The 72089-nt window shown below is 42.2% G+C and overlaps 1 protein-coding gene across 1 annotated transcript; it reads left to right on the top strand.

Moving 5' to 3' along the window:
- Positions 1-36595: 36595 nt before the first annotated feature.
- ALKAL1 (ALK and LTK ligand 1) lies at positions 36596-68930 on the top strand. Its single transcript, XM_070075826.2, has 5 exons — positions 36596-37037; positions 61572-61625; positions 63041-63121; positions 64190-64265; positions 68470-68930. Exons 1-4 carry the CDS (start codon positions 36848-36850, stop codon positions 64252-64254), a joined length of 390 nt encoding a protein of 129 aa, XP_069931927.1. The 5' UTR covers positions 36596-36847; the 3' UTR covers positions 64255-64265; positions 68470-68930.
- The last annotated feature ends 3159 nt before the right edge of the window (positions 68931-72089 follow it).

Below are 72089 nucleotides of genomic sequence, written 5' to 3'. Positions count from 1 at the left end.
AGAAAGAATATTTGATACTTGAGCTAGAAGACAAATATTTGGAAATCTTTCACTCAGGCCAGCAAAAAAGGAAGAAGAAATTAGAAAATTAAAAATTAGAAAATTAAAAGTAATGTTGGTGATTTATGGGATGCTGTTAATGTGCTTCTCATGTTGGTAGGATCTATAGTGATATCTCCTGTAATTGGGGTCTTCTTTCTCTTTTTCCTTCATCTACCTTTCAGGAGGTTGATCAAACTTTTTCCTTTTTTCTAGCTATCTATTTGAATGACTGAGGGAGAGGGAGAGAGAGAGAGAGAGAGAGAGAGAGAGAGGGAGAGAGAGAGAGTGTGTGTTTCATTTGTCAGTTCACTCTCCAAATGCCTGCAACAGCCAGGTTGGGCCAGGCTGAAGCCAGGAGACTGGAATTCAATCTGAATTTCCAACATGGGTTTCATAACAAACTAGTCGAGGCATCATCTGCTGCCTATCAGGCTATGTATTAAAATGAAGCAGGAATCAAAAGCAGAGCCTGCACTTGAATCAAGGTACTCCAAAAACAAGGGATTTGGGTATACTGGCCTGCAGTTTAACTGCTGCACCCAGTGACTGCTCCATGATCTTTTCTTTTTTTAAGGAATACAAATTTCATAAGCACAACTTTAGGAATACAGTTATTTTTCCCACCATATCAGTTTTCCCACCTACACTCCTACCCCTCCTTATCCTCCCTCTCCTCTTCCAAGTCCCATTCTCTATTAAGATTCATTTTCAACTTTGTGCACAAAGGACCAACTCTATACTAAGATTCCAACAATTTGCACGCACACACACACACACACACATACACACAAACTGAGAACTGGTTTTACAGTTAACTCTCAGTACAACTCATTGAGGACAGAGGTCCTGCATGCGGAGTTAGTGCAGGGTGACTCTTGTTGTTATCTTAACAATTGACACTCTTATTTATGATGTCAGTGATCAGCCGAGGCTCTTGACATGAGCTGCCTAGGCTATGGAAGCCTTTTGAGTCTACAAACTCCATCAGAGTTTAGATAAGGTCATAAGCAAAGTAGAAATTCTCTGTAAAGGGGGGAGAGAACTTCCACTTTGCTTATGGCCTTGTCCAAATATTGATGGAGTTTGTGGACTCAAAAGGCTTCCATAGCCTTAGGCAGCTCATGTCAAGAGCCTTGGGTGGTCACTGATGTCATACACAAGAGTTAATTTTCATAGTACAACTCATTAAGGACACAGGTCTTACATGGGGAGTAAGTGCACAATGACTTCTGTTGTTAATTTAACAGTTAACACTCTAATAAATGGCATCAGTGATCACATGAGGCTCTTGTCATGAGCTACCAAGGCTATAGAAGACTTTGTGACCACAAATTCTGTCAATATATCCTTCTTTTTTTAGTGTTTTTTTAAGAAAACTTTTATTTAATAACTGTAAATTTCAAAAGCACAACTTTTGAATTATAGCAGTTCCCCCCCATAACCACCCTCCCACCTGCAAATCATCCCATCTCCTACCCCCTCTCCCATCCCATTCTTCATTAAGATTCATCTTGAATTATCTTTACATATAGAAGATCAAGTTAGTATATATTAAGTAAAGATTTCAACAGTTTTCACCCACACAGACACACAAAGTATAAAGTACTGTTTGAAGACTAGTTTTACCATTAATTCTCATAGTACAACACATTAAGGACAGAGGTCCTACATGGGGAGCAAATGCATAGTGATTCCTGTGGTTGAGTACATCCTTCTTTAATGGCCCCTTCTTTCCACTGGGGTCTCTCTCACCAAGATCCTTTATGTAGGATATTTTTTGCCACAGTGTCTTGGCTTTCCATGCCTGAAATGCTTCTGTGGGCTTTTCAGCCACATCCAAATGCCTTAAGGGCTGATTCTGAGGTCAGAGTGTTACTTAAAGTGATTGTCATATTAAGAGCCTGCTGTGTGGACTGCTTCCCATGTTAGATATTCCCTCCTTTTTAATTCTGTCTCTTGTTATTACCAGGCACTTGATACTGTTTACATGATCTCTTTAACACTTAATCCTATCTATATGTTCACTTTAACACTTAATATGATCAGTTTACCAATTAAGATGGCATTTTTATCACCAATTTTAATGGGATTTGGAGTCCCATGACAAGTTTTGAACTGTACCATTAGAAGTAAGTTCATAGGAATGTATGCAGAACTATACAACTTTACAGTTACAAACTTTCTCCTCCCTCTCTTATTTCCACTCTTATTTTTTACTGAGATCTACTTTCAATTGACTTTATACAGATGTGATTAACTCTATGTTAAGTAAAGAGTTCAAAAATAGTATGAAGAAAAAAAGATGAAAAAACAAAGAAAATAAAAATGTTCCTTGACAGTCAAGACAAGGGCAGCTCAAGTTATGCTTTCTCGAAGTGTCAATTTCACTTCTACAGATTCAGTTTTATGTGCTCTATTAGTCACCACAGATCAGGGACAATATATGGTATTTGTCCCTTTGGGACTGGCTTATTTCATTAAGTATGATATTTTCCAGATTCATCCATTTTGTTGCAAATGATTTGTTTTATTTTTTTTTACCACTGTGTAGTATTCCATAATGTACATATCCCATAATTTCTTTGGTTAATGGCATTTAGGTTGATTTCATGTCTTAGCTATTGTGAGTTGAGCTGCAGTAAACATGAAGGTGCAGAGAGCTCTTTTGTTTACTGATTTAATTTCCCTTGGGTAAATCCAGAGGAGTAGGATGTCTGAGTTGTATGGTGGGTCTATATTCAGATTTCTGAGGTATCTCCATACTGTTTTTCATAGTGGTTTTGCCAATTTGTGTTCCCATCAACAGTGGATTAGGGTACATTTTTCCCCACATCCTCACTAGCATTTGTTGTTTGTTGATTTTTGTATGAAAGCCATTCTAACTGGTGTGAGGTGAAACTTCACTGTGGTTTTGATTTGAATTTCCCTGACAGCTGTGATACTGTGTTAGGGTCCGAAAAAGCCCACCGCCCGAGGAATGACTCCCAGAGACTTTTCTCTCATGCAACCAGCAAAGGGTTAAATTTATTGATCCAACATGTTGGGGTCCTCTGAACATACAAGGACAGAGGAGCCCCGAGGAACTACAGCATAGGGTTTATAAAGACAAAAACCGCCAAATCGGGAGGGGGGAGAGAATACACGGTTGCTAAGCGGTTGCTAATATCTTACAATCAGCAATTATGATCTTAAGACATAGACAAATCACATCTTCATTATTAGCTCAGGTAACCCAGGTGCAACCTTTTTATTTTTAAGCTTGAGCAATCATGCTGGGGGTTTTTTGTGCGTTGCAAAGGGTGATGTAGTGCACTGCTATTGTCCGACTATTTGAGATCATAGTTTCAGACCAGAGTCTCACGGTGGGGGTGGGAGGTGGGTTGCTTTCCCAGAATGGAGTCTCAAGTGCTCCAAAATGGAGTCCCTACTGTCAAGGTGCTACTTCACTCTGTTTTATTTTCACAGCTGCACCAGGAAGGTTTAAACCTGTAAGCTTAAGCTTAACTTTTTACACCCGCACATATACAATTTTAACTCTTCAACTGAACATTTTCATGTGTCTGTTGGCCATTTGGATCTCCTCTTTTGAAAAATGTCTGTTTACCACCTTGGCCCATCTCTTAACTGGGTTGTTTGTTTTGTTATTGTGGAGTTTCTTGATCTCTGTAGATTCTGGTCATTAATCCTTTATCAGGTGCATAGTTTGCAAATAATTTCTCCCATTCTGTCACTTGCCTCTTCACTTTCTTGACCTTTTCTTTTGCTGTACAGAAACTTCTCAATTTGTAGATTACATCTAAAAATAGATGTAATCTATTTGTTAATTTTGGCTTTGACTGCCTGTGTCTCTGGGGTCTTTTCCAAGAATTCTTTGCCTGTGCCAATGTCTTTCAGGGTTTCCCAATGTTATCTATTAATTTGATGGTGTTGAGTTGTAGATTTTGGTCTTTAATTCATATTGAGTGGATTTTTGTGTAAGGTGTAAGGTGTAAGGTAGGGGTTTTGTTTCATGCTTCTGCATGTGGAAATCCAGTTTTCCCAGAGCCATTTGTTGAAGAGACTGTCCTTGCTCCAGGGATTGGCTTTAGCTCCTTGGTAAAGTATAAATTGATTGTAGATGTTTGGATTGACTCATGGTGTTTCTATTCTGTTCCATTGGTCTATTCATCTATTTTTGTATCAGTACCAGGCTGTTTCGATTATATCTGCCTTGTAATATGTCCTGAAATGTGGTATTGTGATGCTGTGGGCTTTGTTTTTGTTGTATAAGATTTGTTTAGCTATTGGAGATCTCCTGTGACTCCATATGAATTTCAGCATCATTTTTTTCCAGGTCTGAGAAAAATATCTTTGGTATTTTGGTTGTTATTGCATTGAATCTGTAAATTGCTTTTGGAAGGATGGACATTTTTTCCTAAAGATTTATTTATTTATTTATTTGAAAGTCAGAGTTACACAGAGAAGGGAGAGGCAGAGAGAGAGAGAGAGAGAGAGAGAGAGATCTTCCATCTGATGGTTCACTCCCCAATTGGATGCAATGGCTGGAGCTGCGCTGATCCAAAGCCAGGAGCCAGGAGCTTCTTCTGAGAGACAGAGAGAAAGGTCTTCCTTCCATTGGTTCACCCCCAAAATGGCCACCACTGCCAGCGCACTGCAGCTGGCGCATTGCGCCGATCTGAAGCCAGGAGCCAGATGCTTCCTCCTGGTCTCCCATGTGGGTGCAGGGCCCAAGCAATTGGGCCATCCTCCACTGCCTTCCTGGGCCACAGCAGAGAGCTGGGCTGGAAGAGGAGCAACCAGGACAGAATTCGGCATCCCAACCGGGACTAGAACCTGGGGTGCCAGTGCCACAGGCGGAGGATTAGCCAATTGAGTTGCGGCACCGGCCAAAGTCTGTTGATTTTTGTGTTTTGACTTTATATCCTGGTACTTTACCAAACTTTTATATGACTTCCAATAAATAGTCTTCTAGTGGAGTCTTTTGGATCCCCTATATATAGAATCATGTTACGTGCAAATAGGAATTGTTTGACTTCCTCCTTCTCAACTTGTGTACCTTCGATTTCTTTTTCTTGCCCAATGTCTCTGGCTAAAATTTCCAGGACTACATTGAATAGCAATGGTTAGAGTGAGCATTCCTGTCTGATACAGGTTGTGGCTTGTCATAAAAAGCCTTGATTGTGTTGAGGAATATTCCTTCTATACCCAATTTGCTTATAGAATTTTCATCATGAAAGGGTGTTGTATTTTATCAAATGCTTTCTCTTCATCTATTGAGATAATCATATGGTTTTTGTTCTTAAGTTTGTTAATGTGATGTATCACATTGATGGATTTGTGAATGTTGAACCATCACTGCATATCAGGGATAAATCCCACATGGTCTGTGTGGATGATCTTTTGGATGTGTTGTTGGATTCCATTGGCTAGAATTTTGTTAAGGATTTTTGCATCTATTTTCATCAGGGAAATTGGTCTGTAATTCTCTTTCTCTGCTGCATCTCTTTCAGATTTAGGAATTAAGGTGATGCTGGGTTCATAGAAAGAATTTGGTAGGATTCCTCCCCTTTCAATTGTTTTGGATAACTTGAGAAGAATTGGTGTTAGTTCTTTAAATGTCTGGTGTCCTGGGCTTTTCTTTTTTGGGAGGGCCTTTATTATTGATTCAATTTTTGTCTTGGTTATGGGTCTGTTTAGGTTTTCTATATCTTTATGGCTCAGTTTAGGTTGGTTGTATGTGTCCAAGAAGCTATTCATTTCCTCCAGGTTTTCCCATTTGTTGGCATACAGCTCTTTGTAGTAATTTCTGGTAATTCTTTTTATTTCTGTAGTGTCTGTTGTTACATTTATTTTTTCATCTCTAATTTAATGATTTGGGTCTTCTCTCTCCTTTTATTAGTTAGTTGGGCCAAAGGTGTGTCAATTTTGTTTATTTTTTCAAAAAAATAGCTATTCATTTTGCTGATCTTTTACATTTTTCTTGGAGTCAATTTTGTTGGTTTCTTCTCTGATTTTAATTATTTATTTTCTTCTACTAGCTTTGGGTTTGGTTTGCTGTTGTTTTTCTAGATCCTTGAGATGCATTGATAATTTATTTGGTGCCTTTCCAATTTCTTGATGTAGGCACCTATTGCTATAAACTTTCTTCTTAACACTGCTTTTGCTGTATCCCATAAGTTTGATATGTTGTGCTATCATTTTCATTTGTTTCCAGGAAGTTTTTGATTTCTTTTTTGATTTCTTCTATCACCCACTGTCCATTCAGGAGCATGTTGTTCAGTCTCCATGTGTTTACATATGTTCTAGAGATTCCTGAGTTGCTAATTTCCTGCTTCATTTCATTGTGGTCCAAGAAGTTACATGGTATGATTTTGATTTTTTTGAATTTGTTGAGACTTTCTTTATGGCCTAGTATGTGGTCAGTCTTAGAGAAATTTCTATGTACTTCTGAGAAGAATGTGTATTATGCAACTATAGGATGAAAAGTTCTGTAAATATATGTTAGATCCATTTGGTCTATAGTGTTGATTAAATTTGCTGTCTCTTTCCTGATTTTCTGTCTGGTTGATCTGCCCATTGCTGAAAGTGGAGTATTGAAGTCCCCCATTACTATTGTATTGGAGTCTAAGTCTCCCTTTAAGTCCCTTAACGTTTCTTTTAAATAGCCAGGTGCCCTATAATTAGGTGCATATATCTTTGTAATAGTTACATCTTCCTGTTGTATTGATTCCTTAATCATTACGTAGTACCCTTCTCTGTCTCTTTTAACAATTTTTGTGTTAAAGTCTATTTTGTTTGATATTTGGATAGCTATACCAGCTCTTTTTTGGTTTCTATTGGCATGAAATACCTTATCCATCCTTTCACTTTCAGTCTGCAGACATCTTTGTTGGTGAGATGTGTTTCCTGTAGGCAGCAAATATATGGGTTTTATTTTTTAATCCATTCAACCAGTCTGTGTTTTTTAACTGGAGAGTTGAGGTTATTTACATTTAAAGTGACTTTTGATAAATAACAAGTTTGCCTTGCCATTTTTACAAAAATATTCATTTCCTTTGAACTTTTACTGAGAGATTGTTGGACTGTATAATTTTGTGTGCTTTGTCTTCTAAGTCCAATATTCTTTCTTCTGCTTTACCAATTCTGTTGTTAATGCTCTCCACTGCATTTTTTATTTGTTATATTAAATTATGTATTGTATTTTGATGACTTGAGCTGCCCTTGTCTTGATTGTCATGGAACAGTTTTTTTTTTCATTTTTTTCTCTTCATACTACTTTTTGAAATATTTACTGACAGAGTTAATTATATGTGTATAAAGTCAATTGAGATGGATCTCAGTGAGAAATAAAAGTGGGAATAAGAGAGGGAGGAGGAAGTTTGTAACTGTAAAGCTGCATAGTTTTGCATACATTCCTAATTACTAACTTCTAAGGGTACAGTTTAAAAACTTGTCATGGGACCCTAAGTCCCCATAAGCTGGGTGATAAAAATGTCATCTTAAGTGTTAAAGTGATCATATTAAGTGTTAAAGTTAACACATAGATAGTGTTAAAATAATGTTATAATAGGATCAAGTGTGGGGTAATTATCATAGATAGAATCAAAAAGGAGAGAATGTCCAACATAGGAAGCAGTCCACACAGCAGACCTACAGAATGACAAGTGCTTTAAGTAACACTCTGACCTCAGAATCAGCCCTTAAGTCTTCCTGGTCTGGCTGAAAGGCCCATGAAAGCATTTCAGGTGTGGAAAGCCAAGATGCTGTGGTGAAAAATGTTCTACATGAAGGATCTTGGTGAGAAAGACTCCAGTGGAAAGAAGGTGCCATCAAAGAAGGATGTACTTTTCTCTAAAGGGAGGAGAGAACTTCCACTTTGCTTATGGCTTGTCCAATTATTGACGGAGTTTGTGGACTCAAAAGGCTTCCATAGCCTAGGCAGCTCATGTTAAGAGCCTTGGGTAGTCACTGATGTCATACATAGATGGTTAATTGTTAAGTTAACAACAAGAGTCACTCTGCACTAACCCCCCATGCAGGACCTCTGTCCTCAATGAGTTGTACTGAAAGTTAACTGTAAAACCAGTTCTCAGACAGTTTGTGTGTGTGTGTATGTGTGTGTGTGCAAATTGTTAGAATCTTTACTTAGTATAGAGTTGGTCTTTTGTGTACAAAGTTGAAAATGAATCTTTTTTATTCTTTAATTTTTTAATTTAATGAATGCATTTTTACATAGATACAACTTTAGGAATACAGTGGTTCTTTCCCTTAGGCCCCCACCCTGCTCCCTTCCCACCTCCCATTCCCTCTCCCATCTCCTTCTTCATTATGGATCATTTTTAGTATGACTTTATATGTAGAATCTTAATAGAGAATGGGATTGGCAAGGGGAAAGGGAAGAGGAGGAGAAGTGGGAGTGTGGGTGGATGGGAGGGTATGGTAGGAAGAATAACTATATTCCTAACATTGTACATATAAAATTTGTATTCCTTAAAAATTAATTAATTAATTATAAAAAGGAAAAAATTTAAAAAGAAAGAAAGAAAACATTGCAAATAAAAACCACAGAACAAAGTCCTGTGAGCCAAAGTGTGAGGGAAAACACATGTATATAATGCTTGAAACTAAGCTCTGAAATCTAGAGTCATTTTGGTCTTGGGTGGTCCTTTGGGTTTCAGGTAGGTACCAGGTTTCTTGAGATTTCAACAGAATAGAAAAATAATTGACTTCAAGCTTCTTTAAGATAAAATTAAATGAAAAACCCACCCCACTCCTATTATCTATTAAAATGAATTTCCAAGTTCCTCAAACATTATGATGTAGCTCCCTGTACATTCCCAAGAGACATTGGATTGAATGTGTCTCCATTCATCTGTTGACAGACACTTGAGTGTGTCCACTTTTTGTCTGTTGTGATTAAGGCTTCTATGAACACTGGTGTATGAGCACATGTTTGAGTCTCTACTTTCAACTCTTTTGGGTAGAATTGAGGGATCATACACTAATTCTATGGTTAATTCTTTGAGGAACTACTGTTTTCCATAGTGGCTTCACCAGTTTAAATTCCCACCAGCAATGCACAATCTTTCATTTATCTACATCTTCCAGATCCTCGCCAACACATTTCTTACATTCTGTGCTGGCTTTGGCACTGGAAGCCTTAGTAACTCTGTACCCCCACTCACATTCCCAGGCAAACTGGGATCACCTTCCTTCTAGGACTTATCATATTCTCCTTCATAGTGTATTTTATATCACCCATTGAGCTGTCCGTCTTTGTGAATAAGGGTCAGGCTTTACTGGTTCTTCACACTGGATAGCTTCCCTTAGTGCCCTCTGGATGCACCTGCCACCCTTCTCCACACTGCTCTCTGTGTTGCACCCATGCACCATCTGTAAGCCCTCAGTCATCTGATGGGATTTAGCCAGTGAGGAGCACTGGCCAGAGAATGGGGAGCCAGAAGTCATGGTTCTCTCCTCACAGTGGCATCTGACTGGAAGTAGGTCCCTATGTGACAGCCTTTTTGCCCAGCCCTCCCTGTCTTCAGGTTCTCTCCCCTGGCTCCTGTAGGCATGGAGATGATTCTGGCAGCTCCCCTGTTAATGGCCCTTGTAGTTTCTCTTCACTCTTCATGTTTTTGTTAATCATTCAGTTATTAAATTTTTTTAAAATCATTCAGATTTTCTGGGCATTCTATTGCTCATGTGATTGTGGTAGGACCTAGGCTAATACTCTAAACCAGTGGTTCTGAAACCAGAGAGCCTAAGGCCCTGCCCAGAGCCTCTGCCTCAGCAGATATGGGGCTGAGTCTGATAAGTTTCCAGGGGAGGCTTGGACCACTTTGAAAGTACTACTGAAGTCATATATCCTCTGTGAAATGACAGTCTCCTCATTTTTTTTTACAAGAAAAGCAACTTAGTGCCTCACTTGAGTCCTAGCTCTTCTGTTTCCAATTCTAGCTTCCTGTTAATGTACATCTTAGGAGGCAGCAGGTGATATCTTAAGTACTTGGATCCCTGCCACCCATATAACAGTCCCAGATTAAGTTCCAGGCTCCTGGCTTTAGTCTGGCCTTGATCCAGCTCTTGAGGTATTTGGGGAGTGAACCAGTAGATGCAAGATCTTTGTCTGTCTGCCTTTCAAGTAAGAAAAATATGAATCAACTAAAAAATAAAGAAAAGCAACTGATATATACACATAAAGTTGAACTGAATGAAAAATAAAAAGACTGCCCCCTAGGGCCGGTGCTGTAGTGTAGTGGGTAAAGCAGCAGCCTGTGGTACCAGCATCCCATATGGGTGCTGGTTCAAGTCCTGGCTGCTCCACTTCCGATCCAGCTCTCTGTTATGGTCTGGGAAAGCAGTGGAAGATGGCCCAAGTCCTTGAGCCTCTGCACCCATGTGGGAGACCCGGAAGAAGCACCTGGCTCCTGGCTTCAGATGGGCGCAGTTCCGGCCATTACGGTCATCTGGGTAGTGAACCAGCAGATGGAAGATCTCTCTCTCTCTGCCTCTGCCTCTCTGTAACTTTGGCTTTAACATAAAACAAAAAAACTTAAAAAAGAGACGCCCCCAAAGCCTGGAGAAATAGGAGAAAGGCCAGAGCTGAGGATAGTATAAATCTTCTTGGTAAAATTGAAGTCTAAGAAGATCAGAGGGTCAGAGGGACAAAAGCTTCAAACGAAAATCTTGGCTCTCAAACTGAGGCCAAGGCTCTGGGAGTAGCAGGTGATGCAAAGTCTATTGTTAATTTGAGGAGACGGAAAATATTCTTCTTAATTATGTATATATAATTAATGATACACATATAAATATTTAATACCCTCGAAGAGTAAACACAGCAGAGAGGGGAATGCAAAAGAAAGTCTTCTCGGGTGAATTGTCTGTGACCCAACCTTGGGATTTTGTTGTGAAGGTTAACAGACTAAGGGGGTGGCAAGTCTGGGAGAAACACAGCGTGGGCTCTGGCCAGTGACTGGTTCTGCCAAAGACGGCTCAAGATGCCCAGGTCTGCACTAAACAGCCAAGAGGAAAAGACTGGCCATAAAATAGAAAATAACGAATTCCCTCATAAAACTGTCAAAACGCCCCTTCAGACAGTCGGCTTTAAGTAATCATATTAATCACCCCTAGGAGATTTACAAGGAGCTTAGCAGATACATCAGGTAACTTTTTTCCTTAAAGGGTTTGAATTTGTTTTATATTTAAGACTGTTTAAGAAGACAGAAGAGAGAAATTTAAACAAAGTTTATAGTAGGCTTAGCATGCTCAGCAACACCGGAGGGCTGTGCACTTTTCCGTTGACAGTTTTCTCAGCCCCTTCATTGATCTCACTCAGAAAAAATTCATTAATTTAACTTGTGGCACAGAGTCCATTCATAAGAAATAAACCATCACATGAATGGTTTACTTAAAGCCATAAATCATATTTCTATCTACACTGCTCAAATGATATTTCTCAGAATTTATGATAAATGAGCATGCTTCTGCTGCTAAACAGAGAAAACAAAACAATTAGCCATAAGAAAATCTATCATTCTTTGATTTACTGTTTATGATCTAAGTAGAGGGTAGCATTTTCTTCAGAGAACCCTCAGCAATGAAGCTTAATGCCCTTTAAGAATGGTAAGCAGCTAAGTTTGTTTATGGCACAAAGAGTGTTTAATGAGTTATTGTATTAAAATGCCCTCCGGGTCATGCTCTCTGAGGAGTCACACCCATTCCTTGTGAGGCTGGCACAGCAGGCATCTAGCACTGTCCTGTTTTGCCTTTGAGGAAGCTCAGAATCAGAGTTCACTAGTGATCTGCCCAAATGCACGTGCTCAGAAGTGGAATGATCACTTCTCATTTCTGGTCTTTGATTTCCAAAACTTCAAATAGACTCTTCCTTAACTCCACTGTGTTTCACATCCTTCTTAGACAGGAAGTCACAGTTGTACAAGCATACATACAATTACTCTTGAGTAAAATTAAACAATTAGCATTTTAAGACATTTTGAATTTCCATAATGTGTTTCGTTATCATGATGATGATGGTCTTCAGGAGCCTTATACCATAAACCTCAGGTCACCCAGAACATGCAAACTATTAGGATTCCTCAAAACTATCCTTTCCCAGTATTGCTAACAAACACCACTGTCATGTTATTCATCCATATTCCATTGCAATAACAGAATTCTTGAGGCTGGGTAACCTGATAAAGAAAAGTTGTGTGTTTAGTTTACAATTCTGGAAGTTCAAAGGCTAGGTACTGGCATCAATTTGGCTCTTATGAGGGCCAGATAGCAGAAGGTGGACATGCATATGAAACAAGGAGAGATCACATCACCAGACAGGTAGTCAAAGGGACTGGGGAATAGCCAGGCTTGCTTTTTTTTTTTTTTTTTTTTAATGACAACTCTTTTAAAAAAGATTAACTTATTTGAAAGGCAGACAGATCTCTATCTGCTGATACAGTTCCAAAAAGGTCACAATAGCAGGTCTGAGCCAGGCTGAAGCCAGGAGCCACAAACTTAATCTGAGTCTCACAAGTGGGTGGCCAGGATCTCAGTACTTATGCCATTGTCTGCTACTTTCCCAGGCGTATTATCAGGGTGTTGGATTGGAATATGGAGCAGCTGGGACTTGACCCAGAGCTTCGATATGGAATGCAAGTGTCCCAAGAGGCAGCTTACTGTGCCACAATGCCAATTCCAATAGCAACCCTCTTGCAATAACTAACTCGGGCTTCCCACAAGGAGTCTTTCTTTCTTTCTTTCTTTCTTTCTTTCTTTCTTTCTTTCTTTCTTTCTTTCTTTCTTTCTTTCTTTCTTTCTTTCTTTCTTTCTTTCTTTCGACAGGCAGAGTGGACAGTGAGAGAGACAGAGAGAAAGGTCTTCCTTTGCGGTTGGTTCACCCTCCAATGGCCGCTGCAGCCGGCGTACCGCGCTGATCCGATGGCAGGAGCCAGGTACTTATCCTGGTCTCCCATGGGGTGCAGGGCCCAAGTACTTGGGCCATCCTCCACTGCACTCCCTGGCCACAGCAGAGAGATGCCCTGGAAGAGGGGCAACCGGGACAGAATGCAGTGCCCCGACCGGGACTAGAACCCGGTGTGCCGGTGCCACAAGGCAGAGGATTAGCCTAGTGAGCCGCGGCGCCGGCCACTCAAGGAGTTTCTTAATCCCTTCCAAGGGCAGTGCCCTCCAAGGACCAGAGCACCTCCACTAAGCTCCACCTCTTAGAAGTCCCACCTCCTGGGGTCTGCATTGTGGCACAGCAGGTTAAACTGTTTCCTTGTGATGCCAACATCCTGCATCAGAGGGGTGGTTCAAGTCCTGGCTGCTCTGCTTCCAACTCAGTTTTCTGCTAGTGTGCCTGGAAAGGCAATGGAAGATGGTCCAACTACTTGGGTCCCTGCCACCCATGTGCAAGACTTAGATGGAGTTTCTGGCTCCTGGTTTCGGCCTGACCCAGATCTGACTTTTGTGGCCATTTGGGGAGTGAATCAGTGAATGAAAGACTTCTCTCTCTCTCTCTCTCTCTCTCTCTCTCTCTCTGTCACACACACACACACACACACACACACACACGAACATGAACACGTTGTCATTTGAATTATAAAGACACCATCTCTTCAACATGCCCACACTGAGGACCAAGTCTGCAACATATAGATCTTGGGGGAACAAACCGCATCCAGACAACAGCAGTCATAGAACCCTGAATATTCAGAAAAATCTCTTTTTCTCTTCCTCCACAAATGCTTTCCTCATCAGGCAGAGAAGCCAACAGGTTCTTGGAAATGGTGAGGGCCCTAGATAAAAGAATTGCTCAAATGCTTCAGAACTCAAGTACCACTCTTCTGAAGAAGGGAAAACACGTCCTGCAATTGAGAGCATGTTAGAGTGGAAGAGACCAACTTGCTGCATCAGATGGCCTTGCAAAGAGTGCAAGTAAGTCTCTGCTGGAGCTCTAACATCTAGAGATGTTTCCCAAGTGCAGTTCTCGCCCATCTGCATCGTGGTCATTGAGGATCCACAGCAATAAGCACAGAGGACCAGGTCGCCCGCTGATTCTGCTGAGTCATTCCCTGAGCACCCACATGTTTCCCAAGAAATTCCTATGCTCACTAAAGTTGGAGAACCTCTGGTCAATACCAGAAGCTCAAAGTTCAGCTGCGTGTGATAAAGCAGTGTTGGGGGAAAAGAAATCATACTAACCAATTTCAACTGTGCTTGACAATGAGCTAGAAGACTCTCAGTGGGTGGGATTATTATTACTCCTTTACATGTTCCAGAGCTTAGCAAAACCTAACTGATCATATAAGCTTAAGTGTTGGTGGAAAACATAGCAGAACAGAACTTCTCAAATATAAACAAGCAGAGCGATAAATATAAAGAAAGAAATAAATAGGCCAGCGCCACGGCTCAGTAGGCTAATCCTCCGCCTTGCAGCGCCGGCACACCGGGTTCTAGTCCTGGTCGGGGCGCCGGATTCTGTCCTGGTTGCCCCTCTTCCAGGCCAGCTCTCTGCTGTGGCCAGGGAGTGCAGTGGAGGATGGCCCAAGTCCTTGGGCCCTGCACCCCATGGGAGACCAGGATAAGCACCTGGCTCCTGCCTTCGGATAGGTGCGGTGTGCCGGCCGCAGCGCACCAGCCGCGGCGGCCATTGGAGGGTGAAGCAACGGCAAAGGAAGACCTTTCTCTCTGTCTCTCTCTCTCACTGTCCACTCTGCCTGTCAAAAAAAAAAAAAAAAAGAAAAAAAAAGAAAAAAAAAAGAAAGAAAGAAATAGGGGAGAAGGGACAGTTTTGCCTCGCAGTAGACTTCTCTGATTAATAAATATAAAAGTATTGATAACAATGGAAAATGGAAAATCACCATTTAGCAAATACAACATAGTCGTTGAAATCACAAATGGGTGCTAAATTGGTGGATTAAGGTATGATGAGAAATAAGAAATTTGGCTAAGTACAATCTCCCCACAGGATACCTATTACATACAAAGAAAAACCCAGCAAGTTCACAGTGGAGATACCACATTAACAAAATAATCAAATATAATGTTCACAGTCAGGAGACATAGTGACATTGCATGCTTCCTGGTAAGACGCCCAGAAATAGGCACAACATTTCTAATTTCTTGCCAAAATGCACAAACAAAATTTGGATGATGGGGCTGGCATTTTGGTGCAGTGGTTTAAGCCACTGCTTGCAACAGCAGCATCCCATGTTGGAGTTCCAGCTGTCCCACTTCACATCCAGCTTTCTGGTAATGCAGAAGATGACCCATGTGATTGGGAGATGCAGTTGGAGTTTTAGGTCCTGGCTCTTGTGGCCAGTGGGGAGTGAACCAGCAGATGGAGGATTTGCTTCTCTCTCTCTCTCTCTCTCTCTCTCGCTCTCTGTCTCTCTGTCACTCTGCTTTCAAACAAACAAATAAATCTACAAAATGTTTGAGACGTCAGGAACCCCAAACTGGGGGACATTCTTTTTTTTAAAAAAAGATTTATTTATTTATTTGAAAGAGTTACACAGAGAGAGGAGGAGAGGCAGAAAGAGAGCGAGAGAGAGAGAGAGAGAGAGAGAGAGATAGGTCCTCCATCTGCTGGTCCACTTCCTGATTGGCTGCAATGGCCAGAGCTGTGCCTATCTGAAGGCAGGAGCCAGTAGCTTCTTCTGGATCTCCCACATGGGTACAGGAGCCCAAGGACTTGGGCCATCTTCCACTGCTTTCCCAGGCCATAGCAGAGGGCTGGATCTGAAGTGGAGCAGTTGGGATCTGAACTGGTGCCCATATGGGATGCTGACACTGCAGGTGGCAGCTTTACCCACTACTCCACAGTGCTGGCCCCAGGACATTCTTTAAAATAGCAGACAGGTGCTCCTGAAAAGTATCCAGGCCATAAAAGACAAGAGACTGAGGAACTGTATCAAATAGGACGACATGATGGGGCCACAAGTTCTAAATACAATATGGGCGCTTGCATTAAACCCTGGGCTAGGAATAGAACAATTGACTACGTGAGCCCAGTCTGTAGCTCAGTGAGCAGTTTATATTAATTTTAGTTTTCTGGGTTTGATGATTGTCCTATGGTTTTATACAGCATGTTAACACTTATAATAGCTGGATAATGGTATGTCGGAACTGTTTGTACTTTTTTTTTATTTTTTATTTTTTTGTTAAACCCAAGATGATTTCAGTATAAAGCCTTAACAATTGGAAACATTTAAAAAGGTAACTCTCTCTGAAGCTTGTCCACACCCCTTCCTGGAGTGTGTACTTTCACTTTAAATAAATCTTGCTTCTCTGTTATGTCTCTTCCATCTCCCATGAAATTCCTTCTCTTGTGGAGACCACCAGCAAGCTAGAGACCATCCCACAACACACGCACAGTTTGGAAAGAAATGCTTGCAAAACAGAAATATAAAACAGCACTTTCGCCAAGCAACACAGAGTGTGCTACAAATTTCTCTCCATAAGAGAAAAGAGTGAAAGGCAAAGACTTCCAGGCCTCTTGAGTTCCTCCCTGCCGCAGATGGAACATAAATGTTATGATCCCCAACCCGAGGAAAGCTCATTCGTTTTCTCTGAAAACTTCTAAACTAGCTTTCAACATGTATTAGCCAACGTGTTCTGGAATTATTTGCAAGTGAGGAAAAATGAAAGAACAGAAAACATTTACTTTGTTCTTACACCACTGAGAAATTCCTTCAAAGCTAAAGAGTTCTGGTATTGAGTCTGTAGCCATACTTTTTTTAAAAAAATATTTTTTTATTTACTTGAAAGTCAGAATTACACAGAGATAAGGAGAGGCAGAGAGAGAGAGAGAGAGAGAGAGAGAGAGAGAAAGAGGTCTTTCATCTGCTGGTTCACTCCCCAGTTGGCCGCAGCAGGCGGAGCTGTGCCAATCTGAAGCCAGGAGCCAGGAGCCTCCTCTGGATCTCCCATGCGGGACAGGGGCCCATGGAACTGGGCCATCTTCCACTGCTTTCCTAGACCACAACAGAGAGCTGGATCAGAAGTGCAGTAGCTAGGACTCAAACCGGTGCCCACATGGGACATCAGCACTGCAGGCGGCGGCTTTTACCCACTATGCCGCAGCACTGGCCCAGCCATACCTTCATGTTTTTTTTCTACTTGAAAGGAACCATTCAACTTCTCTTAAGTGAGCTGGCAAAACCCACTGTAGAATTACCTGTAGAAAGCCCATTGTACATGCTTCAGTTCATGTTGTAGCTTGTTCTGTGGCAAGAAGAGACAAAAAAAAAAAAAAAAGCATACAAAACACAGAGTCAATAAGAAAGAAAGTTGAGGAAGGCAATGCCTCATCTTAGAACAGTCCTCTGCAATCTAAATAGAGTGTGAATCTCATAATTTTTTTAACTTTTATTTAATAAATATAAATTTCCAAAATACAGCTTATGGATTACAATGGCTATTCCCCCCCCCCATAACTCCCCTCTCACCCTCAACCCTCCCATCTCCCGCTCCCTCTCCCATTCCATTCGCATCAAGATTCATTTTCAATTATCTTTATATACAGAAGATCAATTTAGTATATATTAACTAAAGATTTCAACAGTTTGCACCACACAGAAACACAAAGTGTAAAATACTGTTTGAGTACTAGTTATAGCATTAATTCACATTGAAAAACACATTAAGGACAAAGATCCTACATGAGGAGTAAGTGCACAGTGACTCCTGTTGTTGACTTAACAAATTGACACTCTTGTTTATGGCATCAGTAATCTCCCTAGGCTCTTGTCATGAGTTGCCAAGGCTATGGAAGCCTTCTGAGTTCGCCGACTCTGATCTTATTTAGACAAGGTCATAGTCAAAGTGGAAGTTCTCTCCTCCCTTCAGAGAAAGGTACCTCCTTCTTTGATGGCCTGTTCTTTCCACTGGGATCTCACTCACTGAATCTTATAATTAATGTTAAGTTTTCTGGTACACACATTAAAAAGGCAAAAAAAAAAAAACCACTCCACCCCAGATGAAACTAACTTTAAAAGTATATTTATTGGAGCCTGCATTGTGGTGTAGAGGGTAAAGATGCTTCCTGAAGTGCCGGCATCCCACATGGGTGCCAGTTCGAGTTCCTTCTGCACCACTTCCAATCTAGCTCTCTGCTATGGCCTGGGAAGGCAGAAGATGGCTCAAGTCCTTGAGTCCCAGCAGCTTGTGTGGGAGAACTGGAAGAAACTCCTGGCTCCTGGATTTGGATTAGATCAGTTCAAATCCAGCCATTGCAGACATTTGGGGAGTGAACCTGCAGATGGAAGACCTCTCTCTCTGTCTCTGCCTCTCAGTAACTCTGCCTTTCAAATAAAAATAAATCTTTTTTTTAAAGGAGATTTATTTAACCCAAAATATTCATTTTGAAAATTCAATAAAAATTATTCATATTGCTTTTCTTTTCTTTTCCAATATTTATTTATTTGAAAGGTAGGGAGAAAGATAGAGGGATCTTCTAGCTACAGATTCACTCCCCAAATGCCTGCAACAGCCAGGTCTGGGTCCGGCCAAAGACAGGAGGCAGAAACTCCATCCATATGGTGGCAGGGGTCCAAGTACTTGGGCCATCACCTGCTGCCTCCCAGGTGCCTTAGCAGGAAGCTGAATTGGAAGTGGAACTGTTGGGACCTTAGCCATTGCTCCCATATTGGGTGTGAGTGTCACCATCTATGGTTTAACTGGCTGCACTGCAACACTGGCCCCCATGTTTATTTTCATGCTGAGTCTTTGAGAACCATCTGTATGCTTCACATCTCACCTTATGTCATTCACATCACAACTGCAATGGGTGCCATTTTGGACCTTGCAAACTTAGTCCTCAATTTTCCGGAGCTTCTTGAGCAATTCTTAGAACTTACAATGGCTGATACACTGTGCTATTGTGTTTTAAAATACTGTTATGAGTTTGATAGACTTAAAGTAAAAAAACTTTTAAAAAGTGGGACTTACAGATTTCTGCACAGAATTGTTTTTCAAGGGAAGAGGCTTGCTTGTTAAAAATGCACATCTGTGAGCCTCATTGGAATCCGCAAATCAGAACATCTAAGAAGCAGCCTGGGAAATTGGGTTTTCATGAAATCCCCGTGTGGTTCTAAGAACACCAGGGTTTTAAAATTGATTCATTTTCATTTTATATAAAGGCAGAGATACAAAGAGACAGAGATCTTTCCATCTACTGTTCATTCCCAAAATGCCCACATGAGCCAGGGCTGGGCCAGGCTAAAGCCAGGAAACTGGAACTCAGCTCAGGTCTCCTGCAAGAATGGCAGGTATCTTCTGGACTGCAAGTTACAAGAACCAATATATATGGCAAACTATCATGAAGTGTGACATTAATGAAATTAGGAATAGCACCAAGATATTAACACAGGTAATACAAGCTGACCATAGACTGGTATAAAGAAAATGGTAATTTTTTGTCATGCTTTAGTTTACCTTTCATGAAGCAATGGTGCTTCTTGTGACAGACTTTTTAAAGAAATTAAGGTAATTAGGGCCAGGCATTGTGGCGCAGCAGGTTAAAGTGCTGCTTGTGTCACCAGCTTCCCATATCTGAGCACATGTTTGAGTTCCAGCTGCCCTACTTCTGATCCATGCTCCTGCTCATGCTCCTGGGAAAGCAGCGTAAAATGGCCCAAGTGCTTGGACCCCTGCCACCCACATAGGAGACTTAGGTGGAGTTCCAGACTCTTCGCTTTGGCCGGGCCCAGTCCTAGCTGTTGCAGCCATTTGGTCAGTGAACCAGCAGATGGGATGTCTCTTTCTCTCTCTGCCACTCTGTTTTTCAAATAAATAAAGTAAATCTTTAAAAAATTAAGATAAAACTGCTCAAAATATTCAGCTCTTACTACGTAGGCTCTGCTCGTGTTTCAAGATCTGACCCAGTTAACTGGAGAGAAATATCTTGAGAATACAAAAAAGCCTTCATGGAAAAAAATCCATTGAAAATATTTAAATTTTTTCCTCCAAAATTCATGTTTGTCAAGAAAGTTTTGTCAAGTTTGGCTTTTGTGTGCTTCTACTGACCAGTGGGGAGTGCCTTGGCAGCTATGATTTACTCCCGTTACATAATTGAATATAATTTTTTAAAGATTTATTTATTTATCTGAAGGAATAACAAAGAGAGAGTAAAAGCTAAAGATAGATAGATGATAGATAGATAGGTATATTCCTTTTGCTAGTTCACTCTCCAAATGGCCCCAATGGCCAGGGCTGGGCCAGGTAGAAGCCAGGAGCCAGGAGCCAGGAGCCAGGAACTTCTTCTGGATCTCCCAAGTGGGTGCTGGGGCCCAAGCACTAGGGCCATCTTCTGCTGGTTTTCCAGCTACATTAACAGGCAGCTGGATTGAAAATGGAGCAGCTGGGTCTTGAACCGATGCCCATATAGGATGCTAGCACCAAAGCCAGTGGCTTCATCTGCTATGCCACAATGCTGGCCCTTGGATATATTTTCATGTTTTTGATTGCACTTCTATAGCAAATTTTGAAGCAAAATATGGTATATGGTGAATCTTATTCACAAAATGAAATTAAGCAGGAACCTCTTTCCTGAAATACAGTTCTGTATCCTGTGAGAGTTGTGCTAGGACTCTGGATATCAAAATCTGCTGATACTCAGGTCCCTTAAATAAAATGGAACAGTTTTGGGATATACAAGTAACCTACACACATCTCTCCATACAGTTTATTATCTCTGTATTACTTATGTAATACCCTATTCAATGTAACTAGCTGTTATACTGTATCATTTAGGTAATAGTGACAAGGAAAAAGTCTGTACATGTTGAGGACAGAGGCTTTTTTTCTGAAATTTTTTCATCATCAGGTGATTGAATCCACAGATGCAGAACTCATTAGGAGGGCTGACTGTAGCCACAAAACCATTATTTATTCAGGGGCAGGCATTGTGGACTACTGAGTTAAGATGCCACTTGGGATGCCCACATACCATATCAGAGTGAGATCAAGTCCTACCTCTGCTTTCCATCCAGCCTCCTGCTAATGTGCACTCTGGGAGGCAACATACAATGGCCTAAGTGCTTAGGTTCCTGCCACCCACATGGGAGACCTAGATGGAGTTCTTGGCTCCCAGGTTCAGCCTGGCCTATCCCTGGCTGTTGCAGGCATCTGGGGAGTGAACTAGCAGATGGAAGATCTCTCTGTTCCTCTCACTGTCTCTGTCACTCTGCCTGTCAAATAAATATAAATAAATTAAAATTATATTTAAAAAATTTAAATAGATTTATTTATTTGAAAGTCAGAGTTATAGCTTGAGAGGGAAAGACAGAGAGAGAGAGGGAGAAGAGAGAAGAGAGATCTTTGATCAGCTGGTTCACTCCCCAAATGGCTGAAATGACCTGGGCTGGACCAGGCTAAAGCCAGGAGCCAGAGCTTCATCCAGTTTTCCAACAGGGGTGCCAAGGCCTAAGCACTTGGGCCATCCTCCGTTGCTTTCCCAGATGCATTAGCAGTGAGCAGGATCCGAAGTGGAGCAGCTGGGACTCAAACCAGTGCCCATGTAGAATGCTGGCACTGCAGACAATGGCTTAAACTGCTGAGCCACAGCACTGGTCCCATAAATAAAAAAAATTTTAAAATACCATTTACTTTTGTGAGGTTAACTTTGTTTCATTTTTGTTGTTGAGTGTGGCTCATAGAGAAAGAATAGACTTGCAGGGTGTAAGAACTCTATATAAAGGAAGAGAAATTATTTCACTGCATCTTCCCTTAAAGTATGGCTAACTTTAAATCCATGAAAATCTCTCTTGTGACAATAAAACTACACACACTTTTTAGTGAGCAAGAGGAAGAAAAATGAAATTTATGTAAATGATTAGCACCCAGCTTCTCTTGGAGAGTTGATTAGAATGAGAAGTTGATATGATTCTGATAATTCTCCAAACTGAGAAGTATAGATTCACCTACATTCACACATTAAAAGAAAGAACAGAAGGGTCAGACATTTGGTCTAATGATTAGGAAGCTGTGTTGGTGCCCCTGCATCCCATATTAGAGTTCTTGGGTTACAAAGTCACCTCCACTCCTGACTCCAACTTCCTGCTAATGCACACCCTGGAAGGCAGCAGTGATGGCTCAGGTAACTGGGTTCCTGCCACCAGCATGAGAGACTTGGATTGAAGTCCTGGCTCTTGGCTTTGGACTGGCACAGCCCTGAACATTGTAGGTATTTTGTGAATTAACTAGTGCATGGTAGATATTCTCTCTCTCTCTCTCTCTCCCTCTCCCTCTCCCTCTCTCCCTCTCTCCCTCTCTCCCTCCATCCCTCCCTCCTTCCCCACCCTCTGCCTCTCAGATACATAAATAAATACGAAAAAAGAAGACAGACATAACATTGTGATAGATTGTGTTCTGACCTACGTGGAGGTGTTTCTCCATTACTGATTGGTAACATCAAGTCAACTGTTCTTGTTACTTTACAGGGCTTTACTGAAGAAAATAGAGGGGAGAGGAATTTCAATATGTAAAACAGTGATGCCAACCGAAGTTGGTGGAAATACTAGTAAAATGTAGCCCCATGATTGCATAGTTAATGTACCTTGAAAATGAGATTAATATTTAATTCCATCATGTGAAATGAATGAAAATCATTCATTTATGGAACTGTCCTGTGATTTGCAAGATTCATTTTTTAAAAATTTTTAAAAAGATTTATTTATTTGAAAGTCAGAGTTACACAGAGAGAGGAGAGCCAGAGAGAGAGAGAGGTCTTCTATCCACTGGTTCACTCCCCAATTGGCCGCAACGGCCAAAGCTGAGCCGATCTGAAGCCAGGAGCTTCTTCTGGGTTTCCCACGTGGGTGCAGGGTTCCAAGGACTTGGGCCATCTTTTACTGCTTTCCCAGCTCATAGCAGAGAGCTGGATTGGAAGTGGAGCAGCCAGGACCTGGACTGGTGCCCATATGGGATGCCAGCACTTCAGTCCAGGGCGTGTTACAGCGCCAGCTCCACAGCATTCTTAATATATCTATTTGCATGGACTAGATGCCAGTAACAACTCCTATGCATCCAATTCACTCTCATATATTCCCAACTTCCTTGCGGGAGACAGGATAAGCCTCACTTGAGAATCTTTGGAAGTCTATCAAAATGCCACGAAAACAATACAACTACACATTGTGACAACAGTGTGATCAGTCACTTTTGGAAAAAGTTTTAAAATCAAGGATAATTCTTTAGATCTTTACCCTTTCATTAAGGAAAGTACCTCCCCTACATAAATCATTAGAATTATACACAAGATTCCATTTTTATTTAAATCAGTGAAAATCTGTCTTCTGAGATTTCATTTTACAAAAATTTTGGATTTTTCAGAATATTAGTTTTCACTGAAGTTCACACTTTATCCAGAAGTCCATGACGTTTGCCTAATGCCCTTTGTTTGCCCCAGTACCCAATCCAGGGTATCACATCACATTTAATTGTCATGACTCATGGCTGTGAGACTTTCCTCATGCTCCATGACCCTGACAGCTTTGCTCAGGTGTTTTGTAGAATGTTCCTCAGGATTTGTCTGATGGTTTTCTCATGATTAGATTAGAGTTGTATGTTTGGGGGAAAATCACAGAGATAAAATGTCATGTTCTTCACTTCATATTAATTGAGCACACTATCAACAAGACTTAGCACTGTTGATTGCGACCTTGTTCACCTTGCCAGGTTTTTCCCCACTGGAAAGTTATTCCCCTACCACTTTTCACATTATATTCCTTAGAAGGAAGTCACTACATTCAATCTACACTTAAGAAGAGGGGAGTTGTGCTTCCTTTCCTTGAGGGTGTAGGGTATACAAAAATTATTTACAATCCTTCTGTTTGGGAGTGAGCACTGTGGCACAGTGGTTAAGACATAACCCAAGTTAGAGTGTCTGGATTCCAGTCCTAGCTCTGCTTCTGATTCAGCCTCTTACTCATGCAGACCCCAGGAGGCAGCAGGTGGTGGCTCAAGTTGTTGGGTCTCTGCCACTCATGCGAGAGACCTGGATTGATTTCTGGGCTCTTGGATTTGGCCTTGCCTAGTCCAAGCTGTTACAAGCATTTGGAGAGTGAACCAGCGGATAGGAGGTCTCTTTCTCTCTTCTCTCTCTCCATGTGTGTGTCTGTTATTCTTCTTCTCAAATACAAATAAATAAATATGCAAAGTAAAGCTAAAAAACAGGTTTCTTCTACATATGAGGTTTGTACCTTCCCTCCTCTTTATTGATTCATTTATTAAATTATTGAACCAGCAATTGGAAGATCTCTTTCTTTCTCTATCTCTCCCTCTCCCTGTCACTCTGCCTTTCAAATAAACAAAATAAATCAGTATTTTAAAAGAGGTTTTAAATGTTAATAAAGTACAGCTTCACCAGTCTGTCTACCCCTTCCCACCTGCCCTGGGTTTGTATATTTGGGAATATATCCAAAAATTCATCACCAAACCTAAGGTAATCTGGATTTTCTCCTGGAAATGATAGTTTTACAACTTATATTTAGGTACATGATCCATTTTAAGGTATTATTATTTGCATAAAGTATATGATCTGTGTTCATATTTTATGCAGATGAGGATATGCTATGGTTTGGGTGTGTTTTGTCCCCTGAACATTTGCTTGCTGGAAGCTTGATCCCAAGTGGTGATGTTGACAAATGATGAGGCCTTTGGGATAAGGGACCTCATACAAGGTAGCTAAGTCATAGGTGTGTCACATGTGGAAGGAGTATTAATGCTGGCCTTGAGCTCTCCTAAGGGCAGTTTGTTATAAAGTTGGGCCATCCCATGTGCTTGGACCCTTGTGCAAATATCTGGTTTCCTGTCTACTTCTCCACATATTTGTGATCCAGCCCAGCGGGCCCTCATCAGGGACTGAACCACTGAGGTCACCCTATCTCCAAACATGTGAGCTAAATTAATCTCTTTTCTTTATAAAGTGTCCAGCCTCAGATATTTTGTTGTAGACACAGAAATTGGATTAATATGGTATTTATTTTCTTTGGCACTATTGTTTGAAAAGACTATCCTTTATCCAAAAGAACTGTCTTTGCTTCTTGGGGATGGTATTGTCAAGCATTTTTGTAATCAACACAAAAAGGCAATCTGTTAAGAGTTTAAGCTAATATTTTGTGCATATATCCTTTCTCCCTTTCTCTCTCTCTTTCTCTCCCTCACTCCCTCTCACTTCCTCTTGCTCTTTCTCTCTCTCTCTACCATAAGAATATTCCTCCCTCTACTTGGAAGTCTGAAGTATTTTGAAGGAGAGCTTATGTCTCATCTGATCTTGAAAACAATACTATAGTTGGTGTTGTGGCACAGAGAGTTAAGCCAGAGCCTGTGACACTGGTAGTCCATGTGAGCACCAGTTTGAGTCTGCAGATTTGAGTCCTGGCTGCTCTACTCCTGATTTAGCTCTCTGGTAATGGGTCTGGGAAATCAGTGGAAGATCACCCAAATACTTGGGCCCCTGCCAAACATGTAGGAAACCTGGATGGAGTTCAAGGCTCCTTGCTTGGTCCTGGCCCAACTCTGGCTGTTTGGGGAGTGAACCAGTGGATGGATTTCTCTCTGTCTGTCTCTTCCTCTCTGTCTGTAACTCTGTCTTTCAAATAAATATGTAAGTAAGTAAATAAATAAATCTTAAAAAAACCCATAACAATCCTCGTTTGATAAAAAAGATCCAAAGGAAAAAAATGTGTGGGGAATAATTATTTGGAAGAATCCATTCCAACAGGCCACCTGCAGGTTGTGGGTAGGAATATAGGGATAGGAATATATATGCAGATGTATAGAAAAGACATATGTCTACATATCTATTTATGCATATGTATGTATATACAAGGAAGATATATTAGGCTCAAATCAATGGGATATCCTTGCTTGGACAAACAACTGCAAAGACCAGTGTAGCCAGATAATAAAATAAGATTAAAAATTACGCAAGTTCCAAATGATGACAGGTTTTTTAAAAAAGATTTATTTATTTATTTATTTGAAAGGCAGAATTACAGAAAGGCAGAGAGAGAGAGAAGACTTCTATCTGCTGGTTCACTCCCCAGATGGTTCCAATGGCCGAGCTGAGCCGATCTGAAGCCAGGAGCCAGGAGTTTTTCTGGGTCTCCCATGCAGGTGCAGGGGCCCAAGGACTTGGGCCGTCTTCTACTGTTTCCCAGGCCGTAGCAGAAAGTTGGATCGGAAGTGGAGCAACTGGGATTCTAATTGAAAAAATCAGGTCAGCTGCTTGGAGTATGATTTGGTAGAAATATCACGGGAGGCTTGGAAGAGGATGAAAAATGGGGATCCTAGTAAGAATATTACAGTTGTTCAAGCAACAGGTTTGTAGGGCCCTGGGCCTATTGATTTCCTATTTAGACCACAATTAAAGCTTTTTTTCTGTGTGTGTCCTTTCTGGATAGCTCATACCCCACTATCCCATAAAGCTGAGTGGGATGGCAAGGGCCCTGGAAGCTGGTAGAAAACATATTGCAGGGTGCAAAATGAAATCTGGTATTTTTACCAATTTGTTGCTTTCTGGCATGATAATCTGTCCAAAGCCGAATCATTGCTGCCATCTAGTGGCGGATAAGCTTCCTTCACTGAGGTTACCCACCAAGCTGAGAGGACTTTTACAACGCAGTAGTCCCCCCTTATCTACAGGCAGTTCAGTCTAAGACAGCTAATGGATGCCTGACACCACCGTGTCCTGTCCTGTGCGTCCATCCCAGAGATCAGGTTTAATTAGGCATGGTGAGAGATTAACAACAATGATAATTTATAGTAGCTTTTACTGACTCCAGGGGGCAGACATTTAGTCTAGAAGTTAAGATGTCACTTGGAACTGAGTGCCTGGGTTTGAGCCCCAGCTCTACTCCTGATTCCAGCTTCCTGCTAACATGCACCCTAGGTGGCAGCAGATAATACTTCAAGTACTTGGGTCCCTTTTGTCCCCTGGGGAGCCCTGGATGACGTTCCTGGCTCCTCACTTTGTCCTGGTCTGGCCCCAGCTGTTGCAGGCATTTGGGGAATGAACTAGTAGATGAGAGAGCTCACTGTTTTTGCCTCACAGGTAAATAAATATAAATTTAAAAGATCTTAGCAGCCTCAGCATATGAGTTTTATTTTCATTCTTTAGTGAGAACTTTCACATTTTCACTTAAAGAAAGCACTATATAGCTTCTCTTTGGCATATTAAAATTGCTGGCATCACTGCCGTTGTGCCTTAGGGCCGTTACTAAGTAAAGCAAAGGTTGCTTGAACACAAGCACTGTGATTGCACAACGGATCTGATCACAGGGATGGCTCCTAAGTGACTGATGGGCAGGCAGTGTGTATGGTGTGGATGTGCCGGACAAAGGTATCTCAAACAGGATGGAGTGGGACCACATGAGGTTTCATCGCACTACTCACAGTGGTGTATAATTTAAAATGCATGGGTTGTTTATTTTCGAAATTTCTCCGTTTAGTATTTTCCTGCTGTGGTTAATCTAGGGTAATAATAAAGGTTGGGAAATGAAGCCTTGGTTAAGTGTGGAGCACTGTGTATAGACAAGAGTGGTATTGATTTCTCACCCCTCTCTAATCAGCCTGCCTAAAGTATTTATTCTGAGTATAGAGGGGAAATGAATATGAAATCTTCTGGATGGAAAAGTCTCTGCTAAACCGGTTACTGTTATCCATGTTTATGTGCAAGGTGAGGTCCCAAACAGGAACCCGATGGTCTGATTTTACCTGTTGCTAATTAGAGGTATGGTGTGGTGTAGTCCATCCAGAAAAGACCCGCATGGAGGCGAGCATAAGCTGTGATCTAAAAGGGAAGGAGGGCACAGGTCTGCTGTATCAAAGAGGGCTCAGTCTCAGCCACTAGTGTCATTTCCAACACACAAGTGTTAGAGGTCAGCATCGCAAGCCTGGAGCCAGCTGTACCTCTCCAAGATCTATGAGCTGTCGTGAAGGAGGTAGGAACTTCTGTCCTCTGGAAAGTAAATACTTGTTTGCAGACAAACATCTCCATGGCCCCCTCCTCCAAAGCAGAAGACAGGTGTTGTTAGGTGACTCTGGAATGACTCTGAGCCATCACACAGTGTGCTCTGTGAGGTTTTGGCTTTGAGCTGCAGCCTCCCCGCCAAAGAGAGATACCGTAAACCCCACAAGGGAGAACGTGGGGCGACTTCGCCCATTCTTGGGGGTGTGACATCACACCTTACCTAGTCCCCCTCCCCTTGTGTAAAGTGTAGATCTAGTTTCCAACCTCACCTACTCTTGTCCCAGCACACGCAAACTCAAGGTTTGACCAACGCTTTGTAAGGCTTGCACTGTCAGCCACTGCTCTGAGTGCCGAGAATGCTTGCTGTGTGTGACAAGGCAGCAATCTGGAAGCTTGGAGCTTCCATGGTGTCACTTTTCTCCATTGTGGTGGCCCAGCCAGCTTCTCTCCAGAGCCATGCATATAAAGGCCCACCTTGTGTTTTTTTTTCTTTTTTAAGATTTTATTTATTTATTTGAGAGGTGTAGTTACAGAGAGCTGCAACCACTGGAGCTAAGCCGATCCAAAGCCAGGAGCCAGGAGCTTCTTCTGGGTCTCCCATGATGGTGCAGGGGCCCAAGGACTTGGGCCATCTTCTGCTTTCCCAGGCCATCACAGAGAGCTGGGTCGGAAAAGGAGCAGCCGGGACTAGAACCAGTGCCCATATGGGATGCCGGCACCCCAGGTGGAGGATTAACCTACTGTGCCACAGCGCCACCACCCTACTTCATACTTTAATTAGACTTCTCTTTTCACAAATGTTGGCTTCCATTATAATCATGTAACTGGACCGAGAGATCTTCCATCTGCTGGTTCATTCCCAAAATGGCCACAACAGGCCAGGGCTGGGTGAGTCTTAAGTCAGAAGCCAGAAGCTTCATCCGGGTTTCTCATGAGGGTTCAGGGAACCAAGCTCCAGGGCCATCTTCTGCTGTTTTCCCAGGCACATTAGCAGTGACCTGAATCAGAAGTGGAGCAGCAGGCACTTGAACCAGCACCCATTTGAGATGCCGACACTGCAGGCGGAGGCTTAACCTTCTACACCACAATGCTGGCTCATGTTGTCAGTTTCTTACTGTGCCTAATTTATAAATCAAACTTCATCATAGACATGTATGGTTAGGAAAAAAACATAGTATACACCAGGGACCTTCAAAAGGCCACAACGCCAGCACCAATTTGAATAATTTGGAAAGTCACTTGCTGTGTGGTAAATGCACCTGACGATCAATGGAGTGTGCTCCCCATTGGGTTTCCTGATGTTCTCCTTCTCTTGAAGCATTGTGAGCCTGAAAAAAAATTTAATGAACCGTGTGATTCATGAAATCCTACTCTGGGCTAGCGCTGTGTAGTTGGCTAAGCCCCCTTCTTCGGCACTGGCATTCCATACCGGCACCAGTTCAAGACCCAGTTGCTCCACTTCTGATCCAGCTCCCTGCTAGTGGCCCGGAAAAGCAGTGGAAGAGGACTCAAGTCCTTGGGCCTCTGCACTTGCATGGAAGACCTGGAAGAAACTCCTGGCTTTGGATCAGCACAACTCCAGCCGTTGCGGCCTACTGGGGATTGAACCAGTGGAAGGAGGAAGTTTCTCTCTCTCTCTCTCTCCTTCTCTCTCTGTGTAGCTCTTTCAAATAAATATATATAAAAAAACCCTACACTGATGATGTCCTTAGTTTCACCCAATGCAAAACAGATCTAAGCAAAGAAAGGAAAATGTAATTCACCTTGTTAGCAGAGGGCTGCTGACTACGTGCACTTGTCTGAGTGAGCAGAAATGGGGCAGAGAATTGAATGTGGTTGGCCTGGGACCTCCCTAGAATTTCTACCTAGGAGCTTGCTTTATTAAAGGAGCATGCCATTAATCTAGACATGACAGCCAGCCCCAGGGGGAGGGTTATAATTCCTGTTTTCCTGTAAGAAAATTGAGGGTGGGGAGAGGTAAGCACTCCCTTAGGAAGTTTGGATTTGAGCACAAGTAGACCCATTTTAGAATTCATTATTTCCCTTCTTTTTCTCATTAATCATTTATTTGGGAGAGAAAGAGATTCTTCCTATCTGCAGTTTACTTGCCAGGTGCCTTCAACAGTGGGGCTAGGCCGGGTCAAAGCTTGGAAGCAGAAATTTAGTACAGGACTGAAAGGAACCCAAGTACTTGGGTCATCACCTGCTTCCTCCTAGGGTGTACGTTAGTGGGTAGCTGGAATCAGGAGTGGAGCTGAGATGCAAACCTAGGTGCTCTGATGTGGGACACAGGTGTGCCAAGAGGCATCTTAACTCAGGCCCAATGCCTGGCCTCACACCTCATTTCCCCATCTACTACATTTGGCTGCATCCTATGTTTTATTATCACTTGAGTTGGACCAGCCTGAAGCAGGATCCTGGAACTTCTTCCAGGTCTTCCACATGGGTGCAGAGGCCCAAGCACTTGGTCCATTCTCTTGCTTTTCTAGGCACATTAGCAGGGAGCTGAATTCGAAGTGAAACAGCTGGTTGCAAACTTGCATCCATGTGGGATGCTGGTGTCTCAGGCAGTGGTTTAACCCACTATACCACAATGCCAGCCTCTAATTATTGTTAAAGTATTTAAAAGCATTATCAATGACACATTTTAAGGTAGTAAACACCTGCTAAAACCATAGATAACATTTCATTATTTTGATGACATCATCATACTTCGAAGAGTTCATGGAAAATGGAATTAAAAGATAAGTTATTTTGGTGCAGAAAGTTTTGATATATGTGCATAACTTTTTCATAGGAAAGTTCATGGAAAATTCACATTTTGAAAAACTACAAGGCCACTTCCAAAAATGTGTGGAAAAATGAGATTAACAGGGGCCGGCGCTGTGGTGCAGTGGGTTAACGCCCTGGCCTGAAGCACTGGCATCCCATATGGGCACCGGTTTGAGACCTGGCTGCTCCACTTCTGATCCAGCTCTCTGCTATGGCCTGGGAAAGTAGTAGAAGATGCTCAGGTTGTTGGGCCCCTGCACCCATGTGGGAGACCTGAAAGAAGCTCCTGGCTCCTGGCTTCAGATCGGTGCGGCTCTAGCTGTTGCGGCCAATTGGGGAGTGAACGAGCAGATGGAAGACCTCTCTCTCTCTCTCTGCCTCTCCTCTCTCTGTGTAACTCTGACTTTCAAATAAATAAATAAATCTTTAAAAAAAAGAAAAATGATATTAATAGAAATACATTTATATTGCTACAAAAATTTTGAAATCCGTGTAAAGTCTTTTAACAGTATAGTTTCCATGAACTTTTATAAATATTTATTTACTTGCTTACTCAAAAGGCAGAGTGACAGGCAGAAAGTGGGAGAGAAAAAAAGAGAGGTCCTTCCATCTGCTGATTCACTTTCCAAATGGCCACAGCAGCTAGGTCTGGACCAAGTGGAAGCCAGGAGCCTAGAACTCCAGTCAGATCTCCTACATGGAGAGCAGGGCCCAAGCACTTGGGCCATCTTCTGCTGCCTTCATAAGTGCATTAGTATGAAGCTGGGTTGTCATCAGAGCAGCTGCAACTCGAACCAGGGCACTCCAATATAGGGTATCTACGTTTCAAGCAGTGGCCTAACACATTGTGTCACAATACCAGCCCCTCCATGAACTTTTTGAAAATACCTTTTATGCATGCATTTCAAACAATTTTGTGCCAAAATAAAGTTATTTATTTACTTATTATTTATTTTAGAGCCAGACAGATGGAGACAGAGGGAGACCTTTGGCACACTTCCCAAATGTTGATGACTCCAAGAGCTGGGAACTCCATCAAGGTCACCCACATGGGTGGCAGGAACCCAATCATTTGAGTCATCACTACTGCCTCCAAAGGTGAGCATTAGTAGGAAGCCGGAGTCAGGAACAAGAGCAGGGCATTGGAACCCAGGAACTTCATTAAGGCAAGCAGCTATCTTAAGCACTAGGTCAAACGCCTACCTCAAATTTAACTTTTAAAAAAATTTATTTATTTATTTAAAAGTCAGAAATACATAGAGAGAAGGAAAGACATGGAGAGAGAGAGAGAGAGAGAGGGAGAGAGAGAGAGAGAGCGAGCGAGCTTACGAGCTGGGGCAGGCCAAAGCAAAGAACCAGGAGCTTCTTCTTGGTCTTTCATGTGGGTGCAGGGGCCCAAGCACTTGGGCCATCTTCCGCTGCTTTTTCCAGGCCATTATAAGGGAGCTGGATTGGAAATGGAGTAACTGGGACTCGAACAGGTGCTCATGTCAGGTGTTTGCGTTGCAGAGGGTGGCTTTACCCTCTATGTCACAATGCTGGCCCTTCAAAGTTATCTTTTTGTTTGTTCCTTTTGCTTGTTCTTTTCTTGTTATTTTTTTCATGAACTGTTGGAAGCTCTTCTTACTTATTCAATCTCTCACCTCAGTACATAGATTATTGATATGTGTCCCCTGACTCTCTTATCTAGTGTCCCTTTAGATTTTCCTTAGCCTCACATTTTTGGCATTTCAGTATATGCTGTCTTGTTTCTCCTTTAAGATCAAGGTGGTGCCTTATAATTTAATTCTGCCCTGAATAGCAAATACCTTAAAATTAGATTTCACTCTTTTACTTTTGTGAGTTAATCCTTGTTATTTGAAAGGTTTATGTGCGCTCACAGTAGGAAAGCCTTTTAAAGTTTATGATGATTCAAACGCTTACCTAAGAATATAACAATTTGGTATTTTTTTTTAGTCTTTGTACCTCAGCTCAAAAATATGAATAGAATGTGCTATGATACACTTACTTTAGAGTTATAAATATTATCATTTTCCTCCCACTTCACGTAAGTATGCCATTTAGCTTGCTCAGAATCATAAAAGGGATGTGAAGATAGCTCAGGGTGAACATGTGAGAGAGGACATGCACAAACATTTATAAATTAAGCTTTTTACAATTCTGACATTACATGAGTAACACCATCAAAATCTCTGTTGTACCCTATACTTGAGTTAGCAGTTGTTAACTAGTACTGTGCCAGTACTTTGTATTACGACTAATTTTTATTATGTTAAGCACAGTCTTCTAGTTATTCAAGAGCATTGTCACTAGTACACTTTACAGTAGTCATATATATTAAAAGGGTAACTGTCACTTGATTCATTATTTTAATGGCATGTGATGCATTTACAGCAGCCACTTTTTACAACACCACAATCTGAGTATGAATCCGGGGCAGCTTCTTCCTGAAGTCCAGATTATGATATGTGCTCTGGCAGAGACTGTCAGTGTGGAATCCCCAAGCACACTTCACCTGACAAGAAAGGTCTGGTATAGACACACTGGTACTTCAGAAAGTTTGTGGAAAATGGAAAAAAAGATACTTATTATGGTGCAAAATATTTTGAAATCCATGCATAGTTTTTCCATAATATGTACTTTCCATGAGATTTTTAGAAAACTACTTGTATGCATGGATATTGATTTTTTTGCACTACAATAAACTTATCATGGATTCCATTTATCATGAACTTAATTTTTTTTTTTAATTTGAAAGGCAAAGAATGAGAGTGAGAGTGAGAGAGATCTTATCTGCTGGTTCATTAACCTAATGTCTACAAAAGTCAGGGCCTGGCCAGCCAAAGCCAGGGCCAAGAATTCAATCAGGGTTTCCCCCTTGGGTTTGATCACTTACTGCCTCCCAGACGCAAATTATCAAGGACCTGGAATCGAGAGTTGGAGCTGGGAGTCTAACCCCAGCAATCCAGGGATGCTGGTATTCCAAGTGATAGCTGACCTGCTTGCATTAAATGCTTGCCCTTGCACAAACTTTTGGAAATATTTTTATATATCACAAAATCTGTTGCTTGGTCTTGATTAAAAGGAAATATGGACAAGGAGTACTGCACAGAGAGAAAGCAGTTTGCTAATCTCTTTTATGTTTAGATGCCACATTTATAAAATATTTCTTTTTTCCAATGATAAAAAATACCAAAGAGGGGCTGGCGCTGTGGTGCAGCAGGCAAAGCTGCCACCTGGAGTGCCGGCATACCATATGGGCACTTGTTCGAGTCCTAGCTGCTCCACTTCCAATCCATTTCCCTGCTAATGACCTGGGAAAGCATCGTACCACTTGAACCACTGCCTGCATATGGGAGACCAGGAGGAAGCTCCTGGTTGCTGGCTTCTGATCTGCCCACCTCCAGCCATTGTGGCCATTTGAGGAGAGAACCAGCAGGACCTCTTATGTCTTAGCTGCAAGGCTAAGCTCCGACTGTCTTCATTATTGTTGAAACGTAAGTCTTTGGTGCCTGCAGTGCTTCCTCAGGTGAAGCAATCTGATCCTCCTCGGCCCCGCACTCTTCTCTGGAGTAGAAGTCGATGGGATGTGCCCAGCCCTGTGGCTGCTGCTAGGAGGTGAGGCTGCTCTCACAGCTGTTGTGGAGGACTGCCGAGAAAGGAGACAGCTGGTCTCCAAGCCAGACAGTGCTATTTGAGCATCAAAAGGAATACCTACTTTTATACAGGTTATTATGTATTCTTAATGATATTAAAATGAAGAAAAATATAAGTACAATATGGGAAAAGCATATGTGATTTTGAAATCATATTTATGGAAAATGCTATATATTTCTCAATGAATACCCTTTGTGTTTTGAATGAAGTTTAGGCAAAAATAGAGAGTAAAATATTAAGTAACAATCTCTCTCTTTTTTAGATTTTATTTGTTTATTTGAAAGAGTTACAGAAAAGAGAGAGGGAGGGAGAGAGAACGAGCTTCCATCCAGGGGCTGGGCTAGGCTGAAGCCAGGAACTTCTTCCAGGTCTCCCACAAGTGTAGCAGGGGTCCAAGCAAGCGCTTGGGCCATCTTCCACTGCTTTTCCCAGGCCATTAGCAGGGACCTGAATAGGAAGTGGTGCCCACAAGGGATGCCGGCATTACAGGTGGCAGCTTTACCCACTATGACTCAATGCTGGCCCCAAGTAACAATCTTGCAGACTAGATGTAAGTGTCAACAAAATTCCATGAATATAAGAAGAAAAAGCTCTAAAAGAAATTATTTTAAAAGTTGTGTAGGAAGTCATAATTATACAGAAAAAAACGATTAGAAAAAATTAACATAAGTTCTAGCAATAATGGCCATGAAGTTTATGTGTAGTTTTTTTTTCATAAAATGTATATTCCATGTACTTATTGAAGTTTCAAAAATCTTTTTGCACCAATATATACTTATCTTTTAATTCCAATTTCTATCAGTCTTTAGAAGTATCCATGTATTGCTGTAAGAAGGAGTCTGATTCCATAAATTCTACAAAATTATTTAATTTTTCTTAGAAGTTCTCGTAGGTTTTTATGCTACCATTCTGTCCCACAAATTCATAATTGAATCAAGACTCTAAATTTCCAACAGGAATCCCTGAATCAATAGTGAAAGCTAACGTGAAACAAGACTTCTACTCATCTTTTCCGAGAGAGTAGCCTTTTTATCCAAGAAGGTACAAAATACGTATGTATGGAAATAGAGATGATTTAAACAAAATTTATGCTTATCAACAATTTTGGGAAGATGTAGTGATAGATTTTTTTGAATACTTATGCCTTTTAAAATTCTGTCTTCTTTTAAAAATGTTTGATTTTAAAAATGGAAATTGGAAGCTGCTGTCTCCACCTGTGTAACTCCCCCAAGCATTGCAGTTAAGACTTCTGTAAAACTTGCTCTTGCCCCTAGTTTCCTGGGCCTGATGGAATTGCCAAGCCTAGATAAACTATTGTACCAGTTGAGCTATGTTTTTCAAGGTTTGTGATGGACAAGGTCTCTTTGTAGAGTAATGCTGGGCAAGGACTCATGAGTGAAGAGACCTTGGTTTTTCTTGATTGCTCCTTCCCTGGACCCCCTATTTGCCACTTTGCATATGAGATCATTGGCAATCCATTGATTGACAAGCAGTTCCAACACTTTTCAATATTCTTGACAAAGCAGTCCCCAATAATTAACAGAACACAGTTTGATCACAGTTGCTCGCTTTATTTTGATAAGAACAGGTGGATTTAATCTCCGAGAATTCCCTAACTTGGAAACACTGCGTTCTTGGGGGTTCTGGTCGACTTCAGCGATTTCACCTGCCGAAGCGCTCAAACCGACGCTTCCCGTGGATGCCTAGGGTGGCGGGCAGTTGGGCGCCTATGGTTTGCGCTTTCAGCGACGCCCTGCCCCGGGGAGAACCCTGCCCCGGGGAGAACGCTGCCCTCGGAACCCGGGGTCCCTGCTGAAGAAAGTGAACTCCACACCTTTCCGCCTGCTCCCAGATTGAAAATTGGCGCAGTTTTCTCCCATCCAGACCTGGAAGCTGCCTGTTCTGTTCACCCCGCCGGTCCCGTGAAGCCGTGAACTGAGAGAGACTCAACAGAGCTGGGCGAGCGAGGGACTCAGTCCCACGAGAACCAGTGGTGCGACGCGGGGGACACGGAGACGGGGGATACAAGTGCGTGGTCCCGCGCCCAGGGCGGTGTTCGGAGGGAGCCCCGACGATCAGGCTGAACCAGAGGCTCTGTCCGAGGGTCCCCTGTGCCGGGACACGCCCTTTTCCCCCCCGGACTACCCCGTGGTCCCCGGGCGCCCCGCCTCCGTCCCCGCCCCGCGCCCCCGGGGCGCACATGCTCCGGCACGCACCGGGCTAAGTCCTAGTGCTTCCCCAGCCAGACGTGCTCCGGACGCAGGCGGGCAGGGAGGACTCCTTTCGGCCAGGTAGCGGAGATCTCGTTCCCGCCACCACTCTCCTGGGCTGCAGACTGTGCGGTCCCCGCCTCGGGATCCTCCGGGAACCTCCGGCACTCTCGCTCCTCCACGCGCGGACATGCGGCCGGCTAAGCCAGGCGCCCCGCTACCCGCGCTCCTCCTTCTGACTCTGGCTTTGTCCCCACACGGTACGCAGGGAAGGCCCCAGGGGCGCCGGGGAGCGCGTGTGGCGGGCGAGGAGCCAAAGACGTTGCTTTTTGTCCCCGCGGCCGGGGCCGGCCCCGCTCCCAGCGCCTCCCGGAGCGCAGGTAAGAGGGACGTCGTCTGCCCAACCCTTGGGTGTTACTGGGTTACTCTTGAAACCAGGCAGGGCGCTTGTTTTGGGAAGCCTGAATTAAGCAAGCAGAGAACAAACTCTCTGCAGATATCCAGCTCCTAGACGAAGAGATAATGGACTTAATCGATTTACCATGGTTGACACTTAAGTAACGAAATCCAGCTGGAAAAAGAATCAACTTGATATGCCCCCTTGCTAGGTGTGAGAGAGGCCTTTTTTGGAAATAATTGGCCGAGCAGCCGAAAGACCTGGGCTTCCATCCCACCGGCCAAGGGGGTAGTGGACAGGTTATTGTGCACCTGTGACCGCCTCATTTCTTGGTCTGCTGGGGTTTTGAGAATTAGCCAAGACTACTGCCCCCAGACACCTGAACGTGCCCAGATAGGCTCCTCTCCTCCATGCCTTCAAGCTGGCCCCATGAAGTGGTTGGCTGGCCACCCACTGCTCTGACTTAGGTCATTGTACAAGGGTCCCAAATGCTGCTGGCTGCTCCCAAATCAACTCTGCTCCTTAGATGCTTGAGGAGGAGGGGGTGACAAGGAGGGAGAGAAAGTGGACACTACAGACACGAGGGAGGGTCCTGAGACACCCAAAGGTGAAGAAGTGGTGTGCATGAGGAGGAAAGGGGGGCAGAGGGGATGACTGGGCTGTTGGATGGAGGGAGGGGCAGGAAGGCAGGCTGTAGGAAACAAAAATTGCAGCTCCAACATGATTGTTGTTTAGACTCTGCACAAACAGAGCAAGGTGGAGCTGCTGGCCCTGGCTGGGAGCAGAAGGACCCCTCTTTCAGCACCTCAGCGTGCCTGGCAGCTTCCACCTGGCCAATGTGCCACTTTCCTAAGGCCCCTTTGGCCACTTGTTTCCCTTTTAAGATCGCAAAGAAGGATTTCTTCCTATCGTTTTCTCTTCCATCATAGTTATGAATATACAAACAATATTTCCTCCAGAAATGTCCATCAAGTCCCTGTTACATGCCGTCATGTAGAGGGCCGAGGCTCCCCAGAGGAGCAGGTGACAGGTGTCTGCTGTGCCCCAGCACATTCTGGGTGTGAAAGTGGGTGGGGAAGGCTGCTGCACACAGAGAATGAATGAGTGGGCTGTTGATGGGGGAGTGAGAAGGCCTGGAAAGCTGGTGTGTGGAGGACCTGGGCAGAGCCTGTCACTCTGCCAGTGGAGAGCCCTTGGGACTAGAACAGGTGTGAGCCCAAATATTTATTTCAGAGACCAAGATGTCACTTAATCCAGACCATTTGTTTTGTTGAAGTCAAGTAGATATTTTCTCCTTGGTTTCAAGAGAAGTTGAGTTTGTTATGAGAGAAAATGGAGAATTTTATTAATAATGGCAATCATGAAAGTTTACAGAAAACAATGGAGCCTGGCAGAAACTGACCTGTGGGTCACCTTCAAAGCCCACTGCTTTTTTCCTTTAAGATTTAATTTATTGGGGCCGGTGCTGTGGCATAGCGGGTAAAGCCCCTGCCTGCAGTGCCGGCTTCCCACATGGCTGTTGGTTTGAGAGCTGGCTGTTCCACTTCTGATCCAGCTTTCTCCTGTGGCCTGGGAAAGCAGTAGAAGATGACCCAAGATCTTGGGCCTCTGCACCTGTGTGGGAGACCCAGAAGAAGCTCCTGGCTTCTGGCTTCAGATCAGCTCAGCTCCGGCCGCTGCAGCCAACTGGGGAGTGAGCCAGCAGATGGAAGACCTCTCTCTCTGCCTCTCCTTCTCTCTCTGTGTAACTCTCACTTTCAAATAAATAAATAAATATTTAAAAAATTTATTTATTTACTTGAAGACAGCATCAAGGGGAGAGAGAGAGTGTGTTGCTGGTTCATTCCCTAAATGACTGCAACAACAGGTACTGGGCTAATCTGGAGCCAGGAGCTCCATCAGGGTCTCCCATGGGGGTGGCAGAGCATAATCACTTGGGCCATCACCACTGCCTTCCCAAATGTATTAGGGAGCTATATTGGAAGTGGAGCAGCCTGGACTCCTGCTGGCACTCACTCCAGTATTGGAAGGCCAGCACTGCAAGTGGTGGCTTAACCTGCTGTGCCACAACACTGGCTCTATCCATTGCTTTCTGTAACTGCTCATGATGGCCTCCTCTTTGGATCACTGTACTTTATTGATGTGGGGAGAAAAATGATGGCTTATTACAATCCTATCTCTGTGTATGGAACACTTGGATGTGAATCAGATACAAGCAGGATGTGAGAAAAGGACAAAGGACCCCTCTGGACACAGAGTGTGGCAGTGCTCATAGTTCATTCATCAGGGGGCATCTTCCAGCTCCTGGAGGCTGAGGAATCTCATCCCTAACAGATGATGCTGCAGTTCTGTCCCCATTACTCTGTAGTATCATCAACCAGGCCTAATGTAGGTGCCCAGGACTTTGCAATTCTTGCTGCATTTCCTTTTCAGTAGGTTCCGCCTCTTCCCTGGACACACATGATGGTTCCAAGGATCAGGGGCAGTGCATGTGCAAGCAAAGGGGGCCATGAAGATTCCTTGAGGGTTGTAGAGAGCTGGGGAGTGGGTGGAGACATTTGTGAGTCACCATCCTTGGCTCTCCTCCTTCTCTGCAGCCTGAGTGTTGTTCAGACATGCATCCCTCCATGCCTTTAGTCCCTCTACCACACTCCTGAGGTTACCATGATGGCTTACGAATGCAAAGCTACCCAATACTTTGAGCACTATTCTTCAGGGGCTCCGTTCCCCAATAAATCCTGCCTCAAAAGTCTCTTGAACCTGGCTCTTGCTTTTGGCCATTGTTGCCACCAGCCAAGTTCAAGCCCTCACAAGAGTGTTAATGCTGATCTTCACTAACACTTTACTTGTGCCCCTGCCAGGCTGCCTGACTGGAGTCAGAACTGGAGAGGGCATGTTTTTGTGATATGTACACCTGCCCTCTTGGACCTGTTCTCTCCTGATGTCCCTGGTAGTCACACCAGCAGAGAGGAGCAGACACACAGTTCTGCCTCAGACTTTGCCCATAGAAGGGGGCATCAGAGTTCTTACACACTGAAGTAGAGCCAAAGTTAGAAGGGTGGGTGGGGAATTGGTGGTGGTGGGAGTAGAGAAGGGGTTTGGCGAAACTTGAGACAGAAAAAATTGGTGTGCATTGTGACGAAGGGGAAGGAGACTGCTGTCTTCTTGTGCATTAGGTTCCCTGTGCCACCTTCGCCTTTTCAAGAAGTCTCATCAACAGCTGCATGATTTCTGTAGACTCCCTAGAGGCAGGTTGGTGGCATTGTTTTATGTAGAACCTGGCTGACATGGAGCTTAGGAAGGGAATGTGAAGTGGTTTTGGTGAGGTGGTTCGGAACAACTGCAAATGAACATTCTAACTGAGTCGTGTGGTGCTGGGCACTCTCTAGTCACGAATCTGTTTTTTTTTTTTTTTTTTTGCCATGACAGACACACTGTGACTGGGCAGAACGCCATTCCTGTAGGTGAGCTCTGGCTGCTGACAGTACTTCTGGTCATGGTCAGTAGCCTAGCTATTCTGCTGAACACACTTCTGGTCACAACACCTACCATACATACCTGGGAGAAAAATCACATATAAACTTGTTTTTATTTATTTTTAAAAAGATGTATTTATTTGAAAGGCAGAGTTGGAGAGAGAGAGATATTTTCCATTAACTGGTTCATTCCCAAAATGGCCACAACAGCTGGAGCTGAGCCAGGCTGAAGCCAAGGGCTTTGTCTGGGTCTCCCAGGTGGATGTAGGTGCCCAAGCAGTTAGGCCATCTTATGCTGTCTTCCAAGTGCATTAATAGGGAGCTGGATCAGAAGTGAAGCAGCCGGGACTTGAACCGATGCCCATATGAGATGTCAGCATTGCAGGTGGTGGCTTAACGAGCTATTCCACAACACCCACCCACACACATAACCTTTTTACCTTTACCTCTTACATGCTAACAGTTTTCAAGGAAGCAAATAGCTTTACCTAATTTTGCAAATATAACATTTTAAAATATTAAAATGAAAGGTGATAGATATGTTCATTTATCTGACTGTAGCAATCATTTTCCTATGTATTACATTTCAAAATGTCATGTTGCATACCTTAAACCTGTATAGAAATCAATTTTAAAAAATTGCCCATTTATATTCCCCTCTGCTGTGGTAAAGTAGAAAAAGTTATTTTGTTGTTGTTATTTACATGGAAGAAATTGTTACTCACAGAGTGTGACAGCCTATGTGGGCAGATAGAACACACTTAAGATAGAGGGAATATGGAGTACACAAACAAAATTCCATTATTATAAAAGTCTCAGCAGAATGCAAGTATATCTGGGGTTCCTTAAGACTATCAGAACTGTGGGAAGATCTGTAAAGATAGTTTAGGGTTCTATTTCTGAACATGGAAATAACTGTGAAGATATCAAAAAGGAAGAGGGCTGTGATATTGTAAAATACCGGCTTAGTCATCTTCCCCTTCCCTGGCATACATCTCCTAAAACCCTTGTGAATCTCGAAAGTGATGGCACCTTTTGTAAGCTAAAGAGTTGACTGATTCAGGAGGGGGCTGATGCCTAAAGTGCCATGGCAGGATTACAAGGGTGAGGATGGGGCAGCAGGCAGAAGGCTAAGTTAGTCATCAATGACCAACAATTTAATCAATCTTGCTTTTGTGATGAAGCTCCCTAAAGACCTGAAAGGACCAAGTTCAGAGAGCTTCTGGATGGCAGCACAAATGGAGGTGCCTGGAGGGTGGTGTGTCCAGAGGCCAGGGAAACTCCACACCGTGCACATCCTTTATAATAAACCAGGAAACTTAACTAGGGGCTTCCCTGAGTTCTGGGAGCTGATCAGGCAAGTTCATCACGCCTGAGCAGGGGAGGTCACAGGAACCCAATTTGTAGCTAGTTGACCAGGAGTTCCAAGGGCTCAGACTTGAACTGGATCTGAACTGGAGGAAGCCTTGGGGATTGAGCCCCCGGCCTGCAGGATCTGAGACCAGATCCAGGTAGACAAAGTTGGAGTTGAATTGCACTAAAGGACATCCAGCTGGTGTTGGCTGCAGGACGGTGACCTGCTTGCTGGTGGGAGAAATCCCCATACTTTCTAGCTCACAGTAGCTTTCTGTGCTCAATGGTGTGTTTTCCCCACAATGACGGAGAGATGGAGTTCCAACAGGCAAAGGGGAGGGAAACACATTCCACAGTGTGGTGGAATAGCAGAAGCTGAAGCAGAACAGTGCCTGTAAGGAGCCAGGACCCAATGAGAGGCTGGCATAGAGGCACTTCAGGCAGCGCCCGTGAGAGCCACAGTGTACTGTGGGCCTGTCCCATAGGGACTCATGTGTCCTGGCTTCAGAGAAATGAAGACTTCCTAAGACTTCCTTGGAAGATCAAGAGAAGCCAGGACAGATAGGCACAAACTCTCTGTGGGAGCCCATTGTTGAATTGCTGAGCAGGGACTTCTATGCAAGAAGTTGACAGAAATCACCCAGGGTGACTTCTGCCTGCCTGGAATGGCATAATCCTAGGAAGCCACTCTCTTATCCTGTGCTGGCTAAGAAAACTAGGATTTTTAAAATTACTTTTTAATGTTAGACTTTCCCCTTTGTCCTTCAGCTTTGTTGCTGGAAATGAAGTGTTTAAGAGCAGATTTCCATTTCTTGTTGCTGTGTAGGAAAGGATAGAAAGTTGTGGCCAGGAGCTGTTTCCCTCCTGCATCTGCAACTAACAGAAAGCACCGCAGCAGTGGGAGATCAGTGTGCCCCCTTATCCATGATTTCACATCCCACAAGTGCCAAAAATACAAAATAGAAAGTTCCAGAAAGAAGCATTTCATAAGCTTTTCAGCGGATGCTGGTCTGAGCAGTGTGATGAGATCTTGTTACTCTTGTCCTTTTGCTGAGCACATCCACTCTTTGTGCACAGCCAGCCCATCAGTCACATATCTATCTTGGTTATCAAATTGCCTGTCACAGGATGCAGTGCTTGTGTTCAGATAACCCTTGTTTTACTTGATGAGTGTCCTAAAGTACCAGGGTAGTGATGCTGGCCATTTGGAAATGCCAGAATGAAGCTGTAAAATTTTTCCTTTAGTTAAAAAAGATATTTTTTTGGCAGGGGGAGAACACAGCAATTTTTATTAGAGTATGTTGTTATAATGGTTCTATTTTATAATTATTGACAGTCCCTTAGTGTTTCTAATTTTTAAATTAAACTTTATGAAACATGTGTCTATCTAGGAAAAAAAAGTATAGTATTTGGTACTATCTGTGGTTTTAGGCAACCATTGGGTGTTTGGAACTTGATAAGGAAGGCTACTTAGCGTGTTCTGGAGTTTTGGCATTGTTTATAACTAATTCTGTATCTGTCAACACAAATTGAGGGAGGAGCCCTGAGGACCTAAGCACCTCCTACCAGGCCCTGCCTCTTTCACTGGGCTCTGCCTTCTAAAGCTACCACCTCCTCAACACTTCCATACCGGAGACCAAACCCAGGAACCTTTGGGGGACAAACTATAAACCATAGCATTTATATTTATAGCATTCAGCTTTTGCGTCTCTTAATACCTACCAAAGCAGTGTTTTTTTGAAAGATTTATTTATTTATTTGAAAGGCAGAATTACAGAGAGATGTAAAGGCAGATGTTTTGCCTGGTTCACTCTCCAAATGGCTACAGTGGCTGGGACTGGGCTGGTCTGAACTAGGAGTCTGGAAATCTATCTGGGTCTCCCATGTGGTTGGCAGGGGTCCAAGCAATTGGGCTATCTTCTGCTTTCCCAGGTGCATTAGCAGAAGCTGGAATGGAAATGGAGCAGCTGGGACTCCAACCAGCACCCAATGGAATGCTGATATCACAAGCTGTGGCTTAACCTGCTGCTCCACAATGCCAATCCTAAAGATATGATTTTTTTTTATTTGACAGGTAGAGATATAGATAGAGAGAGAGACAGAGAGAAAGGTCTTCCTTCCATTGGTTCACTCCCCAAATGGCCACTATGGCTGGCGCTGTGCTGATCCGAAGCCAGGAGCCAGGTGCTTCCTCCTGGTCTCCCATGCGGGTGCAGGGACCCGAGCACTTGGGCCATTCTCCATTGCCCTCCCGGGCAACAGCAGAGAGCGGGACTGGAAGAGGAGCAACTGGGACAGAATCTGGCACCCCAACTGGGACTAGAACCCTGCACCCATATGGGATGCTGGCGCCACAGGTGGAGGATTAACCAAGTGAGCCATGGCGCCTGCCCCAAGATATGATTCTTAAAATGAGAATCCTGGTGACTATTTGCCCCAGAACCAATGGGAAGGCAAATTTCAAGTGTAATTTTTGGATTTTCCTCTGAGCCTAGTAAATCTCTGAGTGCAGCTTTTGAGTCTGCCTTTCATTAAGCAAGTTGAGAATTTTCATGTACGTTGAATTTTTGCAGCCAACAGAGTTTTTAACTGGGGAGTGTAAGGAAGAGAAAGGTGGTATATTGGAATCTTCTGGAAAACTTCCTCCAGATAGACAGTTTCTGACTGCCCTCCCAACCCAACCACATTTCCGAGTCTGCTCTCTCTTTATCCCTGTGCACCCACAGCTCTGTAGCCACATATTCCAATGTGTCTTGAAAGATAATCTGTGAAGAAAAGCTTTCTTGGTCTACTGGCTTCAGGAATGTGGCCAGCAAGCCCCTTCTTAGAGAATCCTCAAACAAGCACTCTGAAGTCCTGCTGAAAAGGGAATTATGTAAATCAGTATCATCCATATCCCTTTGTTTCATTTAGCATTTATTTGCATCTCAAAGGACCAGATTTTGAAGGAGTCCACTTTGAAAACCTGGTTTCCGCCACTGCATGCAGGCCAGCCCTTCCTCAGTACCTGGGGACATTGGGAAGACAAGACTGAGCTGGAGTGAAGTAATATAGAAGAGAGGGACAGGTGAATGGGAGGAGGCGGAGAGGTGGGCCAGGGCAACAGCAACAGGGTCACCAAGACAGGATGACATGCCAGTGCCAGTTGCAATGGCAGTGTATACAACAATGGAAAAGAAAATATCTAGAGAAATGCCTGAGAAAGAATGGAAGTTATTCATCTAAAATGCAATTGCTCTTCTTAGAGTGTGTGCCTTTTACTTTGGTAAATATTTTAATTATTTTCATTTTATTTGAAAGGTAGAAAGAGATCTTTCATCCACTAGTTCAACTCCCCTAAATGCCCACAGCAGCTGGGGCTGTGCCAGGCCAAAGCCACGAACCTGGAACTCAATCTGGATCTCCCAGTGAGTGGGTGGCAGGGATCCATGTACTTGAGTCATCACTACTGTCTCTCAGGGTGTGCCTTAGCAGGAAGTTTTACTGGACACAGAGGTGGGCGTCAAACCCAGGCACTCCAATATGGGATGCAGGCATATGCACAAAGCACATGCCCCTTGGTAGAGAATATGATGTTTAACTTTGCTTACATCCCCAGAATCCATAATTACTGTTCAGTTTATTCAAGCTGCCTATCTATTCAAATTATGGTCTCTGTGGACATAAGACAAATGATGTGAGCCGACTATTTAAATGTCTTATTTTTATTATATAGTAATTTATTTTAGGAAAATAAAAATACTAAGTCTTAAGCCATAAAAGGTAATTATTTCCAAGTGATAGTTTTGTAAAAAGTTTATTGATTACATCAACTTGACCCATGACATGGGTCCCTGTAGAGACAGCACTGGTTCTAGAATAGCTGACTGCAGCCATGGACAGAGTGTATCTCTGAGCTCCAGGAATCTGTGCCATGGGGAAGAGCACATCTCAGGGGTTCTTATGAAGAGGGTACAACTGAGGAGGCATGTGAAGTACCTGCCAGGGCTCCTGTCCAGAAGGCAGCAGGTGTGTGGCTTCTTGCTCTCTTGAAGAGAGTCTGAGTTTCTGAGCAATGGTGATCTGAAAAGATGACTGTCATCATGGCCGCTTTGAAGCTTGGCTGTATTTATTTATAGGAAATTTTCTGTTGTCAAAAGATGTGGGGTTGCTAAGAAAGGGAAAACACAACTGACATCTCGGATTTGGAATATCATCCATTTGTGTAAGTCTTTCCTGCAATTGTCCCCTGTTTTCCTCTATAAATGTAAAAACAGCAGCTTGTTTAAATAGGGCAAGATATATAGTTCAAATTTTAAGTGAAAAGAATAACAATTATTTTATTAAAGAATTATTCACACTACTGCATTGATTGAAGTATTAAAATAGCTACTCCTTAAAAATTTCTTCATAGAGTGAAAATAAAGATAGGTTTATGGATTAGTGGTTAAGACCCCTGTGTCCTACACTGGGGTATCTGGCTTCTATTCCTGGCTTTGGCTCCTGACTCCAGCTTCCTGCCAGTGCAGATCTTGGGAGGCAGTGGTGGTAGCTTAAGGAAATGGGTTCCTGCCACCCACATAAGAGACCTAGATTGAGTTCCCGCTACCAACTTGGCCTCATGCCCAGCCCTGGTCGTTGTAGGCATTTAGGGAATAAACCAGGGTTTGGCAGCTCTGTCTTGTCTTGGAAACAACATATGAGGATACTCCAAAAGTTCATAGAATATGAAATTAAAAGGCATTTCTTTTTCTTTCTTTTTAAAGATTTATTTATTTATTTGAAAGTCAGAGTTACAGAGAGAAGGAGAGGGAGGCAGAGACAGAGAGAGATCGTCCATCTGTTCATATATTCCCTAGGTGGCCACAATGCCTGGGGCTAGGCTAGGTTGCAACCAGGAGCCTCTCCTGGATCTCCAATGTGGTTGGCAGGGACACAAGTACTTGGGCCATCTTCTGCTGCTTTTTCCAGGCCATTAGCAGCAAGCTGGATTGGAAGTGAAGTAGCCAGGACTCAAACCAGTGCCCATATGGGATGATGGTGTTGCAGGCAGTGGCTTTATGTGCTATGCCACAATGTAGCTATGCCCCTAAGATTTTTAAATCAAGGACAGGCATTTAGCATAGTGGTTAAGATGCCACTTGAGATGCCCACATCCCATATCAGAGTGTGTAGGTTCAGGTCCTGCCTCTGTTCCTGGTTTCAGCATCCTACAAAAGTGTACCCTGGGTGGTAGCAGGTGATGGCTCAAGTACTTGAGTTTCTGCCACCCATGTGAGAGACCTGGGTTGAGTTCTGGGCTCCTGGATTTGGCCTGTCCCAGCCCTGGTTGTTGTAAGCATTTGGAGAATGAACCAGTGAATAGGAGATTTCTGTCTGGGTCCACCCTCTTTTCTCTCTCCACCGCTTTCAACCCTCCCCATTTCTGTCTTTTAAGCAAATTAAATAAATTATTTTTGAAAATTTTGAAATCCATGCATAAAAGGGATCTTCAAAAAGTTCAAGGAAAAGGAGCAGATATTGCGGCATAGCAGGTTAAGCCACCACCTGTGATGCCAGCCTCCCATATGGGCACCAGTTCATGTTCCAGTTACTCCACTTTCAATCCAGCTCTCTGCTAATGTGCCTGGGAAGGTAGTGGAAGATGACCCAAGTCCTTGGGACCCTGCCAGCCATGTGGAAGACTGAGGTGATGCTTCTGGCTCCTGATTCTGGCCTGGAACAGCCATGGTACCAGCAGATGGAAGATTCTCTCTCATCCTCTCTCTCTAACTGTACCTTTCAAATGAACATATAAATGTTTAACAAACAAAAGTTCAAGGAAAATACATATTATGAAAAAATGCATAGATTTCATTTTTTGTATCAAAATAAGCTTATTCTTTCACTATTTTTCATGAACTGTTTGAGGTCTGTTCATGGTTAGAGCTAGTTTTTAGTTGTTATAGATTACAAGGAGAGAGATAAGATTTCTTGGAATCTTTCCCTGCATTGTTTCCAGAGGCTGTCCAACTTGTGATTGGGTGGCCATCCCCCTAGCGTCTACCACCACTCACATTTTAAAACGTGGCTGTGATGGAAAGCCAAGACGCTGTGGGAAAAAAAATAATTTACATGAAAGATCTCTGTGAGTGAGATCTGAGTGGAAAGAATGGGCCATCAAAGAAAGAGGTACCTTTCTCTGAAGGGAGGAGAGAACTTCCACTTTGACTATGACCTTGTCTAAATAAGATTGGAGTTGGTGAACTCAAGAGTGTCAATTGTTAAATCAACAACAGGAGTCACTGTGCACTTACTCCCCATGTAGGATCTCTGTCCTTCATATGTTGTACTATGTGAATTAATGGTATAACTGGTACTCAAACAGTACTTTCTTTTTTTTCTTTTATTATTTATTTAATTTAATTTAATTTAATTTTATCTTTTGACAGGCAGAGTGGACAGTGAGAGAGAGAGACAGAGAGAAAGGTCTTCCTTTGCCGTTGGTTCACCCTCCAATGGCCGCCGCAGCCGGTGCGCTGCAGCCGGCGCGCTGTGGTTGGCGCACTGCGGCTGGTGCCTGTGCTGATCTGATGGCAGGAGCCAGGTACTTCTCCTGGTCTCCCATGGGGTGCAGGGCCCAAGTACTCGGGCCATCCTCCACTGCACTCCCTGGCCACAGCAGAGAGCTGGCCTGGAAGAGGGGCAACCAGGACAGAATCCGGCGCCCTGATTGGGACTAGAACCTGGTGTGCCGGTGCTGCAAGGCGGAGGATTAGCCTAGTGAGCTGCGGTGCCGGCCTCAAATAGTACTTTATACTTTGTGTCTCTGTGTGGGTGCAAACTGTTGAAATCTTTACATAATATATACTAAATTGATTGTATATAAAGATAATTGAAAATGAATCTTGATGAAGAATGGGATGCGAGAGGGAGTGGGAAATGGGATGGTTGAGGTTGGGAGGGTGGTTATGGGGGGAAAAAGCCACTGTAATCCAAAAGTTGTACTTTGGAAATTTATATTTATTTAATAAAAGTTAAAAAAATGTGGCTGGTGTTGTTTCAGTCAGGTATGGGGAGACATGGAAGTAACTGTCATGAAGGAAAAAGGTTATTTTCTTTATAGGCCCCGGAAAGAGGAGGCATGGGGCATTATACAAGCCCCCAAGAGGATTCTCTGGGGCCAATTGTGAGCAAGAGCTTTCATTGTAATGTAGTTTCTCAGGAAAGCCAAGGCAAAGCTAGGTAAGCAGGCTTGGGATTTACTGGCTTGGATTACTTCAGCAGGCTCTGGGACAAATGGGCCGCCCCTAGTTGTCTGGTTCCTGGCCCTGGTTATTAGGATGTGGGAATTGGCCCTGAGTGTGAGACCTTGATAGAGGGTGTGATACCTGTATGGATTCAGGTTGGTTGGTTTGCATATAAAAAGTTGACTCCTTTTTTATCTCTAGGAATCCCTCCAGGGTCAGCAAGACCCCACAGTGTCAAAGCAACTATTGAATTAATACACAGTTATTCTTAAGTGTTGAAATTTAACTGAAATGTGATCCCTGTTAAACATAAGAGTAGGAATAGGAGAGGGAAGAGATATATAATTTGGGACATGCTCAAGCTGACTTGCCCCAAATGGTAGAGTTAGAAACATACCAGGGGACTCCAATTTAATCCCATCAAGGTGGCATGTACCAATGCCATCTCACTAGTCCAAGTGATCAATTTCAGTTCGCAATTGATCATAATGAAAGGACTAAGAGTCAAAGGGAGCACATAAGCAAGTCTAGTACCTGCTAACACTAACTGATAGAATAAATAAAGGGGAGAGTGATCCAACATGGGAAGTGAGATACTCAGCAGACTCATAGAATGGCAGATGCCCTAAATAGCACTCTGGCCTCAGAATCAGCCCTAAAGGCATTCAGATCTGGCTGAAAAGCCCATGAGAGTATTTCAGGCATGGAAAGCCAAGACACTCTGGCAAAAGATCTCTGTGAGTGAGATCTCAGTGGAAAGAACAGGTCTTCAAAGAAGGAGGTACCTTTCTCTGAAGGGAGGAGAGAACCTCCACTTTGACTATGACCTTGTCTAAACAAGATAAGAGTCGGAGAACTCAAGGGGCTTCCATAGCCTTGGAAACTCATGACTGGAGCATAGGGAGATTACTGATGCCATAGACAGGAGTGTCAATTGGTAAAGTCAACAACAGGAGTCACTGTGCACTTACTCCTCATGTAGGATCTCTGTCCTTAATGTGCTGTGCATTGAGATTTAATGCTATAACGAGTACTCAAATAATATATTTCACTTTGTGTTTCTATGGGGGTGCAAACTGTTGAAATCTTTACTTAATGCATACTAAACTGATCCTCTGTAAAAAAAAAAAAAAAAAAAAAAAAGAAAAGAAAAGAAAAGAGACTATCAACTCCCAACTTGACTCTCATTGGGATTAAACATGACAATAGGTCTGATCTGATTTCATCATCATTAAAAAAAATCATCTATTATTTTTCACTTTATGTTTCTGTGTGGGAGCAAACTGTTGAAATCCTTACTTAATGTATACTAAGCTGATCTTCTGTATATTAAGATAATCGAAAATGAATCTTGATGTGAATGGAAGGGGAGAGGGAGTGGGAAAGGGGAGGGTTGTGGGTGGGAGGGACGGTATGGGGGGGAAGCCATAGTAATCCATTATTCGTACTTTGGAAACGTATATTCATTAAATAAAAGTTAAAAAAAAAAAGAAATTTAAAAAAAAAGATTAATACAACCTTCAGGACAAAAATTAACCTCTTTTGCTGATTTTGCTGCCTGTACACCTGTGCTTCCTTACCTGTCCTCTCTATAGCACTGAACCCATGACTTTAGCTGATTCCTGGAGGCCAGTGGTCAACCTTTATCTTTCTCAGCCTCTTGGTTGCTTTTGCTGCTTTTGACCTCTCCCCATCATGTTTATCTTTGTAAAGATGTATTTATTTGAGAGAGATAGACCTTCCATCTGTTGATCCACTCCCCAGATGGCTATAATAACCAGGTCTGAACCAGATAAAAGCTAGAACCCAGGAACTCCATGTGGCTCTCCCACATGAGTGGCAGGGGCTCAAATACTTGAACCATCATCCACTGCTTCTCAGATGCATCATCAGGGAGTGAAATTGGAAGAGAGCAGCCAGGACTCTAACCCACGTTCCAGTAAGGGATGTCAGTGTCTCAAGCGGTGACTTAACCCAATGCACCACCATGCTGGCCCCTCTCTCCATCCTCTGTAAGTGATTCCTGTGTACCCACAGCTCTTCTCACTTGTTCTCCTTATTCTATGACCATTCTGAGCTTCCATCTATCCCTGAACACCTCCTTACTTGTAAGTACACCCCAGGGTTCCATGCTTAGGGATGAGTGTTCCCCAGGACCATCCTGTGTAAGCTTTTCTAGTTTTAATATTGCCTCTCTGATGGATTCCAGAGCATTCTTGCCTTCTCTTTTCTTTTTCTTGTCCTTTAAATTCACATACCAACTGCCTGCTGGATGTCTACACACAGGAATCCCAGGCTTTGATCTTTTCCCCTAACAAGAACCTGCACTTCAGCCTTCAGACCTGGCCTCTGTCCTTTATTTCTCGTCAGAGGAAAGGTGAGGTTTTGCATCTTGGAGACTGTGTTTCCAGGGTGGTGTGAATTGACTACTGGATCAAAAGCTAGTTCTCTGGATTAACGATTTCCCCATGGCTCAGTTTGTTGATGGCATTCTAGCTGCCTGATCCAACAAGAACCTCATGAGGGCTGGAGCCTGTGTTTTCTGCTAGTGCTAATCCACTGTCATTTGGTTGTCATTCTCAATAACTGATTGTACATAAAAATGTTATCACAGTGTAAAATGCTGTACAACTATTTGTTTTTGAAATGTTTTAGCATTTTTGTAAGATTCTAATTTGTCTTTTTAAGAGTTTATGGGAATGAGAATTTTAAATCTGGGAGGGGGGATTAACCAGATTAAACCAGAAACTACATAAATAATTTTCATGAGATCAGTCTTTGAAATGAAATGGCTAAAGTTTAAATTAAACATACATTGGCCTGTGGTTTAAAACCAGATGGAAATCTCCTTTGCAATACAGTTTTGTATTTTTTAAAGTTCTCTGGACTCATTTAATATTTTGTTCTTTGGTAAACATACAGTATAATGTTAGAACTTGTCATAAAATTTTGTAACACAGGACATGGGAAGGATTTTAGAGATTATGTAGTTTGTCTACTGTAATTAATAAAAGAAGAAACCCAAGGCATCTTTGGAAGTATCTGGCTTGATACAGGATTTTACTTTAGTTGAGAAAGCCAAGTATGAATGTTAGGTCTTTGGTGGTGGAAGGGGAGGTGTGTGGAGGGGCACAGTGCACAGTTGGGTACAGAGGATGACTCAATGTGACTATGTTTAAATTCAGATCACTTAAAATCATTTTTATGTGACCTTTGCAATGTCACCAGTGAAATATTGCAGATTCTGTACATTTCTTTTTTTTTTAAGATTTATTTATTTGAGAGGCAGAATCAGAGAGAGAGAGACAGAGACAGAGACACAAAGAGAGAGATTCCATCCGCTGGTTCACTCCCCACATGGTTGCAACAGCCAGGATTGGGCCAGGCCAGAGCCAGGAGCTTCTTCTGGGTCTCCCACATAGGTGCAGGGGTCCAAGCACCTGGATCTTCTTCCACTACTTTCCCAGGCACATTAGCAGGGAGCTGGATCAGAAGTGGAGTAGCCAAAACATGAACTGGTGCCCATATGGGATCTCGGCGCTAGAGGTGGAGGCTTAACCTACCATGCTACAGCACCAGCCCTGATATTGTACATTTCACAAATGTATTCTATCAAGCCCCAGATTATAATTTTAGCAATAATTTAAATTTAGGGTATATCAAAAAGTAGGTCACACATTTACCGCACTCACATTTCCTTGTTTTGTTAGTAGAGGGCTTAGAAGCAGGGCACACTAGGCTTCCAGGTCTTGGTTTCCAAATGCATTTTCCAATAAAGGAGACCAGGACTCTTTAGAGGAATCCTTGGGACTAGGAATAAAACAAGAAAGAATACATGATGAGCCCGTGGGGCATTTGTGCTTCAGAAAGTAGAAAATACAAAACAACAGCAGCAGTCACCCCAAAAGTGATAGGGGTATGTCAGAGAGACAGTGGAGCCAATTAAATGGCCAAAGCTGGAGCTATATAAACAACAAGTCATTTTAGATTATAACTCAAATTATCAAATAAATATCCATGAGTCTACACTGGTAAAAATAGATGATTGAACAAATAGATGACCTGTGGAGAAGAGACAGATATCACATGTAGAAGAATTCTAAATAACCCATGTGGACACTTCTGCCTCAAGGAGAGGAAGCACAGCTTCCTACTTAATCCTGGGTCGAGCATACCTACCCTTACAGAGGGTAGTGCAGGTGGGGGAGAGCCCCACACAGTGGAGAAACCCATGCGACACTGCATCAGCAAGGTGTTGATCGAGGTCAACAAGCATAACTCATGTTGATGGTATGGACCCCTGATATGGGATAAAAAAGGCATGTTTCATCTGTGGATTTTCTTCCCCAAATCCCTGAGATGGATAAATCCTGAAAGAAGGGCATTCCATAAAATACCTGGCCCACACTCCTCAAAGCTGTTTTATTTTTTAAGATTTATTTATTTATTTATTTAAAAGGCAGAGTTACAGAGAGGCAGAGGCAGAGGCAAGAGAGAGAGAAAGTTTTCCATCTGCTGGTTCACTCCCCAAATAGCCACAATGGTTAGAGCTGGGCCGATCTGAAGCCAGGAGCCAGGAGCAGGGGCCCAAGGGCTTGGATCATCTTCCATGGCTTTCCCAGGCCATAGCAGAGAGATGAATTGGAATTGGAGCAGCTAGGACAGGAACCAGTTTCCCTATGGGATGTGGTGCCGTAGGCAGAAGATTTACTTGCTCTGCCACAGTACTGGCCTCTCAAAGCTGTTAAAGTCTTCAAAAACTAGCAGAGTTTGAGAAACTGTCATGGCCAAGATGAGCCTAAGGAGACTTGATGACTAAATGTAATGTGGAATCCTTGGACAGAAAATCATCATTAGGTAAGAGCTAAGGCAATCAGGATGAACTGTGGACCTGAGGGAGTGGTAATGGACCAATGTTGGCTCCTTAACTGCAAGAAGTGTGCTACACTAATGTAAGATGTTAAGGTACTCTACAACCAGTTTCGGGTGTGGAGTACTTGGGAATGCTCCATATCACATAATTTTTCTTTTTTTAAAAAATATTTTTTTTGTTTGAAAGGCAGAGTGGCCGGGAGACAGAGAGATATGTTCTATTACCTGGTTTATTTCCCAAATGACCTCAACATCTAGGGCTGGGCCAGGCCAAAGCCAGGAACCAGGAACTCCAGCCAGGTCTCCCATATGGATGGCAGTGGCCCAAATACAACTTCCACTGCCTTCCCAGATGCATTAGCAGGAAGCTGGATCAGAAGCAGGGCAGCCAGGATTTGAACTGACACTCTGATATAGGATGGCAGACTCTCAGGATTTGTGCTGACACTCTGATATGGGATTCCAGAATCTCAGGAACAACTTAGTGCATTGTGCCCCAATGTTGGCTTCCACACATGACTTTACTGGCCAATATTAAATTCAATATTATTTATTAAGTAATAAAAAGTTCATTTAAAAATCATATCACTTTTGAAAGCAATTGAAATCCTCCAAAATATCTCTTTTCAATATTAAGATGTGAATTCTTATGTTGTTTTTTTAAACATTTATTTATTTATTTGAAATTCAGAGTTACAGAGGAGGAGAGGCAGAGGAAGAGATAGAGAGAGAGCTTCTATCCACTGGGTCAGTCTCCAAGTGGCTGCAATGGCGGGAACCAGGCTGAAGTCAGGAGCTTCATCTGGGTCTCCCATGTGGGTACAGGGACCCAGACTTGGGTCATCCCCTGCTGCTTTGCCAGGGGCATTAGCAAGGAGCTGGACCAGAGTGAAGCAGCTGGGCTTGAACCTGTGCCCTTATAGGATGCTGGTGCTGTAGGCCACGGCTTTACCTGCTACACCTCAGTGCTGGGCCTGAATCCCTATGTTTTGAAGTTATTTGTGAAAGAGAAAATAATAAATTAAATGATAATCTTTTGTGTTTCAAGTCATTTAGGAAATCAGAAAAATCTAAATAATGTTACTATATCAGTTTTAAGTCATTTAAATAACTTGGATTGACTGATGTTTTAAAAATGTTTCTTTTAAGAAGTTTTTAGAGTTTTAGGTGGGATTTTCTTTGTAGTGTGGTCTTTACAACTTATATTGGCCAAACTGACCAACTGATTTCTTTTACAAGGAACTGTTACAGAACCTCACATTACCCAATTTTAAAAGTTATCCATGGGACCCGCGTTGTGGTGTAGTGGGTAGAGCCGCCACCTGTGTTGCTGGCATTGAATACGGGCACCGGTTCATGTCTCTGTTGTTCTACTTCCTATCCAGCTCTCTGCTAATGTCCTGGGAAAAGCAGGAGAGGATGGCCCAGGCACTTGGGCCCCAGACATCCACATGGGAGACCCAGAAGAAATTCCTGGCTCCTGGCCCAGCCCCAGCTGTTGTTGCCATCTGGGGAGGAAGGAGGTGAATGAGCAGATGGAAGATCTCTCTGTCTGTCTTTCTGACTTTCCAAATAATAAATAAATATTTATTTTTAAAAGTTAATTCACACATTGAAGTTTGTAAATAAGTTACACTTTCCATACATTGGTTAAATAATTTAAAAATAATTTTCAACAAATTTTTGTGAAGAAACTTTCATAATGCCAATAATCAATTCCAATGTATTTGTTCGCTAAACTCAGATTTCTGGTTGAATTACATGTCCCCCAAAATGATACATTGATGGTCTAGGGCTCCAGTGCCTCAAAATGTGACCTCACTAGGAAATAGGGTCAATGCAGGTGTAATTATATAAGTCAAGATCATAGTGCAGTGGAACAGGCCCTTAATTTATTATGACTGCTCTCCTTGCAAGAAGACAGCCAAGCTAAGGCACAGAGATCATCAAGGATGGCCAGCAACCCCCAGAGGCTGCAAGAGGAAAGGGAGGCTCCTTTTAGAGGAGCATGACCCTGACTGCTGGCCTCCAGAGCTGTAAGACAGCTGTGATATAATCAGGGGAACTTTGTTATGGCAGGAAACAAATCCATGGTATGTTGTATTTTCTTAAGCCAGAACACATCTGAGTGTAAAGGATGAGAAAGAACTTACAACTATTTAAGTTGGCCACTATGGCCCAAAGCAGCCAGAGACTGTCTGTATACAAATTAGAGTATGCCCAGTATATTGTGTTCCAATTAAAAAAAGTCTGACTGCACAGGTCTGGATCTGCTTTGTATTTCCAGCAAGCTCCTAGAAGATGCTATTGCTGCTGATCTGTGGAGTATACTTGAATAACAAACATTTGGAAGATGAGAAGCAACCTATTTAAATTGATTTAATTATTCTTTGTGTAATTTGTAGCCTAAATAGCATTAGGCATCATAAAAAGTGTTGCTCACATACATTCCTCTACTTAAATATATTTAACTCTAACTTTACAAATATAGTACCAGGCTGAGCTTGGCTTAGGAGTGGTCATTTTTGAACACCTGCAATAGCTGGCATTATTCAACAGAAATGCAACTACTCCTTTGTAAACCTTTTCACTAGTCTTTTCTCCATCTATTCTTGCCCTGCAGCACGAGGCATAATTATCTTTTAAGAAATTATTTAAAAACATGGAAAGCCAAGACACTGTGGCAAAAAATGATCTACGTGAAGGATCCCTGTGAGTGAAATTTCAGTGGAAGAAGGGGCTGTCAAAGAAGGAGGTACCTTTCTCTGAAGGGAGGACAGAACTTCCACTTTGCTTATGGCCCTGTCTAAATACTGATGGAGTTTGTGGACTCGAAGGGCTTCCATAGTCTTAGCAGCTTATGTCAAGGGCCTCAGATGATCACTGACATCATAATAAAAGTTGTTAAATCAACAACAGAAGTCACTGTGTACTTGCTCCCCATGTAGGACCTCTGTCCTAAATGTGTTGTACTATGAGAATTAACTGTAAAACTTTTCAAACAGTAATTTATACTTTTTTTTTTTTGACAGGCAGAGTGGATAGCGAGAGAGAGAGACAGAGAGAAAGGTCTTCCTTTGCCGTTGGTTCACCCTCCAATGACCGCTGTGGCTGGTGCGCTGCGGCTGGCGCACCACGCTGATCCGATGGCAGGAGCCAGGTGTTTCTCCTGGTCTCCCATGGGGTGCAGGGCCCAAGGACTTGGGCCATCCTCCACTGCACTCCCTAGCCACAGCAGAGAGCTGGCCTGGAAGAGAGGCAACCAGGACAGAATCTGGCTCCCCGACCGGGACTAGAACCCCGTGTGCCGACGCCACTAGGTGGAGGATTCGCCTATTGAGCCGCGGCGCCGGCCAGTAATTTATACTTTGTGTTTCTGTGTGGGTGCAAATTGTGGAAATTTTTACTTATTATAGAGTTGATCTTCTGTATATAAAATTAATTAAGGGGCCAGCACTGTGGCGCAGTAGGTTAATCCTCCGCTTGTAGTGCCAGCATCCCATATGGGCACCGATTCTAGTCCCGGCTGCTCCTCTTCTGATCCAACTCTCTGCTGTGGCCTGGGAAAGCAATAGAAGATGGCCCAAGTGCTTGGGTCCCTGCAGGCACGTGGGAGACCCAGAAGAAGCTCTTGGCTTCTGGCTTCAGATCGGCTCAGCTGCAGCCGTTGTGGCCATTTGGGGAGTGAACCAGCAGATGGAAGACCTCTCTCTCTCTCTCTGGCTCTCTCTCATTGTCTGTAACTCTAACTCTCAAATAAGTAAGTAAATACAATCTTAAAGAAAAGATTTATTTGTTAAAAAAAAGTTAATTGAAAACAAATCATAATGAAGATGGAATGGGAGAGGGAGCAGGAGTTGAGATGGGAGTGGAGGTGGGAGGGGGAAGGCGGAGGCTGAGTATGGGGAGAAGAACGACTATATTCCTAAAGATGTACATATGAAATTTGTATTCATTAAATAAAAGCTTTCTTTAAAAATGTATAATAAAATTTATAATAATAAAATAAAAAATTAAAAACAAATTATTAAAAATTCCTAGAATAGCATACGTTATTTTCTTTGTACTTCACTAAGTTCATGAAAAATGAAATTTAAGGATAAGTTTTAGTTCATAAAATTTTGAAGTTTATGCAGTTTTATCATAATACTTATTTCTATGAAATTTTAGACCACCCCTTGTTTGCATAGATTTTAAAATATTTTTGTACCACATTTATCTTTTAAAATTCCATATTCCATAAATTCTTTGAAATATACATATTGAAATTCCACCGCATAATGTTTTGGAATACATAGGGCAATGGTTGGTAGTGTCAAGCAAATTAACTATCTATCATCTCACAGTTACCCTCCCTGCTGTTTTTGTGGTAGACAGAACATCCAATATTTACTTCCTAGTAATTGCCCTGAATATGATATGATAGTGTTAAATATACGAGTACATTAGACTTGTTCCTCCTACATCTCTGCACCTGATACCCCTTGACTGATATCTTCCTATTCCCTCCCTTACCTTCTCCCCAATAAAGATATTTTTTAAAAATTTTATTTATTTGAAAATCAGAGTTCAGAGAGAGAGAGAGAGAGAAAGAGAGAGAGAAGGGTCTCCTATCCACTGGTTCACTCCCCAAATGGCTGCAATGGCTGGGTCAGGAACTTCTTCTGGATCTCCCGTGAGGGTGCAGGGGCCCAAATTCTTAGGCCATCTTCTGCTGCTTTTCCAGGCACATTAGCAGGGAGCTGGATTGGAAGCATAGCAGCCGGAACTCTATCCGGTGCCCATATGGGATGTTAGTGCTGCAAGCAATGGCTTAACCTGATACACCATAATGCTGACCCAGATTTATTTTATTATTATTATCTTTAAATGAAGCTTGACCACATCATTCTTTTGCCTAACTTTTGGCTTCTCATCTCCTATAGAATGCAGTACACAGTTTGTAAAGGACTACACAGCCTCTCTACACCTGTGGCCTCATCACCCATTCCTTTCTGTGGGTCACTATACTCAAGCACACTGTCTCCTTCCCTCTCCTGATTATTCTTTTTTTAAAAAAACAGATTTATTTATTTATTTGAAAAAGTTACACAGAGAAGGAGAGGCAGAGAGAGAGGTCTTCCATCTGCTGGTTCACTCCCCAAATGGCTACAATGCCCGGAGCTGCTCCAATCCGAAGCCAGGAGCTTCTTCTGAGAATCCCATGTGGGTGCAGGGGCCCAAGGACTTGGGCTTGCTTTCCCAGGCCATGGCAGAGAGCTGGATTGGAAGTGGAGCAGCTGGGTTGAACCGGTGCGCATATGGGATCCCGGCACTGCAGGCTGCAGTTTTACCCGCTACGCCATAGCACTGCCCCTTGCTCATGACTTTGGGAACCAAGCTCAACACCATTTCTCTGTTTCAGTTGCATCAGTTGTTATATATAATCCTGCACTCCTCTGTGATTATACTTTGAAACTGAAACTCAAATGTATTAAAACTTGTTTCCTTGGAGCCATATCCTGAGTGCAGGTGAGGCACTGAGTATTTTCACGGCAAGAGTAACAACCCTGGTAGGTTTCATTTCCTTGAATGTGTGCATGGTGCCCTCTGTTAGCAAAGCATTGTTGAACACCCTGCAGCGGGTGTTCAGTGAACAAGACAGCACCCATTTCTTCTAGAAGCCCACAATATTGTAGTGGACACAAGCATACGCACCTTGTAGTCACAGGCTAATCACAAGGTAACATCTACTTTGATTAAAGTTACACATATGTTATGTGGGTGAAAAGGGGGCCCTTTACTTAAAATGTGTAATTCTTCACAAACCTGATCATGACATAGTCTACAGATTACAATTAGCCTAAAGTGCTTTTGGAAACAGAATTATTTGTAAGCCTTTGAACACCCCGTAGCCATAGTGCTTCTACTACACTCTCCTGGATCATTTCAGGAAGTGCTGATGCCACAGGGGCTTCCTTGCTGTGTTTGGCATCAGACAGGAATGGGGCTGGAATATTACTGAAAACACCCAAAGATTCACATGAAACAAGACTCATCCTCACTACTGCTGCTTTTCTTTCTGGGTCAGTTTGAGTTGTTCGGGAAATGCAGGTGTTTGTTTTCCAGGGTGGGGGGAGCTCGGTTCTCCGTGTTCCTGCTGCCTGCTCCCCATCTTGCTCTGAGCTCCTGCAGGGCTGTCAGGAGCTGGGGAACTGCCTGTGCAGGGAAGGGCTCTCACAGTCCTTATTAGGTTCCAGGATGTCGAGAGCTGTTAGGATTCCTGTGTCTGCATTTTCCAAGGCTCAGTCACTGCTGCTTTGTCTCAATGAAGTCTCCCCTGCCAATGCACTGGGGAGGTGAAAAACTTTCACTTCCTCATATTGGTGTTGTGTTTGACACAGACAGAAGTCAGTCCGAGAATGGATTTTCAAAATGTTCATAGAAAATGCATGTTATAAGAAAACTGCTTTGCTTTTCATTTTTTTGCACCCAAATTAACTTATTTTTTAATTCTAGTTTTCCACAAACTTTTGGAAGCATCCTTGCATATAAAAATATGAGAAGTTTAAATGTGTAGTGAGGCTCAAGTGTTTTGTTAAAGTGTAAGTTTTCCTTTCCCTTAAAAAAGTTGCACATACTCCTGGTTGTTTTTAAGAATTGTGTTTTCCAGGTGACATATTTTTGAATGAGCACAGGATGAAGTCTGAGATGTAGTTTGATTTTGAAAGTTTGTTTTATTTTAAGGGAAAAACCTTTCCAGTGGCAGAGTCTCATGACCTGAAGTGCAATTCAATTCATTTGCTCTGGCGGCATCAGGGGAGAAGGATCACAGGGAGGAGGAGACTAGTCCAGAGGCTGCTGCCAAAGTACAGTCACAGAAATATGATGGCTTGGACTGGCCTCGTGTTAATGGAAGGAGTCAGGAGAACACAGGCCTGGAATAAGGTGTTGGAGGTGGAAAATACAAAAGTGAACTCGTGGCCAGGTTGTCATGGTTAGGGAATGAGGAAGTCAGGGTAGCTTCTTTATTTTGGGCTCAAGCAAGAAGCAAAGAGTGATGTCATTTACTGAAGCTGGGGAACACGGGAGGGCCCGGAGGGAGGAATAAATCTGAGGCAGAGGGAAAATCAAACATTCAGTCCCAGCTGTGCCCTTATGAGAAGTCTGTTGAGGAGCCCTGATGTAGAGCAGAGAGCACTACTGGAGTGTGCAGTCCCAGGGAATGGTCAGAGGTGGGACTGCACAAGTGAGAGCAATGACATAAACCACCATGAGTTTGTGAGTTTAGTGCTTGAAATTGTAGCACATTATTTATTTTTTATTTTATTTGAAAGGTAGAGATGGAGATTCCTCCATCTATTGGTTCACTCTCCACAAGCCCCAATAGCGGGGCTGGGCAAGGCCATAGCCAAGAACCATGGGTGGCAGGAAACCAAACTCTCGAGCCATAACCTGCTGCCTCCCTGGGTGTGCATTAGCAGGGAGCTGGGATTCAAACCCAGGATGGACTACAATATACAGTGTGAGCATTCCATGTGGTGGTTAACCATTGTCAAATGCCTGTCCCAAGCATGTTTTTTTTAATGGTAGCAATGCAGTCAGACATTCTAATTTTTTTCTTTGCAGAAATATTTCCAAGAGATTTGAACTTAAAAGACAAATTCATCAAGCATTTCACAGGTAAACATATAATTTATTAATGATTTCATTAAATAAAAGGATTGTACTTAGAGACATAGAGGACTATGTTAGGCATGAGGATATGAAGATAAGTAAAATAAGTAAGAGTCCAGCTGGAGATTTGGACCAGTGCTATAAACTGTCATGTGAACCAGATCTTGACAAGTAGTAGAATTACCCAAAGTTTTAGAGATGTGTAGGAGGTGAATAATTTAGCCAAGAACTACCAGGAGAGGCTTGCAGTGAACATAAATACTTCAGTTGGGCTGTAGGAGGAGACTAAGTTTGCTAAGGATGAGAAGGGCATTCGGTCAAGAGGAGGCCATTGAGCCAAGCTTGAAAGCTTGTGGTGTGATTTGGGGAGCACAGATGTGGAATGATGTAAGTGAGGCAAAGCAGAGCTCTGTTTGGCCACTGGGTAAACATACAACTGGAGGTGTAGGCTGTATTTTCATTCTGAGAGCCTTAAATGGCATGCTGAGAAATCTAGACAGCATTCCCCAGCCAATGGAGACAATAGAAGTGTTTTTCAGCAGAGGGCGGGGTGGGGGGAGAGAGAGAGAGAGAGCGAGAGAGAAAGAGAGAGAGAAAGAGAGAAAGAGCGAAAGAGCGAAAGAGCGAAAGAGCGAAAGAGAGAAAGAGAGAGAGAAAGAAAGAAAGAAAGAAAGAAAGAAAGAAAGAAAGAAAGAAAGAAATAGATAAATAGATATTGAGATTCTTAGGCCATATCTCCTGCAGGGATGAAATACTCTCTCATGACACTGTTCTGTTCTTCCTATCAACCCTGTGAGTCATTTACTAGCCCGTGTCACACACGATGTTGAATGTTTTTAGGCATGCCATTAGGGGCCTGCCTGTGCATCCTCCTGCTTCTCCCACTTTCAGAGGGTGGGGAGAAAGACCCAGCTGGGTCCTCCTTCATTTTATGGGTAGAGATAAGGGCATCTTAAGGCCTCTCACCCTTTACAATAGTCCTTGATGCAAAGAAGACACAAATAACTTGAGTGAGAAAACAGGACAAATGTTTTTGCACATAAACATTCATTCCTATTTTAAAAAAACTTGGGGAACAGAAAGTGGAAATCAAAGGTGTTTATTTTTTATTCTTCATATCCACTTGATTTTATTTTTCTCTCTAGAGTGTTTCCCTCCTAACCATTCTAAAGAGCTCTATTGGAAGCTAAGGTTCCATTATGTGAGATGTTGAGAATGTGGAATGAATTTAGATTATTTTTCACAGATCACAGTACCTCCCACAGAGTCTGGGTGAGGGGAAGAGCTCTCCAGCAAGTTCTTTTAAGGGCATGGTAGGATGTAAACCACAGTTATATTATATCTCCACCCATAAAGTGCTAGCAAATTTGTTTGGGAAACACGCCTATGTTTATCATAAGAATTCTTTTCCTGTCCTCCAGGGCCAGTCACATTTTCAGCAGAATGTAGCAAACATTTCCATCGACTGTATCACAATACCAGGGATTGTTCAACGCCAGCTTGTGAGTAGCTTGGCATTATTGCTTTTAAAATTTTTTATCTAGAAATAAATGTATGTGATTTTAAACTTGAACTGTCTGTGGGTGGGAAGTGATAGACTAAACATTGTATGAGATGCTATTTATAACATTGACAGTGCTTAAGGTTTGTGTGTGCTTTTGAAGAGATAAGGGGTGAAATTGCATTCTTGTTGGGACTATGTCCAGATCTGAAAATAGCCAGATTTCCTGAAAGAACAAAGTGTTGTCAAGATGGAAGCCTTTTGTCATTATTCAAATTCCTTGGCACAAATAAGATGTTCTCTCATAAAGTGAGAAGCATAAGATGACCATGAAGCATAAGTCAAAATTTCCTCCTAAGTTATTTTAAAGTAAATATATTTTATGTCACATCATTTATACAATGGGTGCTAGATTTTTCTGAGTAATGATAGAATGAGTTTGAAAAGTTGCTCGCTCTAATGAATTCTTTTGCATACTTAAGTTGTTGAAGTTACTAATAATTCTAAACATAATATTTAAGTGACCAAATTATGACTATGTGTAGTAAGTCAATTTGCTGTTTTTAAATTCCTTTCTAAGGCTAAACTTTCCTTTTGAAGAAAAGGAATTTGAAGCATTTTGTTTCTTTTAAATTATGCTGCTCATTTTGAGTTATATTTAATTTTATTCAGGATGTTGAGTCAGATTTGTTACAGCTTTTTTGGTTCAAAAACAACTTGTATTTAATGATAAGGGAAACTTAATCACATTGGATTTAGGGCAAATGACTAAACATTAACACATATGGTGGATTGAGTGTAGGCTTTGGGATCAAACTGCTTATTCACTCTGAGATAATTAACATCCTGAGGCTCTTTTGTCATTTCTAAAGTGAAGATAATAGCAATAATATCTTCTTGATAGTGTTCTTAGGAGAACTAATGAGAAAATCTATGTTAAGCTCTTGATATATTAGGTGTTTATTAAATTATGTGTATTATTTTATGAATTAGTGACCGTGGTTAACATGATTGCTCCCATATTTGTATTACCTACATGCATGACTTACCTTTAAATATTTTTTCCTAGATTATAAACGATGTGCTCGGTTATTAACAAGGTTGGCAGTGAGTCCACTGTGCTCACAGACCTAGAAAACCCTTCTGTGAGTATGCAATTGTTTATGTTTCTTACCATGTTCAATAGTTTAATTTTCTTAAGAAAATTTTGAGCTATACAAAAATCCAAGAAGCTGATCTTACCAGGACCAACTGAACTTAATCTGTGGATGTTGCTGTTAGTGTTAAAACTTGCTCTAAATACACTAAGCCCTTTATTGTGTTAATTTAAAATATCCTTATAGATATTGAATATAGATAAATAACTTTTTGACAATCTTACCATTCCTGAGTAATTTTTTAAAAAATTATTGAATGTTTCCTGTTATTTTATTATTATATAGAAACATTATTTAGATAAACATTAGTTGAATAACCTATTTACAGGTCTATCTTTCCTTAATTGTACAAAAGCTATAATAGAAAATGAAACCAGGTCTTAAAATTTTGATTTACATAGAGTAAGTAAGGAACAGCTGAAAGATATTAGCAGTGTGTATTTGATTCTTTTAAAGAATCATATGTAATGAACATGTAATCCTCTGCTCTAACCTCTTTACAAGAGTGAAATAGTAGGTCAGAATTGTCTTTCTGACTGGATTATCCCAGGAGTCCTAAGTACAGAAATAGGTATTTGTAAAATCTTAAATAAACTTAATATAAATTATAACATTTACATATAAAAGTAGAATCTATTAAAATATTTGAAGATATTAATTTCTTTGCACATATTTTTCTAAAGAGTAGTTCTTTCCTGGCATAATACAAAGTCAACGTGTTTTGGTCAGCATTTCAGTACCACGGACAAGTCCCTTTAAGGACACTGGTTCCCCAGGTTGTGAAGGTGGGAGTGAAAGTCTTGGGTGGAGTACCTGTAGTCTAGAAATATCTGTGACTATCTTGAACCCACAAGTATAACTCAATCTATATCAAATAACTTCATGGGGGACTTAGTCCATATCATAGATTTCTTGTGACAATTACTGAGACTATCTTGATCTGCTGTTTTTGTGGCCATTCTTATTTTTTATTTAAAAGCTATTATTGCAAATTAATTATAATTAGCCCTGTTAATTCTGCATATTTACAGTTTTTAAGATTTTCCCTTGTTTTAGATTAAGATAATGAGTTTGGGGTGGGTATTGTGGCATAAGAGGGTAAGGCATCACTTTTTGACACCTGTGTCCCATATTGGAGAACCAGTGTGAATCCTGGCAATTTGGCTTACAATACAAATTCCTGCTAATTCCTGCTAATGTGCCTGGGATGGGGCAGATAATGGCTCAAGTGCTTGGGCCCCTGCTATCCTTGTGGGAGACCTAAATGGATCTCCTGGCTTTTGCCTAGCCCATCTTTGGCTGTTGCAGGCATCTGGGGCATGAACCAAATGGGTGGAAGGTCTTTCTGTCACTCTGACTTTTAGGTAGATGAAAATTAATTTAAAAAATTATAAAGATAATGTGCTAAATTATTTCAATATTCAATAGTAGGTTACTTGAGTCAATTACTCTTAGCCTGTCTCAAAGATTTTTGAATAATGAAAAATATGAATAAATCAATAAAAATTAATTTGACTATTGAAATGATTTAAATCAAGCTATAACTATCCATTTTTGTCTTTAATATATTTATGCAAATAAAAAACTAATAACTGGAAAAGTTCACACCCCAAGAAAGTACTTCTTACACAACTTACACTCTCCTGGGACCAAATCCATAGAAGACAGAGCTGACAAATATGTCTTTTTAAAATTGTAGAGTTTAAGCTGGCGCCACGGTTCAATAGGCTAATCCTCTGCCTGTGGCGCTGGCACACTGGTTCTAGTCCCGGTCAGGGCGCCGGATTCTGTCCCGGTCACTCCTGTTCCTGACCAGCTCTCTGCTGTGGTCCGGGAGTGCAGTGGAGGACAGCCCAAGTGCTTGGGCCCTGCACCCGCATGGGAGACCAGGGGAAGCACCTGGCTCCTGGCTTCGGATCAGTGCAGTGCACTGGCCGCAGCACTCTGGCCACAGCAGCCATTGGAGGGTGAACCAACAGAAAAGGAAGACCTTTCTCTCTGCTCTCTGTCTCTCTCTCTCACTGTCCACTCTGCCTGTCAAAAAAAAAATTGTAGAGTTTAGACATTTAGTGATTTTTCTCTGTAGGAATTTTCTATGATATTGTTGATTTTAACTATTTATTTAATAAGATATTACAATAAATGTTATAGATTAGTAATATTAAGGGTATATTATATATAATTTTGAGGACTATACATTTACTTATTTATTAAAATAAACTTATATTCTAGTTCCATGAAATTTTCTTTGAAAAGGACTTACTTACTTCTTTAAAAGGCAAAGAGACACAGAGGGAGAGACAGAGATCTTCCATCTCCTGGTTCATCCCACAAGTGACGACAATATTCAGGTCTGGGCCAGGCTGAAGCCAGGAGCCAGGAACATTATCCTGGTCTTCCACATGGATGGCAGGGGCCCAAGTATTTTGGACATCTTCCACTACCTTCTGAGGCACATTGGCAGGGAGCTGGAGCAAAAGCAGCACAGCTTGGACTAGCACTGGTACTTTGATATGTATTGCCATTCTCCCAAGTAGTGGTGGCTTAACCTGCACCACAATGCTGGCCTCTCAGGTTTATTCTTTTGATATGTCTAGATATAAAACTTTAATAGGGAAATCATCATTTTACACCTCTAAAAGTACTCATTATTACTCTCCCCTTCCACAAATACTCTAGTCTACATTGTTAAGATTAGATTGAAAATTAAGAATCCACAGAATTTAAAGTTTTATGCATTTACTTGAAGGGCAGAGTTAAAGAGAGATCTTTCATCCAATAGATCATTCTCTTTTTTTCTTAACTTTTATTTAGTAAATATAAATTTCCAAAGTACACTTTATGGATTATAATGGCTTTCTCCCCCCACCCGTAACTTCCCTCCCACTCACACCCCTCCCATCTCCCAGCCCTCTCCCATTCCATTCACATCAAGATTTATTTTCAGTTATCTTTATATACAGAAGATCGATTTAGTATACATTAAGTAAAGATTTCATCAGTTTGCACCCACACAGAACATAAAGTGTAAAATGCTGTTTCAATACTAGTTATAGCTTTAATTCACATTGGACAACACATTAAGGACAGAGATCCTACAAGAGGAGTAAGCGCACAGTGACTCCTGTTGTTGACTTAACAAATTGACAATCTTGTTTATAGCATCAGTAATCTCCCTAGGCTCTACTCATGAGTTGCCAAGGCTATGGAAGCCTTTTGAGTTCGCTGACTTCGATCTTATTCCGACAGGGCCATAGTCAAAGTGGAAGTTCTCTCCTCCCTTCAGAGAAAGGTGCCTCCTTCTTTGATGGCCCCGTTCTTTCTACTGGGACCTCACTCGCGGAGATCTTTCATTTAGGTCCTTTTTTTTTTTTCCCCCCCAGAGTGTCTTGGTTTTCCATGCCTAAAATATTCTCATGGGCTCTTCAGCTGGATCCAAATGCCTTAAGGGCTGATTCTGAGGCCAGAGCTGTTTAGCACATCTGCCATTCTATGAGTCTGCTGTGTATCCTGCTTCCCATGTTGGATCGTTCTCTCCCTTTTTGATTCTATCAGTTAGTATTAGCAGACACTAGTCTTGTTTGCGTTATCCCTTTGACTCTTAGACCTATCAGTGTGATCAATTGTGAACTGAAATTGATCACTTGGACTAGTGAGATGGCATTGATACATGCAACCAATAGACCATTCTCTAAAAGGCTGCAATGAACCCAAGAACCAGGAATTCCATCCGGGTCTCCCATGTGGGTTGCAAGGGCCCAAGCTCTTGGGCCATCTTTTGCTGCTTTCCCAGGCACATTAGCAGGGAGCTGGATCAGAAGTGGAGCAGTTGAGACTTGAACTGACATCACAGGCAGTCGCTTAACCAGTTATGCTACAATGCTGACCCCATCCACATATTATTTAAGCAAAATAAAGTATATGTAACTATCAAAATTCTATTTTGGGGTCTGGTGTTGTGGAGCAGCAGATTGCCACTGCCTACAGTGCCCTGGCAGTTGTGGCTACTTAGGGAGTGAACCAGCAGATGGAAGATCTCTCTCTCTCTGTCTCTGTCTCTGTCTCTGTCTCTCCTTTTCTCTAACTGTGCCTTTCAAGTAAATTAATAAATCCTAAAAAAGAAAAACTGTATGTATTTTTAAATATGTTAAAAACCAAACTGTAAATATTTTTCTTCTTTTTCCTTCTATAGGCATTTCTTAACAGTGTAATACTAATATGAAGAAAAAAGTGCCTGGAATCATTTTAAATGTAAAAACAGATGAAAATTGTAATTTTATGGATATTTACGTGAGTTAAATAAGAGACTCTCCAGAGTAACAGATTAACTACACTCCATGTGTATACTATAATTTATAATTTTTTAAGAGTTTAAATCACATATTGCAAATAGAATATTTTGTTATGCTATTCAACTTTATTTTTGCTAGGCATATAATTTTCTTATATGGTTAACATTCCATGTTAAACATTTAATTATGTAAATTATGTTTCGGAGTACCTGTGAAAAATGATGTGTTTTGTGTTTACTCTTAGTAATATGTTCGTCAAACCATCATGTATAAAGTCCACTTTTATAATTTCTATTTAATATTTAAATAATTTTATTCAGAATTTATTGTGTTTATTTGCATTAATTTTAAATGTGAATTTTATTAAAGCCAAAAATATGAAAAAAAACCTGTTTTTTTCTTTGAATGAAAAATATTTGTGGCAGATTATACTATTAAAATATCACCAAATATAAGTGTGTATATATGTAAGTTCATACACATAATTTCAAAATGTTTTTGTACTAAAAGTTATTTTTAATTCCATTTTTTCCATGAATTCTTTGGTGTACCTCACGTTTTCTGAACTGATAGCTAGAATCCTGAGACAGCTTCTGTCTTTTGAAGTTAGAGTATGTGGTATTACTGTCTTAAATAAAAGGAAGTCTGGTTGTTGTTGGGCTGGGGAGATGTTTGTGAAAGAGCAAGAAGAAAGTATGGATTGCCTGCATGCTTTGGTTAGAAAGGTTAGAATGTAACAAATTACCTTATTATATTCAGTTAGTTTCATTCTGAAAAACTTGGGAAGTCAGAAATCTGTAATGAAAAACCACTCATCTTTTCTTTTTTCAAGATTCATTTATTTGTTTGAAAGGCATAGTTACAGAGAGAGAGAGAGAGAGAGAGAGAGAGGGGAGAGATGGAAAGATCCTCCATCTGTTGGCTCACCCCTCAAATGTTGCAACCACGGGGCTGGGCCAGACTGAATCCAGGAGCCCCGAGCCTCAACCCTCTTCCCAGTGTCCCACGTGACTGCATGGGCCCAAACACCTGCACCACCCTCCACTGTCTTCCTAGGTGCACCAGCAGGGAGCTGAATTAGAAGTGGAACAGGTGGGACTTGAACTGGTGCACATATGAGTTGGTAGCATCATAGGCAGTGGCCTCATCTGTGCCACAACACTGGCCCCAACCTCCATCCTTTTAAGGAGTAGACAAAGCACAAGTTACTTAACTGACGTTTTATCACTTTGGTTCCAGATTTATATTGGTATCATGAAGACATTTGCATCTCTGTTGTATGGAAGCCATCATACCAATTTTAGCATCTTTGATCCCTTCCATAACTGAGTGCATTGCAGTTATTGATGATTGTAAACATCCATTCTCCTTTGTCCATTAGAAAGCCAAGCTCAAAGATGCCTGATGGCTTCAGGAATTCTATGAAATGATATTCTAAATTATCCTTTTATTTGTTGTGGCCTATGGGCCAAGATCTAGTAATTATTTTCAGAAAACCTGAAAGGGGATTGGCATTGAAATTTGGCAATAATTCTGTGTAATAAAGAATGGGAAGAATGCTGTATTTTTAGTTGGTTTTGTTTATTTTGGTAATTATAATATTTATAAATTTAGAAAAATATATTTTATGCTTATAACTGTCTAGAGAGCTGAGAGCCTTTTTTTAAAAAATAAAAGTGAAGAGGTTATTGAATAATGACAAATAAGAACTTATGGTGAAATGCATTTGGCTAAAATACTAAAAATAGACCAAAGGACACTCATGATTAGTATAGTTTCAATAAAGTAAGTTATTTCAGATGCAATTCTGTGAAATTAAATTTTAAACATTCTCATAGATGACTAATGTGCCTCAAAATGTATTCTATGATGTATATTTCTATAAAGTCCACAGAATAAAAGCATCGTATTGCAATAATGTTTACTACATGACACTCATTTGCTCATTGAACTAATTTCAACATAGCGAAGTTGAGGGGATAATGAATCGAAGACTTTCAATTTGTCCCAACAGAGAACATTTTCTCACCCAGGGTCGTTGGTGTTTCAAGGTAAACAGGGTGAAACATTCAGTGGTTCCTTAGCAAAGTAACATCTGCACACCAGAGAAAAGCTCTCGTCTAAGCAGAAAGGCAGGAGGTTAGCAATGCTTTCTCCAGGCAGTGAAACTGCATAACTCCTTACCCTTCCTTTTCACTTTCTATTGAATGTTGCATCTTTTGCCTTGAAAAGCAAGATGCATTTCCTAAAGCTAGCCCTGGAGAGCTTCTAGAAGATAGGAAATGTGTTTCCATTTGGGGGCCCTGATACATGTTTTTGTCTTATTGCTTTGTACATGGTACCGATTGATTACTTGATTGGAAAATCCAAACCTATCTAGAGTAGCTTTCCCTCGCATCTCCTTGCTTAATTTTTTAATATTGTGTATCAGTCTATGCGGTATAAATTAGTTTCTTATGTATTGTTATGCATTTGGCCATAAAGACCTGCCCTCCTGGTCCGGACCTCTTGTCTCAGTACAGAAAGAGTGGAGTCCAACAGGTTGCGAAGCAAAAGCAAGTTCGTTTGTTGTGGAGAAAAGCAGAACAGGCTCCTCTGGGAGACAAGGGACTCCAGAGCTGGGTGTCCCTGATCATTCCCCCCTACTCCCTTTCTCCCCTCTTGCACTTGTCTCTCTTAATTCTCATCCCCAGTGTTCGTTCTCAGATTGGGCCTTCCTCTGATCATGCACCAGGAAGGCTTGGTGCGATTGGGTATGATTGGGTCCCTTGCCTGGGTGCGAGCACCGTGAAGTGATTGTGATTTGCCTTTCCAACGTTCCTGTGCTACCACGCTGACTCTGTCTAATGCAGCCTTGTAGTTGGGTCAGTCGGTTTTCCTCAGCCTGCCAGCTCTTCTAGCCCTGCCTGGATTCCCCTTTCCCTGCATATTCCTCCACAGTAAATAAGGTGTACCAGACAGAATGTCTTCCGAAGGATTTCTAGCTGCTAGAACTGTGTCTGGCTCATACTACTATAAAAAGTAAACAGTAAGAGTCACTTGAGGTAGTTTCATCATTGCACCAAACTCACAGGGTGGACTTGCAAAAACTGAAATGGCTACACTAGGGTGGCATTGTGGCACCATGGGTTTGCGATGCCTCATCCCATATTGGAGTGCTGGCTCAAGTCCCAGCTGCTTTGCTTCTGATTCGGTTCCCAGCAAACACATGTGGGAAGGAGATAGAACATGGAATGTGATAGGGGCTTCCTGAGATAAAGAAGCAGGACCTGTCCTGGGAAAAGAACCTGGCAGTATCAACTTGCTTGTGACAGCTTCAACATCTGCCTGTCAGCACAGTGCTGTAGTGTTAGCCAGTTCAGGTATAGTTTGCTATATATGGGGGGAAGCTCTAGATGTAAGGGAAACTGCTTAACATTATCAATGATAATGTGGCTTAGCATGTTCAGCTGTTGCCTGTAGTTCCAGCATCCATAAGGGCGCTGGTTCATGTCATGGCTGCTCCACTTAAGATCCAGCT

The sequence above is a fragment of the Oryctolagus cuniculus genome, chromosome 6, assembly GCF_051225735.1.
Source record: "Oryctolagus cuniculus isolate XC-2025 breed Fujian yellow rabbit chromosome 6, ASM5122573v1, whole genome shotgun sequence".
Classification (NCBI taxonomy): domain Eukaryota; kingdom Metazoa; phylum Chordata; class Mammalia; order Lagomorpha; family Leporidae; genus Oryctolagus; species Oryctolagus cuniculus.
This window is presented reverse-complemented; position numbering and strand designations above follow the sequence as displayed.

Coding starts and splice junctions, on each gene's coding strand:
- ALKAL1 (XM_070075826.2), top strand. CDS start 36,848: ATGCGGCCGGCTAAGCCAGGCGCCCCGCTACCCGCGCTCCTCCTTCTG. Junction 37,038..61,571: donor CAGCGCCTCCCGGAGCGCAG/GTAAGAGGGACG, acceptor TTTTCTTTGCAG/AAATATTTCCAAGAGATTTG. Junction 63,122..64,189: donor GGATTGTTCAACGCCAGCTT/GTGAGTAGCTTG, acceptor ATTTTTTCCTAG/ATTATAAACGATGTGCTCGG.